Consider the following 72089-nt stretch of genomic DNA (forward strand, 5'->3'; position numbering starts at 1 on the left):
ACAGACCTTTGTTGGCAAAGTAATGTCTCTGCTTTTTAATATGCTGTCTAAGTTGGTCATAACTTTCCTTCCAAGGAGTAAGTGTCTTTTAATTTCATGGCTGCAGTCACCATCTGCAGTGATTTTGGAGCCCAAAAATATAAAGTCTGACACTGTGTCCACTGTTTCCCCATCTATTTGCCATGAAGTGATGGGACCAGATGCCATGATCTTAGTTTTCTGAATGTTGAGCTTTCAGCCAACATTTTCACTCTCCTCTTTCACTTTCATCAAGAGGCTCTTTTGTTCCTCTTCACTTTCTGCCATAAGGGTGGTGTCATCTGCATATCTGAGGTTATTGATATTTCTCCCAGCAATCTTGATTCCAGCTTGTGCTTCCTCCAGCCCAGCATTTCTCATGATGTACTCTGCATATAAAAACAAGCAGGGTGTCAATATGCAGTCTTTACGTACTCCTTTTCCTATTTGGAACCAGTCTGTTGTTCCATGTCCAATTCTTGCTGTTGCTTCCTGACCAGTAAACAGGTTACTCAAGAGGCAGGTCAGGTGGTCTGGTATTCCCATCTCTTTCAGAATTTTCCACAGTTTATTGTGATCCACACAGTCAAAGGCTTTGGCATAGTCAATAAAGCAGAAATAGATGTTTCTCTAGAACTCTCTTGCTTTTTCAATGATCCAGTGGATGTTGGCAATTTGATCTCTGATTCCTCTGCTTTTTCTTGAACTTCTGGAATTTCACAGTTCATGTATTGTTGAAGCCTGGCTTGGAGAATTTTGAGCATTACTTAACTAGCGTGTGAGATAGTGCAATTGTGCAGTAGTTTGAGCATTCGTTGCCATTGCCTTTCTTTGGGGTTGGAATGAAAACTGACCTTTTCCAGTCCTGTGGCCACTGCTGAGTTTTCCCAAATTTGCTGACATATTGAGTGCAGCACTTTCACAGCATAATCTTTTAGGGTTTGAAATAGCTCAACGGAATTCCCATCACCCCCTCTATTTCCCATGAAGTGATGGGGCCGGATGCCATGATCTTCGTTTTCTGAATGTTGAGCTTTAAGCCAACTTTTTCACTCTTCACTGTCACCTTCATCTAGAGGCTTTTTAATTCCTCTTCAGTTTCTGCCATAACGGTGGTGTCATCTGCATATCTGAGGTTATTGATATTTCTCCTGGCAGTCTTGATTCCAGCTTGTGCTTCTTCCAGCCCAGCATTTCTCCTGGTGTACTCTGCATATAAGTTAAATAAGCAGGGTGACAATATACAGCCTTGACATACTCCTTTTCCTATTTGGAACCAGTCTGTTGTTCCATGTCCAGTTCTAACTGTTGCTTCCTCACCTGAATATAGGTTTCTCAAGAGGAAGGTCAGGTGGTCTTGTATTCCCATCTCTTTCAGAGTTTTCCACAGTTTATTTTGATCCACACAGTCAAAGGCTTTGGCATAGTCAATAAAATAAAATGCTGCTGCTGCTAAGTCGCTTCAGTCGTGTCCAACTCTGTGCGACCCCATAGACAGCAGCCCACCAGGCTCCTCCGTCCCTGGGATTCTCCAGGCAAGAACACTGGAGTGGATTGCCATTTCCTTCTCCAGTGCATGGAAGTGAAAAGTGAAAGTGAAGTCACTCAGTCATGTCCGACTCTCAGTGACCCCATGGAATGCAGCCTACCAGGATCCTCCATCCATGGAATTTTCCAGGCAAGAGTACTGGAGTAGGGTGCCATTGCCTTCTCCAATAAAATAAAATATGAGAGCTAAAATTTAAAAGCAAATGAATGGGTTTAATACCAAAGTTACATGGAGTTAAAAGGAAAATTAAGTAACTGGAAGATAGATTAGTAGAAAATATTTAAATGGAAGCATCAAACTTCAAAAGGGAAATATAGAGAAACGAGTGTGTTCTGTAGAGCATAGTAATAAGTTTAGCTAATGTATAATTTGTTAGCAAGTTAAGAGAAAGAACGGAGAAGGCAATGGCACCCCATTTCAGTACTCTTGCCTGGAAAATCCATGGACAGAGGAGCCTGGTGGGCTGCAGTCCATGGGGTCGCTAAGAGTTGGACACGACTGAGCGACTTCACTTTCACTTTTCTCTTTCATACATTGGAGAAGGAAATGGCAACCAACTCCAGTACACTTGCCTGGAGAATCCCAGGTACAGCAGAGCCTGGTGGGCTGCCGTCTATGGGGTCGCACAGAGTCGGACACGACTGAAGTGACTTAGCATTAGCATTAGCATAAGAGAAAGAAATGGAGCAGATAAAGTACTTAAAAGGATAATAACTGGTATTTTATAAAATTGATTGAAAATATGTAACACAGATTAAAAATGCTATAGTGCTTCTGCTTCTGATTATGTTTAAAGAAACTAGATGTATTCCCACATGTTAAATGGCTTCTGAAAAGAAAAAATATACAACACACATTTGCCAGTCATTGGACCATGAGCAACAGAAGACAGTGATTCTTGAAGGAAGAAAATGAATAAAATGAGGCTTATGTTGGCCAAGCTTGTAGCCTAGCTAGACTTTCCAGGGTGCAATGTGGGAGGGCACCTGGACAGAGGTTAGCAATGTTCTTGAGTTGAGCAGTAGAGATCATCCATTGTTTACTTATTTGTCTGTGTCAGGTCTCAGTTGCTGCTTGTGGGATCTTCATTCCATCATGTGGGATCTTTCGTTGGGGTGCCAGGGACTCTTTAGGTTGGGTGCATGGGCTCCAAAACACAAGACCTTCACTAGTTGCAGTGCACAGGCTTAGTTGCTCTGAGCCATGTGGGATCTTAGTTCTCTGACCAGGAGCGGAACTCTCATTCCTTCCATTTCAATAATTCTTAACCACTAAACCACCAGGGAAGTCCAAAGAGTTCCTAATTTGAAGCAGACAAGAAAGGTAGAACTTGTGAGGCAAAGTGCTGGAGAAATACTGTGCATCATCTTAAGAAATCAAAATTATAGTTATATATCTTTCCCTCAGAAAAGCAAAACACACACACACACACACAAACAAAGCAAGAGTACTATGACAGGACCAGATGGCTATGCTGGCAAATTGAATCAAAAATCTAAAAAGGAAATAATACCAAATCTATGTAAATTTTTTCAGAAAACAGAAAATGAAGAAATACTTCTCAATTCATTCTTGTCAACATGCATTACCCTCTAGTACAACCAGTCAAGGAACACTAGCAGAAGAGAAAACCACAGATTTATGAATAAAGCTATACAGATTTTCATCAAAATGGACCAAATGGAATCTAAATATATAAAAAAGTATAGTTGATTGTGACTAGGTGAGATTTATCCAAAAATTCAAGATTATCTTAAAATGTTAAAATTTATTTTTTAAGATGAGCCTCAGTTGCTGACAAAAATAATTTTTTATATTGGGTATGAGTGTTAGTTGCTCAGTTGTGTCTGACTCTTTGTGACCTCATGGACTGTAGCCTGCCAGGATCCTCTGTCCATGGAATTATCCAGGCAAGAATACTGGAGTAGGTTGCCATTCCCTTTTCCAGGGAATCCTCCCAACCCAAGGGTTGAACTTGCGTCTCCTGTATTACAGGCAGATTCTTGACTGTCTGAGGCAGTATCATTAGGTATATTAGATATGAAGTTTTCATCTTATTCATTGCCCCTTTTACTGTCTTTGTTCTTGGTTGTTCAGTTGCCTAATCATATCTGACTCTTTGTGCTCCCATGGACTGTAGCATGCCAAGCCTTCCTGTCCCTCACCTACTCCCTAAGTATTCCCAAGTCCATGTCCATTGCATTGGTGATGCCATCCACCATCTCATCTTCTGACACCCTCTGATCCTTCTATCCTCAATTTTTCCCAGCATCAGTGACTTTTACAATGAGTCAGCTCTTTGCATCAGATGACCAAAATACTGGAGCTTCAGTTTTAGCATCAGTCCTTCCAATGAGTATTCAGGGTTCATTTCCTTTAAGATTGACTGGTTTGATCTTCTTGCTGTCCAAGGCACTCTCAGGAGTCTTCTCCATCACCACACTTTGAATCACAAACCGTGTGGATCACAACAAACTGTGGAAAATTCTTAAAGAGATTGGAATACCAGACCACGTGACCTGCCGCCTGAGAAATTTGTATGCATGTCAAGAAGCAACAGTTAGAACTGGACATGGAACAACAGACTGGTTCCAAATGAGGAAAGGGGTACGTCAAGGCTGTATATTGTCACCCTGCTTAAATTATATGCAGAGGAATCATGAGAAAAGCTGGACTGGATGAAGCACAAGCTGGAATCAAGATTGCTGGGAGAAATATCAATAACCTCAAATATGCAGATGACACCACCCTTATGGCAGAAAGTGAAGACGAACTAAAAACCTCTTGATGAAAGTGAAAGAGGAGAGTGGAAAAGTTGGCTTAAAGCTCAACATTCAGAAAACGAAGATCATGGCATCTGGTCCCATCACTTCATGGGAAATAGATGGGGAAACTATGGAAACAGTGTCAGACTTTATTTTTCTGGGCTCCAAAATCACTGCAGATGGTGACTGCAGCCGTGATATTAATAGACACTTGTTCCTTGGAAGAAAAGCTATGATCAACCTAGACAGCATATTAAAATGAGAGACATTATTTTGCCAACAAAGGTCCATCTAGTCAAAGCTATGGTTTTTCCAGTAGTCTTGTATGGATGTGAGAGTTGGACTGTGAAGAAAGCTGAGCACCGAAGAATTGATGCTTTTGAACTGTGGTGTTGGAAAAGACTCTTCAGAGTCTCTTGGACTACAAGGAGATCCAATGAGTCTCTCCTATAGGAAATAAGTCCTGAATATTCATTGGAAAGACTGATGCTGACACTGAAACTCCAATAGTTTGGCCACCTGATGTGAAGAACTTACTGATTGGAAAAGACCCTGATGCTGGGAAAGATTGAGGGCAGGAGGAGAAGGGGACGACAGAGGATGAGATGGTTGTATGGCAACACCAACTATATGGGCATGAGCATTCAACTTGGATCAAACTCACAGATTCATACCATGTAAGGGTAAAAACACATGTTATTTGTTCCTAACACATCACTTTCTCCCAGTAAAAAATATATAATTTCAAAATATCAGAAAAGAACTAATGAAATCTATTTTCAATTATATCAACAAATCAAATGGAAATTCTTTTCAATTCTGTTTGCATTTAAACTTTTTGGGCGGTTTTTATATATATATATATATATATATATATATATATACCTCAAAATATATTGCTGTGCTTCTATTTTTGAACACAGCAGGTAAGCATATTTATGCAGGATTAGCATGAATGAACTAGTGTGCAGCATCTGTTCAGTGCAGCGTGGCTTTCCTCCAGGGTTAAAATGTCAACAGAGCATAGCAACTTTTTTAGAAAAGGGAAAAGTTAGCTTTCATTGTTTCTAGGCAGACATAAATATCATAGGTAGTATCATGACAGACAGATTAATGGACTTAGGAAAGAGTGGAGAAAATGGAGCACTTTTATCATTTGATCAGTCTTGCATATTCTTTCCTAATTTTCTGGTTGTGCCAAAACATGCTTTTTTTTTTTTTTTTTTTTAAGATTGAAGAATCAATCAAGTGATTCATTGTAAGCACTGTATATTAAAGACTGTGACGTTATCATATGACAGTCTACAGTAGAAGATGCTGAAATGCTTATGGTCTAAGTACATGGTTCTATGTTTAAGAAACACTATGCTTGCTTTGTTAGACAGTTTTCATATGCATTTATAATATTTCATATAAATTCATACCTAAGTAATGATATGAAAATAAATATGTATATTCATGTCTAAATACATGTACATTATATACAAACGTATATATATGGATATGGATACATATGGCATTCCTGATGGCTCCAATGGTAAAGAACCTGCCTGCAATGAAGGAGACTCAGGTTTGATACCTGGCTCAGGAGATCCCTTGGAAGAGGGTAAGTAAACTCACTGCAGTATTATTGCCTGGAGAATTCCATGGACAGAGGAGCTGTCCATGGTAGGCTACACGGGGTCACGAAGAGTCAGACATTAGTAAGCGACTAACACTTTGAATTTTTTCCACTTTCATGGGTACATATATAAATAAATGTATAAATGTTAAAATATATATTCATTCAGTTCAGTTCAGTGTCTCAGTTGTGTCTGACTCTTTGCAACTCCATGGAGTCCAGTATGCCAGGATCCCCTGTCCATCACCAACTCCCAGAGCTTACTCAAACTCATGTCCATCAAGTCAGTGATGCCATCCAACCTTCTCACCCTCTGTCATCCCCTTCTCCCACCTTCAATCTTTCCCAGCATCAGGGTCTTTTCCAATCAGTAAGTTCTTCACATTAGGTGGCCAAAGTATTGGAGTTTCAGCTACAGCATCAGTCCTTCCAATGAATATTCAGGACTGATTTCCTTTAGGATGGACTGATTGGATCTCCTTGAAATCTAAAGGACTCTCAAGAGTCTTTTCCAACACCACAGTTCAAAGCATCAATTCTTTGGCGCTCAGCTTTCTTTATAGTCCAACTCTCACATCCATCCATGATGACTGGAAAAACCATAGTTTTGACCAGACATTAATTATGACTGTATAAATATATAAATACAAATGCATCAGCATACACAATTCTTATCAAACTACTAGAGTTTTTCACAATACAAAAATCTCTCATAATATCATTAGGAATTTGTATTGCCATTCATAATAAATGACTATTGCTCTTTGATTTGATTTGTGAGCATCAAAAGTCTTGGATATGACCCATCTTTAAATTAATTCAACTTTTATCAAAGTCAAAATGAGCTTTATTTGACTCTATTTTTTAATCTGTCTTCTTAAATGTACCTCCATTATCACTTCAAGTGTGAAGTCTTTTCTTTTCTGAAATAAAAATTTGTCTTCTGAAAGAATATACTTTAATAAATCACAAGGAATAGAATATGTATGCTTCTATAAACTTAAAAATAATATGATTCATCATTGCAACTTGGATTTAATAGCCAGGAAAATTATAATCATTTTAAATTTTTGAGAGGACTAACATGAGGGAAAGTAATTTTTACTATTGCCAAAAGAGAATTTTTGTTTGCAACAATATAAATTATTTTCTACAGAATTTATTTTGCTCTTAGTTTCTTACCAAAGCACCTTGTTTTCTTCACCTGTTTGTCTCCACTGGTAATTACACCTTATTTAAATTTTGTGAACATTTGTTCAGTGTAGGATAAGAAATACATCAATTCTTTTATATTTGAACATGATTGAAAGCCTGAAAATTACACATTTTAAGCTATGTCTTGGGCTGTAAGCATCTTATGAAATCTTAAAGTGACTAAAATCATGCTTCTTAAATTTATCATGGAGAGAAAAATAATTTTATCATAAGTTATTAGTAGATAAATCAGAAGTTTGTGGGTTAAACACAGACAACAGTGTTTTTAAAGTTAGGATTAATTGGGAGGTAACTGCAGTTCAGATTACTTAAACTTTAGCATATTTTATAATGTTTTGAGATAGTAGCCAAACATGAAGTGCTTTTTTTGTGATTTATCTAACTGGAGATAATGAAAAATCAACTTTAGTGTGAGTCATCAGCACTAATATCATTTTATTATCATTATCCCCATTTCTGTCACATAATAATGTTATATTAGGGACTAGTGTATATCAACATAGCTTTGTAGTCATGGATTTTTCAGAAAGTGAAGAAGAAAATAATCTTCAAAGGAACAAAAGTGTGGAGATGACATAATGAAAAAAGTGTTACTATTAAAATAATTTAGGTAAGAAGTGAATTATTTCTTCCTTCATGTATTTTTTCTTTCTTTCTTTCTTTTTTTTTTAAATCCTTCTTCCTTCATTATTTCTTAAAATTTTCATCCTGATGCTTTGGCACAATGTGGAAAATATGGCCTCTGTTACTTAATAATTTCTCCTTATCCTTACAAGTCAATCTATGTTTTCTCCTCCTTCTGTTTTCAATAGAAAGTAAGATAGTGTTAAAAGTTACTGGACATAGGATAAATATCATTATTCAGCAAATTTAGAGGAAAAAGTTATACTTTTTGCTATATAGAATTAGCTATATTACCTTTGAATTTCTCCATCAAAAACAATATGCCAGTATATTTCCTTCCCCACTCAGAAATAGCATCTGTTCAAAACTTATGTAAAACAGGAAGCTGCACATGAGAGTTGGGTCTTAAAAGAGTTTTGAGAGTCACATAAAGGCAAGAGCTTAGCAGAACAGAGAAAGGACTTAAAGAAGAGCAGAGGGAGATGAATCTTCTGCCAGAATAAGAAAAACCATAAAATGCAACTTCTGAGTTTGATTCTGAAACTCAAATGTGTCTTCCCTGGCATAGAACCAGCGAGGAATGAAGCAAGCAGCACTTTCTGTTTGGCACAAGTCTCAAAATGTGCCTCCAAAAAACCAGATTTTTGGCACAGTGAGACCCCAAACATCCAAACGAATGGCTGACTTTTTCTTTTTCCATGAACTGAGTGATGCCATCCCAGCCTTTATGTATGTGAAGCAGCCTATTCATGTGCATCATGTTTCAATCCCCAGGATTATCACTCCTCTATCTTTTGTGATTATACAGACCAATAGTTTCCAATATTTGTTGATATGGTGTGTGTGTGTGTCCAGTATCTTGGCCTGAGAAATCACATGATGAAATATGTAACATCTTATGTTGTCAAATTGGGAAATCATGTCAGAGAATGATGGGAGACCTACCAACAGAACATACTTTGAAGGAGTTTCTGTTAGACAGCTCTGAAACCATTTGAACATAAAATCTGATTATAAACCTTTATAACTTTCTGAATAAAATGGAAATCTATAAGGGAGGAATAAAAGTAAAACTTACAATGGAATGTCCTTTAACATAGGAGGATTGACAGATTTAGAAAATCACCACTTGAAAACCATAAAGGTATCATTTATTCAAACAAAACTAATCAATGCATGTTAAAATTATTTGATAAGATATTTATTACAGAAAGGACAATTTTATAGTTGCAAAACCAAGGCAAATACTAACTCAAGTGACCAAAGTTAAGACCATCAGCAGTGGAATAAATTTATACTGTGACATCCAGACATGAAATACTAAGAATAATCAATATGACTCATGAACAAGAGGGAATATTAGAGAAATCTAAATTGAGATACATTTCACAAAATAATCACTGTGAGGTCTTAAAAACGTTGCAAGGTCATGAAAGGCAAAGGAAGAGGGACAATTTGCTCCAAATTAAAAAGGATTAAAAATTCATGACATCGAAACATCATACATAATCTTGGCCAGACACTATTTTTTTTTGCTTTGAAATACATGATTAAATTTTGATAAATTTAAATAATAAATATAGTTTCCTCAGCTCTTGACCTCCTTACCTCTAGTCTTGATGTAGACATGTGTTACTCAAGTGAAGCAGAAAATATATCATCCATCTATTCAAACAATCAGTGACAAGTTATTAAGGTAAAATTCAAACTTCTTACTACAATCATGGTGACTTATTATTCCAAACTGGGACACTTTTGAGAGTGAATACACATTTTTAATATTCACCCCTAAATAATAGGCATGCTGCTGCTGCTGCTAAGTCGCTTCAGTTGTTTCCGACTCTGTGCAACCCCATACACAGCAGTCCACCAGGCTCCCCCATCCATGGGGTTTTCCAGGCAAGAAAATCAGGAGTGGGATGCCATTGCCTTCTCAAAATATCAGGCATAAAATTGGGTATATGATCACCTTAATTACAAAATCTCATGTAGCCCCCATTAATTCTCTGGTCTTCTCCTATTGTGTCTCCCTAACTACACTGTTGCAGTTACGTTGGCCTTTATGCTCCTATGAGCCAGCTAATAAGTCCTCCACCACAGAGTCTTTGCCAACATTGCTTAGCCCTGCCTGGAAGGCTCTTGAAATGGATTTCCTCACAGTGAACTCTTTTATTTCCTTGATGTCTGTACAGCAAAGTCACTTTCTCAGTGATGCCTTCTCTGGCTGGCTTACATAAAACTTCAATATCCCATCTCTAAAATTTCATATCTCTCTTTCTGCCTTATTTTAGGCATTTACTTATAATTTATCAATATAAAAGAGAATATGTACTTTAATGATTTATCTTGATTGCTATCTGAATTCCATATGAGAATATAAGTTTAAAAAGGGCAAGTATTTTTGTTTGTTGGATACAGTGTATATCCATATCTATTACAATAATGCCCAGCACTTGATAGGCAATCAGTAAATATTCATGAAAGAACTTAAGACTGTTTTATCATTGCAATGAAAAATACTAAATTTACTGAATGTTTAAGAAAAATAGTCATGAATTATATGAAGAGTCAACCTAGATCTTTACTACAATACATATGTTTATTCATGGCAATAAAAAGAAATTAAGCATTTGTTATATTAAAATAATAATGTATATTTATATCAGAGTCATGATAAAAAACATAAATAGTGAATTCTGAGCAACATACAGTTATTATTCATCCTCAGATTGGGCTGAATGCATTTTATTTTATTGTTTTCCTTGCATCTCACTGATTAATTGTTAGGTAGAATATTATTTTTTCATGTTTTTTGAAACATTTTTTTCCTATTCAGAATTGTGTCTCTTAAGTCCTTTTTATTTGGTTTTTAGTAATGTATTTATTTTCTATAAAATCATAAGCTTATTCATTGTTCAGTTCAGTTCAGTCACTCAGTCGTGTCCGACTCTTTGCAACCCCATGAATCGCAGCACGCCAGGCCTCCGTGTCCATCACCATCTCCCGGAGTTCACTCAAACTCACGGTCCATCAAGTCGGTGATGCCATCCAGCCATCTCATCCTCTGTCGTCCCCTTCTCCTCCTGCCCCCAATCCCTCCCAGCATCAGAGTCTTTTCCAATGAGTCAACTCTTTGCATGAGGTGGCCGAAGTACTGGAGTTTCAGCTTTAGCATCATTCCTTCCAAGGAACACCCAGGGCTGATCTCCTTTAGAATAGACTGGTTGGATCTCCTTGCAGTCCAAGGGACTCTCAACAGTCGTCTCCAATACCACAGTTCAAAAGCATCAATTCTTCGGTGCTCAGCCTTCTTCACAGTCCAACTCTTACATCCATACATGACCACAGGAAAAACCATAGCCTTGACTAGACGTACCTTTGTTGTCAAAGTAATGTCTCTGCTTTTGAATATGCTATCTAGGTTGGTCATAACTTTCCTTCCAAGGAGTAAGTGTCTTTTAATTTCATGGCCGCAGTCACCATCTGTGGTTTCTATTAAATACAACTTTTTATATTATTCTACCATAAGGAATATACAACAGCATCTTATAAAGTTTAGGGACTAGAAATATATTTAAAGGATTCAAATGTAACTTACATTCCTAAATGTGGATTTGAAGTCAGAAACCTGGGTTTAAATTCCAAAACTGTACTGTATTCCTGTATGATTATTAGACCATTGCATAAAATCTTCAAGCTTCAGGAACTCTTTCCATGGTTATTATAAAATGGAATGGAATAATGAATTCTAAGCACTTAGTGTTACATTGTTTTGTATTACTATATAGTAAGTTATCTCCTTTTAAGGTATTCTCCTATTATTAGGTTTTATTTTTATTGGTTATCATCTTTGTTGAATAATTTCCATATGCATACATATTTGCAATGATGGAGTTATTTAATTTTATATCATGTGTTTTGCTTAATAGCATATCATCAATAAGGTTAATGCAACAACATAATATGCATAATTTTAATGAAATGCATATTATTCCATCTAGTGATGCTATCATAACTTATTCAAATATTAGACTAGTAGTAGGCAGTTAATTAAAGTGCTTTTCAAGTTACAAATCAGATAGGGTGTATGAGAGGCATAATCATAAACTCATGAGAGGTGTACAAATATGATCATAAAGGCTTTTAGGAAAGCACGTTTGGAATAATACCCAAACTTAAAACATATTCATTCTCATTGACTCAGCAATTCCATTTCTGGGACTCTGTCCTAAAGAAATTATCAGAAATGAAGACAAAGATTTATGCACAAAGATTTTTACCATGTCATTATTTATGGCAGCAAACAATTGGAAGCAGTCCAAATGTCTGGCAATGGATGCTTACCCATTTCTCAGTGGAGCCATAAGAATAAAGAATAAGCAGCTCTTTTAAAATATACTTGGAAGAGTTTTAAAATAGGGAAAATGCTCAACATATAATGTTAAAAGAACAGATTTTATATGTATAAACTTTTAACATGTACATAAGCAGGAATGTTTGCAGTCTTATCTCTGAGTAGAGAAATTATAGGTGATTTAAAAAATTTGATCAATTTACCAAAGCTTTTACAGTGAGCATGCATTACTTTAAAGCTCATTTTTTAAAGAAAGTAAAGCTACGGTTAAATTACTAATAGTGACATCTATGTTGAGGTGAGGAATTCTGAAGGATTTGGCATGCTGTGTGTTATAGTTCAACACGGATGGCCTGACACCCTTGTTGGCAAGCATGATAATGTATCCCAAAGGCAATGTCAAGCCTTAGCCAACCATTTTCAGCTTTGCTCTGCTCTGTGGAAAGTTTCCACATTGCAGTGCTGTAAAAGGAGAATAAAGTTAAAGTCTTATGAAGTTACAGACTAATGAACAGTAGCAGCAGGCTCATCTACAATCCAATTACTTGGAAAGTAAATGTACCATATCTAGTTAGTGATATTGTTTAATATTTAATCCTGTGAAACGAAAGCACGGACATTAAAGTTCTATAGCAAACCCTAGAAGCATGAAAATAAAGTATAAAGGTAGCAGGTCTTAATATTTCTACAGAAAAGCAAAACTCTGTATAAAAAAATTACCCTGCACATGTGCTGTTACAACAGAAGTGAAAACTGAGTCAGTTCTCATTTTTTCCTTCTGTCCAAAATAATTAAAACTATACTAGGTCTGTCACAATCTTTGCAACTGTCTTCTCAGATTCTGTAATGACTGACAGTCCATTTAAAAATGAGCATTATTTAAGGTCACATAGTTTTGAATCTGAACTTTTAAAAATAAGTTTCCAATAAAAATATAGTAGGAAGATGATTTGGGCTCATTATTATAGGAATCATTATTTCCTATTTCTCCTGACTCCTCATAGCTAGAGAAACTGAGACCTCCGAACTGCAAGCTCACTCTCATCAAGACTTAAACCAGTTCTCATCTAGGAAGCAGAATGTAGTAAGCCTTATCCTTACCAATGGTAGAATTTGGAACCATCCATTTTATTCTTATTATAATACATGGTTATAGAAGGTGAATCTACCAATGAATAGCAAGTACACTCAATTGCAGAGTAGTTTACAGAAATGCCACATTTGCTTATTTGCTATGATTAGATCCAAGCTGCCACATACAGATTATTCTAATATGTGTACATAAAACAACTAAAGAACTGTTAAAATAGTGGTTTGAAGTACTCTTAATTTGAAATATCAATGTAAATAAATTGTATTTTATTTTGTTATTTATTTACTTTTGTTTCACTGTAAACATCCAAAATACACTAATTTTAGGCAAACTGAATGTTTCCTAAATATGAAGAAAATTGGATTTATACCTAATGCCTATAGGAAAATATCTTTGTGACTCCTATTTCTACCCTGGAGTTTATCTGTGCTAAGATATTATAGTAAGGGATAGCAAAAAGATAAGAGAGTTTGAATATTGTTTAACCATTTGTTAACTGTAAAAGGCTAGTGTTAGTCACTCAGTCATATCTGACTCTTTGTGACCCCATGGACTATAGCCCACCAGGCTCCTCTGTCCATGGGATGCTCCAGGCAAAATACTGGAGTGGGTTGCCATTCCCCTTCTCAAGATCTTCCTGAAGCAGGGATCGAGCCTGGGTCTTCTGCATTGCAGGCAGATTCTTTACCATCTTGAATATCGTTTAACAGTTCAGTCGCTCAGTTATGTCTGACTCTTTGAGACTCCATGGACTGCATCATGCCAGGCTTCCCTGTGGATCACCAGCTCCCAGAGTCTGCTCAAACTCATGTCCATCGAGTCAGTGATGCCATCCAACAGAGCATCTCATCCTCTGTTGTCCCCTTTTCCTCCTTCCTTCAAACTTTCCCAGCATCAGGGTCTTTTCCAGTGAGTCAGTTCAGGCTAGAGAGTTTACTAAATCTTTGAGTCTGTTTCTTAATCAGTAAAGTACATATGCTTTCTTCTGCCACATAGGATTTCTAGAAGGATTAAACTAGGTACCATATAATGAACTAGTAACACATAAAATTATTATGCCCAAATACTGTGATACACTAAATTTGAGGAAGGTGTTAAGCCAGGGTCATAAATATCTCTGACTCCTTCACCTCCACCATTAATTTAGTCATTACAGGAAGATTTAGTGTCAGAAAGTTTGCATTGCATCCTAAATTTGTGTTTTCTTCACAGAAATTCCATGTGAAGATGGCGTCAGTAATAAGTGTACCTCTTAAAATATTATAGGTAAATTATAAATGTTAACAGTAAAGTAAAATTGAAAAGGCCACGTTGTGCAACTTTCACTGTTGTCAGACCTAAAGTTACTTGACTCTTCAATAGAAGCAGAGTTGATATCTGGGATCTGTGATGGAATGTACGTACATGCAAGTTGTCTAGACCATGGAATCCATGATTTGCTAGAACTTCATCTATTTCTGCAAAGAGAATAAGTTCCTTTCCACAATTTGTCTGTTTTGCCATTAGAATCTCAGCCTACCTTTTTGACTGATACAGAATCAGCACCACCCATTGCTACTTCACCTACACACCTTAAGAACTAAAAACACCTTTTCTCCACAACCCTTCCTCTGGGCCTACATCTCTGCTCTTAGGGAATGAGGGGAAATCCTTGACATACTCCTGGGCATTTCTGCTCCCTTTGCAATTCCTTTTCTCAGTTTCCCACTTCTCAATAACCTGCTCGTTGATTCAGGGAACTCCAGCAGCATTTCGTCTAGTAAACTGTCCCTGATATACTGGTCTAAATTAAAGTCTTCTTTGTGCCTTCTGTTACATCCCTTGAAAATTCCTACTCTTGAACTTCACATGTTATTAAGTGAAAATAAATTAAGATTTAGTGTCTAGCCAAGAACAGGGGCTCAATGATTGTGCATTGAATGAATAAGTAAATAGGAGTCAAGGCTAATATAGGAGCTGATATAAGAGCTGAATGTACTCCTTTTCTCATAGCTGATACCTTATCAATAACATATAGCCTTCTTGGGATGTCCTCTGAAACTTAGTTAATACAAAAGGCCACTACACTATAGAGTTTTGCTACACAAAATGAACACACAATATTTCTAATATTTAGGTTTTATGTTATTTGAAATTTCTAGTCGGCCTTGGAAAAAAAAACTGGGTAAAAGAATTAGAATGGCAGTCAGCACCTTCCCCACTCCCCACAAAATGTTAAGCAGCAACACAGTTACAAAATTCATTTTATAAAATTCAGTGACTGAAAAGTTCTAAGAACAGGCAAAAAATCCTCTTTTATTCTTAGTTCAAAGAAAATTCTTATACCGATGGGAAGTATATGAATATTTTGACGTTAAGAATAAAGATATATTGTACTTTGTACATATAAGATACATGTATATCTCAAACTTGAAATTTAAGATATTTACCATGTCACTGCAGATATTTAGCTATTGAATAAGGTAGCTGGACAAGTTTCAGTTTTTATTACTTAATCACAGAAATAATCTAAAGAAAAATGTTTTAACATTTCATTAATTCATGTAATTTATGATGTATTGAAACAATTATGTCTTCAACTGTATAAAATTGTCCATTTCATGAACCAAAGTCAGAGGGTTCAAACAGACTCAACCTGAGGATCAGTTCTCTCCTATAATACTGCAATAAATACCTTTTGTTGACTGTATATCTGACATTTGCTATCCCATTTTATGAATTGCTTAACTTCATTGAACTTCAGTTATTCATCAATACGATGAGAACAGTTCAGTTCAGTTCAGTTGCTCAGTCATGTCTGACTCTTTGCAACACCATGGACTGCAGCACCCCAGTCTTCCCTGTCCCTCACCAACTCCAGGAGCTTGCTCAAACTCACGTCCATCGAGTCGGTGATGCCATCCAACCATCTCATCCTCTGTTGTCCCCTTCTCCTTCTGCCTTCAATCGTTCCCAGCATCGGGGCCTTTTCCAATGAGTCAGTTCTTTGCATAGAGTGGCCAATGTATTGGACCTTCAGCCTCAGCATCAGTCCTTCCAGTGAATATTCAGGATTGATTTCCTTTAGGACTGACTGGTTTGATCTCCTTGCAGTCCAAGGGACTCCTGAGTCCTTTCCAACACCACAGTTAAAAAGCATCAAAAAAAGATGAGAACAATAAAAATATATCTCAGCATTGGTGTTAAGATTGAAATGAGAAAATATATCTGACACATGAGAGACGTCAAATAATCTTCCTTCAGCTTATAATGTATATATGTTGGAATTGGTTAGGGGAAGAAAGTGAGCCTTCGTCAAATTTGTCTGATTCATCACTATGCTCTGTACAAAATTCAGGACAATTATGAATTAACATCCATGCCTGCATAGAATTGTGTAATTCTGCTCTGTAATGTTCATAATGTCCCATCAGCTTTATTTAGGAACCTACACTATTTTAGTTCAAAATTAAATTTAAGCAAATGTTACAAAGTTGACAATTGAATCATGTGTCCAGATTGGGTCAGCAATCTATAGCCCACAAGTCAAATCCAGCCTGCTCCCTATTTTGTAAATAAAGTTTTATTGTAACACAGCAGGCTCATTGTTTGTGGCTGCTTTTATATTTCAGTAGCAGAGTTGAATTGTTGAAAAGAAATCACCTGGGTAAATATCTTATATTTAACCCTTTAAAGAAAATGTTTGCTGAGCCCTCATTTACACAATTGAGGAAACCAAAGCTATAGTACAGTTAAGAATGGCTTTATTTGATCGAAGGGGAAAATTTTGAATAGAGTTATGATTTGGAATATGTATGCAGGAAACCCAAGAATAATTCATTTTCTTTTCTGATTTCTCAATGAAGTATAGTTGATTTACAGTGTTGTTGATGTACAACAAAGTGATTCAGTTATACACATATATACACTTTTAAATATTCTTTTCCATTATGGTTTAATCACAGAAAATTGAATATAGTTCTCTGGGCTATACTTGGGACCTTATTGTTTACCCCTACTGTATATAAAAGCTAATATCTGTTAACCCCAAACTCTCCCTCCATCCTTCTCCCAGTCTCTTCTCCTGGAAACCAACAGTCTGTTTTCTATGTCTGTGATTCTGTTTCTGTTTCAGTGATAGATTTACTTGTGTTATCTTTGAGATTCTACACATAAGTGATATCAGATGGTATTTGCCTTTTTCTTCCTGATTTACTTCACTTATTATTATAATCCCTAATTTCATCCATATTGTTGCCAATGGCATTATTTTTTACGGCTGAGTAGTACTCTGCTGTAAAACTATACCATGTCTTTTTTTATCCAAACATCTGTTGATGGACATTTAGGTTGTTTCTGCGTCTTGGTCATTGTGAATAGTGCTGCTATAAGCATAAGGATGCATGCATCTTTTTGAATTAGAGTTTTGTCTCAATATGTGCCCAGGACTGAGATCCCTGCATTGTATAGTAATTCTATTTTTATTTTCCTAGGAACCTCCATGATGTTTTCCGCAGTGGCTGCATCAACTTATATTCCTACCAACAATGTCAATACCCTTTCTAGCCTTTGTTATTTGTGGACTTTTTAATGATGGCCTTTCTGACTGCTGTGAGTTGGTACCTCATTGTGGTTTTGATTTGCATTTTTCTAATAATTATTGATGTGGAGCATATTTTCGTGCATCTTTCTGTATTTCTTCTTTGGAGAAATGTCTATTTCTTCTGCCCATTTTTTGGATAGGGCTTTTTGTGTTGTTGTTGACTTGTATGAGCTGTTTGTATATTTTGAAAATTAAGCCATTGTCTGTGACATCATTTGCAAGCATTCTATAGGTTGTCTTTTTGTCTTGTCCATGGTTTCTTTTGCTTATAAGTTTGATTGGGTCACTTTTTTTTTAAAATTTATTTGCTTTTATTTACATTGCCTTGGGAGACTGACCTTAGAAAACACTGGTAAAAATTTACGTCAGAGAATGTTTTGCCTATGTTCCCTACTAGGAGTTTTATGCTGTCATGTCTTATGTTTAAGTCTTCAAGGCATGTTGAGTTTATTTTCATATATGGTGAGAGGGTGTATTCTAACTTCATTGATTTACATGTGGCTGTCTAGCTTTCCCAGCACTACCTGCTGAAGAGAACACTGTCTTGCCATTATATAACTTTGCCTCCTTTGTGGAAGATTAATTGGCCATAGGTGTGTTGGTTTGTTTCTGGACTCTCTATTCTGCTCCATCAATTCACATGTATGTTTTTGCACCAGTACCATGCTGTTTTGATTACTGTAGCTTTGTAGTACTGTCTGAAGTCTGGGAGGGTTATGCCTCCTGCTTTGTTCTTTTTCTTCAGTGTTGTTTTGGCAATTCTGTGTCTTTTATGGTTCCGTATGAATTTTAGGATTATTTATTCTAGTGCTGTGAAAAATGTCATAGGTAATTTTATAGGGATCACATTAAATCTGTATATTGCTTTGGGTAGAATAGACATTTTAATAATATTAATTTTTCTAATCCAAAAGCATAGGATATATTTCCATTTATTTGAATCATCTTCAGTATCCTTTGTTAATGTTTTGTAGTTCTTTGTGTATAAGCTTTTCACCTCCTTGGTCAGTTTTATTCCTAAGTATCTTATTTTGGGTGTTGTAATTTTAAAAGGTATATATATTTTAACATTCCCTTTCTGATATTTCATTGTTGGTATAAAGAAAGTGAAAGTGTTAGTCACTCAGTCATGTCTGACTCTTGGCAACCCCATTGACTGTAGCCCACCAGACTCCTCTGTCCATGGAATTCTCCAGGCAAGAATACTGGAGTGGGTAGCCATTCCCTTCTCCAGGAGATCTTCCTGACCCAGGGACCAAACCAGGGTCTCCTGAATTGCAGGCAGATTCTTTACCATTGAGCCACCAGTTAGTATAAAGAAATGCAACACATTCTATATGTTAATCTTGTATCCTGCTACCTTGCTGATAATTCAGTTTCTTGAAGGAAATTTTGAGACTGACTATAGATTTCAGCAGCAGTAAAATGTGGCAGTTTCCTTGTGGATCACTCAGAGTACACATGATTGATTCAGTTTAAAGGATTTCATCTTTTGGGCAGTTAAAATTGTTCAATGTGATCAAACTTGGTTGAAAAGCAGTATCTTCTCCACATGTTGTTATAATCATATGACAGTCAAAAATCAACAAACTGAACAATAATTGTAACTTATGGGTAAGAGTTCTAACACTGATGTTATAGGTTTACAGTCAAACTGGTAGTTTATCATAAGACAGTCTTATTTAAGGGAATATTATTTAGCCCCCTACTTGCAATATAGATAGATAAATAGGTAAAGTAATACATCACTACTTTTCATGCCTTGATTCCTCTTTCATTAGCTATACAAGGACTGGAACTGAAAAACTGAGCAATTATGACTGTCTAGTTTTAATATCTTTCATATTTAAAGCTCTCAGCAAATGTTTTATGATGGCAATACATCAAATTTATTGTAGTTGTCTTATGTGGCTAACTCAGGGTAGATTGTCTAATCCTGTCTATGGAAAAATCTTAAAGAGTATATACATCCTGAAATGCAATACAAAAGAGAACAAAAGAAAAAGAAAAATCCTATGTAATCCATCTGACAGAGGAATAACAAATATTAACATTTTTCTCTGAACAAGGTTAATATTCTCTGTGTTTGTATATCTTTTTCTCTTGTCATCAATTGTACAAACCACTCTAACTCTGCTTTTTTTTGTTTGTTTGTTTTTCAGCTACACTATATTGTACAAACCACTCTCTCTCTGCCTTTTTTTTTTCCAGCTAGACATTATATTGTCTATCAATACACTTAGACACCACTATTTTTAGTATTCCAACATAGAAGTATGTTATATTTTATTTTTGAAACTTCCCATTACTAGTGCACAAATTCTATAGTGTTTTTTATCATTTGCAAGTGTAAATAAAGCTGGGATATCTACCAAAGGCTTTTTTTTCATCCACATCTCTAACTTCTTTTGAGAAATTCCTGAAGTAGCAATACTGGTTCAAAGTGTATTTATTTATTCATTTGCTAACTTACATGTGGTTTATAGGATAACTACCATTCGACTTTTCTCTGTTTGAATAAAACCTTTGAATATTATAAATATATCAAAAGATCTGTTATTATAACATCAAAAAGACTGTGCAGACTTATTATTCTCATTTATAATTCAGAAATCCAGACATCTAGAGTTCACACAAAAATATGTTAGAAAATGTTTGCTTTGTCTATACTGGGCCCTGAAAGTATATATCCCAACACATAGAACTTCTTTAGTGGCATAAAAGTGGAGAGTGTATACTATTATTCCACATTTATATCCTTGTGTATATGAGAGTAGTAATAGCAATATGCAAATACTTGCATTATGTCTAATATAATGGAAGCTGATCTACTATAGGAATTTATATCATCAGAGAAATTGATTATCATGACTTCCTAAAGGTTATTACATGGAAAAAAGAATGAAATAAATCAAAGTTATTACTCTACAAAGAATGAATATTTTTAGCTTGATTTGACTGAAATAGTCTTATGTTTCCTTTAAGGTATTTTTCCAAAGATTTATAGCGTTCTAAAATACTTTCAGTACATTTTTAAAGCAAAAATAGTGCTGATTTTGCACAAGAAGCAAATGAAATTTCTTAATTTCATTTAAAATAAGCCATCATATTGCCTATTTAGTGAAGTAGCCAAGATCCTTAGTGCTTTACATACAAAATAGAGGCTGTTGAGTATTCTATAAATTAGATAATGAAATTGCCAATTGTATGAAACAAGCTATCTTTTCCTTAATCAGATTGCCTTCACTTACATATTTATAGATATTTTATAAAAATCTGGATTGACATTCCTTCAAAATTATATAAACAAAAGGGAAAATTTTATTTTTACTGATTAATCATTGAAAAAGAGCAAAAACCAAGCCATTTCCTTCTCCAGGGGATCTTGCCAGCCCAGGGATAGAACCCGCATCTCTTGTGTCTCCTGTATTGCAGGCATATTCTATATCTGCTAAGCCATTGAGAAATCCTAGTTATTGATCTAACCAACTTCAATATAGAAAATGTAACCCTAAAATTTTACAAATTAGCATTATTTATCCACATAAAAATTATTACCTATACTAAAAACTGTGATAAACTATTTTTGTTAACTGAAAAATTATGACACTGCCCCTTTCTGGCCACATTCCCACATATCTTCTTTCTCCTACATCTCACTTGTTGCCATAGTCTGTTCTTGAGGTTCATTACCATGATAGAACAAGTGGTCAGACTATATAGCATGTGTCCAGTGGAACCAGTAAGATTTTACAGAGGACATAAAGTCCAGGATGGTCAAGAATTTGCTTTGGGGCCAAAAGAGGCCCAGACTCAGAGTAATCAGTAGACCTAGCTGGTCTCTCTGAAAGACAGGAACAATAATGGAAATGAAGCAATGTATCTCCAATAACCTTTATTTTGTTATTGCGTGTATCTTACACACCTAACCCCATACCCTAAAAAGTAACTTCTGTGTTCCATAAATGAATATTAATTTTGTTTCATATTTTTCCCAGAGATTTATGCAGTGGAGAATGTATCCATTTTTGGAGATATTTGTGTTTAAACCTGCTTAGAAGCTGGGGATGGAGTGGAGTTATATATTACATAGTCTTCATGGCCTGAATTGCAGTAATTTTCTTAAAATTTATATAAACTATATACATATAAAAGAATAGTTTGTCAGTTTTAAGACTCAAAGGCCAAGATCTTCAGTAATTTATGTTCATCAACTCATTTAAACCCATAACAACTGATGAAATAAGTACTTCTTTTAAAAACTACATATTTGTAATGAGACAATTGAGTCAGTATCAATGTCACAATGCAAATCCATGCTGTCTCACTTCTAAATACTGAATATGCACCTAAAATAACAATAACTGACCTTTATTGAGTTCTGTCTATGCCTAAGAGACTTTGATATACATTAAATGGATTGATATATTTAATCCTTAAAATGAGCTTTAGAGGTCGGGATTAATATTAAAAGTATCACATCTAGTGCAACATATCTATGAAATAACAAAGATGGAAGAAAACCCAGGCAGTCTTTCTTTATTGTTCAGCCTAGAAAAATGGATTATTTATTATAGCTTTGAATTAGAGCAAGGACTGCCTGCTCATTTTTCTCTCCCAAATTATCTTGGTTATTGTAACATTTTTATTCCTACATAGAAATTTGAAAATCACTTGAAATATATATTTTAAGCCTTTAAACACCACTCTTTAGCAACTATAAATTCATTTTTTGTTCAGTTCACATTAAGATTTTATAATCAGAAATATTACAGGAATAAAATATTAGTAACCAAGATATTCACTGTGCATCTTTTATATTAAAAGCAATAGCAGTAAAAAGATACCTGTGTAACAGTTTTGGAAATCATTAACAGAAGCATGATCTCCGTATTGGCAAAAGATGGTAATTAAAATTGTCTTATGTTAATTTGAACTGTATAGGTTTATCAAATTTGACCACTTTTGACCTACAAAAATGGCCCTATGTTTCAGCCTAATACTGTGAATGATTATGTAAGCCCTAGAAAATACCCATAGATTTAGATGGAGAACTTGCAACTCTATCCAAAACTGAGATTAATTATGCATTATTATATCTAAACAAATTTCTCTACCAACTTCAATATGTATAGCTACAGTTTTTTTAGCCAATGGATGGTTTGAAATTTACTGAATGTGTGTTGTTTGAAATACAGAATATATAACCATCAACAACTTATATAACAGGAATCACAAATTGTATTCATGAGAACTTCACATTAGGAGTCAGTTTTTTTATTAATTAATTTTTTAATTGAAGGAAAATTGCTTTACAGAATTTTGGGTTTTTTTTTTTTTTCTGTCAAACCTCAACATGAATCAGCCATAGGAATACATATATCCCCTCTTTAAGAGTCAGTTTTAATAAAGGATTTCAGGGGTAGAATTTATGTAAGAATTTGCAAGCAGAACAATGAATTGATCCCACAGACCTCTTAAAGGTATACTGTATAACTTAGTAAATGTTTCTTTTTGGCATTGAACCAAAAAAGCAGAGGTCATTAAGAAGAGTAACAGGCCACAATATTTATGTTTCACGTAGCTTCCATAATTATCCAGCACATGACATATATTTCTTTTAATTAAAGCATGGTAGAATGTAGGAATTTGGTAATCTGTCTCATAATGCTCATAAGCTTAGTAGTAATAAACTTTGCTAAATACTAAGTTTGAGAAAATGCTGTGCAGGCAGATGGTGACTATGAGCCTCGAGTCTCTCCCAGAGCTGCAAACAGTACCATCTGCTGCTCTGCTGATTTCTTTTTCGTTCATTGGTATCAAATTTAATGGGGGATCACACTTTACATTTTAATTTTACACCCTGGCCACAATGGTGGGAGCTCTTGTCTCCCACAATATATAATTATTCAAGTAAATAAGGAATTTTTTTCTTCCTTAAAAACAAAAGCCAAAAAACAAACAAACAAAAAAACCAGAGACTTCCACTTTTCTATTCATGATGCAGCAGTAAGAAATGGATTAAACTCTTCTGTTTGAAACAAACTAACATCACATTAGGTATATCAACAATACTTCTCCAGACATAGGACAACAGTTTCCAGGTCAAGGTATGTAGAAGAAAAGCCTAGATGAAGCTCAGCAGACTTCCTGAATTAAGGATCGAGACCTGGAAGTCTGAGAAAACAAGGAAAGTAGAAATCATAGGGGAAATTATTAGAAAGGAGAGATCCATTCAGAGTGGTAACTCTGGATATCTGCAAAGATACTGACTCTGTATTTAGCAGAGTGAAAGTGAAGTGGCTCAGTCGTGTCCGACTCTTTGCGACCCCATGGACTGTAGCTTACCAAGCTCCTCTGTCCATGGGATTTTCCAGGCAACAGTACTGGAGTGGATTGCCATTTCCTTCTCCAGAGGATCTTCCTGACCCAGGGGTTGAACCCTGGTCTCCCGCATTATAGACAGACGCTTTACTGTCTGAGCCTCCAGGGAAGTCCTATTTAGCAGAGTACTGATCAGCAAACCTGAGAGAAGAAACACTGGGAAATTGAGAAAGACTGATCAGAAAAGATTTAAGGTAACAATGCCTATACTTACATTGGGTTAAGAATAATGTTGTCCATTCCCACAAATAAGGCTGGAATACTATGTTATTCACATTGTTTTGGGTAGGTTATGCAGGAGTATGTTATAACAGTTACTAAAAGTGAGACCTAAAGTGTCAAACTGTTTTCAAGAAACTACTTTCTGATGAAAGCTCAATAACATTAATAGAAATTTTTTTTAAATCCATAACTCAAATAGGTTAAGTTCATAATGTTTTCTCATTACAAACAAAAATTAGCAGAAACGCAAAGAAACAGGAAAATAGGAGAAAGTCCAATCAATTGAAACTTGCACAGATATTAAAATTAATAGATACAAACATTAAATCAGTTATTAAACTAATTCCCATATGTTGAAAAGTTAAGTAGAGGCAAGATTTTCAAAGAGCAAATCTTTTCCTCATAGCAATTTCAAAACTACAAAGTTGACAAAATTAATTATTAGACATTCTGTAAATCAAGCAAAGTGTACAACAGTATGAGAAGTATTTGTGTTTGTAAACCTGCCAAACTTAAGATCAGTGAAAATATGTGACTTTCTTGTTTTAAACTGCACCCAAATTTTCCCCATTATGACAGAATAGAGAATTACCACATGGGACAGGTCATGAAGACTAGCATCATCTACACGTAGTTTTAAGGAACTCACTGAATTTAGAGCACTGGATAATACTCATGATCAGTGGCATTGTCAATGGATCAGTAGAGTTATGTAAGCTAACATGCATATCAAAATGGAAAAATATTTAAAATTATCAGAGACTCAGAAGTTTGTACAAAACCAGCAAGTACACCACCATATATGTAGTTGGAATCAAGAAGGAGAGGAGCAAAAATATTAGGAACAAATATTAAATAATGAGTAAAAAATTCTCAGAGGAAAAGAGGGAGGTAGGGAGAGGGAATAAAAGAAATAGAGTGAGGAAAGGAAAGGTATGATAAACACAGAGCTCTTCTCATGGATATATCATAAGTAAAGAGTTGAAATAAGGCATAGAAAATAAATTGAAATCCTTAACAGAAAAACTAAACTATCATGTTCAGATGACCCACAATAAGATTAGCATCTGACTTTTTATCAGAAACAAGGAGGCCAGAAATTAATGAAATGACAAATTGAAACTAGTGTATGAGAAACAAAAAAATCAACCAAGAATTCTGTATCTAGCCAAAGTATCCTTCAAAAGAAGAGAAATAAAAAGATATTCCCAAAATAAAAATAGAGTGAGGCAGTTCATCACCAGCTGACTCATTTTACAAGGATTAATAAAGAAACTCCTTCAGACTGACACCAGATGTCAGAATAGTTATTCAGATCTTCAGGAAAAAAATAAAAATGATTGTAAGCACTATTTATGTCACCTTAATATAAAAGACTCAATAGACATATGTATTTTTCATTCAGTCTGTTGACTTCTTTGACACAAGGTTGCACAAAGCAATATTGTAACACTGTGTTATTTGAATTCTAATAGCAATAGTAGCATAAAGGATGTCTCAGGAATTCGAGCTGAACTTGAGCAAATTGGCTATATTTTACCCAAAATAAATAATTATTAATCTGTAGTTGTTTGTGATAAGATATACCTTATAATGTTATATCTAAAAAAATAAAAGCACAGTAAAAATAAAATTAATAAATTGATATGAAGATAAAACACACTAAGATAGAATTTTAGTAGAAACAAAAAGGTGCATTTTATAATGATAAATAGAATTTTAGTAGAAACAAAAAGGTGCATTTTATAATGATAAAGGTCAGTACCTCAAATACATAGGACAGTTACAAATGCATGTTCACCTAAATCAGAGCCCCAAAGTACAGGAAGAAAAAAGAAAAGAGGAAAAAAGATAAGAAAAGAATATTTTAAAAAGATAAAAAAGAAAAGAGGAAGATACAATTTAACAACTAAAATTGGAAATGTCAGTGTCCTGCCTTCAATAATTTATTTTTCTGTCTAGAAAATCTAGACAAAGATTTAGTAGATATATAGAATATTTGAAAAATATTTCTATCAATAACGAACTTCACATAATTGATTTATATAACATTTCACTGAAGAGTACAATAAACATTAATTTTTCAAATATGTATAAAATGTATACTAAGCCATAAAATAAGGTAAATTAAGATTGAAGTTATACAAAGTAAATTCTCAACCTACAGTAAAATTATATTAGACTAGAAATTAGCAAAAGAAATGTTTAAAATTCTCCAAATATTTGGAAATTTGAACAGCAGACTTTTAAGCAATCTGTGATTCAATTTAGATAAATGCAAGATAATTTAGACAATATTCTGATTAAAAAATAACATATCAAAATTTATAAGAAGTAGCTAAAGCAGTGATTAGAAGAAAATATGTAACTTAAAATGCCTTTATCATAAATGAAGAAATTTTTCAGATAAATAACCTCTTGAATGTTAAAAATTTTTTTTTTTAAACTTGCCTTCTATGGTTTTACTCTCATACCTTTAGAAGAATACTGCTAGTTCTTCAATATTTATGGGAAAGATTTTCTAAGATTAAGCAGATAAACAGATGTTGTTATTAACAGTAAGCTAAATTTTTTTTTTAAATAAGAATAAGTTAAACTCAAGCAAGCAGAGAGAAGAAAAGAAATAATAGGAGACATCAAGGAACTGTAAAACAGAAAATTAGAGAAAATCAATAAAACCAAAGTTGATTCCTTTAAATATCAATAAAGCTGACAAATATTTATCTAGACTAAGAATAAAGCAGATAAGACACAAATTATCAAAATCAATAATGAAAGATAACACATTACAACAGACCATATAATTTAAGGGATTGTTATAAATAATTTTTGGCACTATATTGGACAGCTTAATGAAATAGGCAAATCCCTAGAATCATACCAGTATCAAAACTTATTCTAGAAGAAAAAACATTAAAATAGACCTGAAGTAAGTAAAGACATCAAATGACTAATTAAAAATATTCCCACACAAGTGGTACAGCACAGATGACTTACTGGTGAATTATATCAAATATATAAAAAACAATACCAAATCTTTAGCAAACTCTATCAGATGATAGAGACCAGAATCATACTGACTTGAGAGCTGGAGACACTGCAAAAAAAGAAAACTATAGACCAACAGCCATATGAACATAAATACAAAAACACGAAAATATTAGAGCTGAAAGCTAGCAATATTTAAAATGGGTTAGATGCCACAACCAAGTAAAATTCATGCCAGAATATGAGGTGGGATTAACATTAGAAAATTAACGTAACACACACTATTAATAGAATAAAAGACAAAAACTACTAATTTCAATGGATAAAATTAATGACATTCAGTTAATGTCAGATTGCAAATGCATTTAACAAAACTCAATACTTCTTCATAATAAAAACTCTCAACAAAAGTAAAAAGGAAATTTCATTTACCTTATAAAGTGAATCTAGGGAAAACCCACATCTAACATCATAATTAAGCATAAAAGACTGAATTTCTTCTAAGATCAGGAACAGGCAAGGATGTCTACTTGTACTACTTCTACTGAACACTGAATTGAAAATTCTAGCTACTTCAACAACCATGACGAAAAAGTTACAAGGTACTATAGATAGCCATGGGGAAAAGGGAGGGAAAAAAGATCCCTTTAATTGTAGGTGACAGCAAATTCTGAGAAATATACACATAACAAATTACAAACAAATTCTATACAGAACGTTCTAAGCAATGTACACATAACAAAACTGCTATAACTAATACAACACTTTAGGAAGCCATAGAATACAAAATCAAGATACAAAACTCAATTAACTTATGCTAAAAATAAGTACATAAAGAAGATGTGAAGAAAACAATTTGGTTTATAATTACACCAATATATAAAGTTCAGTTCAGTTCAGTTCAGTCGCTCAGTCGTGTCCGACTCTTTGTGACCCCATGAATCGCGGCACGCCAGGCCTCCCTGTCCATCACCAACTCCTGGAGTTCACTCAGACTCATGTCCATCGAGTCCGTGATGCCATCCAGCCATCTCATCCTCTGTCATCCCCTTCTCCTCCTGCCCCCAATCCTTCCCAGCATCAGAGTCTTTTCCAATGAGTCAACTCTTCACATGAGGTGGCCAAAGTATTGGAGTGTCAGCTTTAGCATCATTCCTTCCAAAGAAATCCCAAGGCTGATCTCCTTCAGAATGGACTGGTTGGATCTCCTTGCAGTCCAAGGGACTCTCAAGAGTCTTCTCCAACACTACAGTTCAAAAGCATCAATTCTTCAGCGCTCAGCTTTCTTCACAGTCCAACTCTCGCATCCGTACATGACCACAGGAAAAACCATAGCCTTGACTAGACGAACCTTTGTTGGCAAAGTAATGTCTCTGCTTTTCAATATGCTATCTAGGTTGGTCATAAGTACTTATGAGCAAATTTAACCAAAAATAGTGCAAGATTTGTGTATGGAAAAATATACTGAGAGAAATTAAGGATGTAAATGAATGGAAAGGAATTTCATGTTCAAAAGATAGAGAAACAATATTGTCAGGAAACCAATTTATTCAAAATTGACTTATAAATTCAATGCAATTGTTATCAGAAACCTCATAGAATTATTATGGAGTTCAACAAACTGATTCTTAAATGTGTTGGAAATTCAACAGACTGAGAACAGCCAAAACAATTTTGAAAAAAAAAACAGTAAAGTTGGAGGACTTTTACTACATGATTTCAAAATTCACTATAAAGCCACAGTAATAAGTGCACTGTGTTATTTGTACAAATATATGCATATAAGTTAGTGGAAGAGAATTGAAAGCATTCAATGGAACATTCTGTCCTTCTGGAAGCAGAATGTACTTCTGTGAAATTATACTTCCAATATGTGCAGTTCATTATGTTGGCTTTACCTCAGTCAAGTTGTTAAATAAAGCCCAGCTACAGTGTCATACTATACAGTCAAATATTAATACTTCAAAAAGTGAGATATGGGTATTTTATTCATAGCATTCTTATTTGCTGTGTGTGTATTCTTGGACTTCCATGTGGTGTAGTCATAAAGAATCTGGCTGTCAATGCAGGAGACACAAGAGATGTGGGTTCAATATCTGGGTTGGGAAGACCCATAGAGTAGGAAATGACAACCCACTCCAGTACTCTTGCCTGGAAAATTCTATGGACAGAAGAGCCTGGCAGACTATAGTCCATAGGGTAGTATATACATACTAATTAGGGATCAATTTTGTTTTTCAGGTAAAATTGAGAAGCATCTTTCTTTAGGGCCTAATCCAACAATCCTAGAAAATGTAAAAAGTTTTTGGCTGTCTGTGACTGGAAGCATGATAGAAAAGAAAATTGACTTTCCTTTTTTGCCAACTTCTTACCTTTTTTGGGTAAAGTCAAAGGAAGTGAAGTGAAGTGAAGTTGCTCAGTTGTGTCTGACTCTTGGTGACCCCACGGACTGTAGCCCACCAGGCCTCCATCCGTGGAATTTTCTAGGCAAGAGTACTGGAGTGGGTTGCCATTTTCTTCTCCTGGGGATCTTCCCAACCCAGGGATCAAACCCAGGTCTCTGGCATTGCAGGTAGACACTTTATCCTCTGAGCCACCAGTGTCGAAGGAAGACCTGATAGTAAATGTGTAGTTTTAGAAATGAGACAATATGAGAAGATGTTTATTTGAACTGAGAGATTTATCTTCATGTACTGTGAAATTTGGTATGAAATAAAAGATGAAAGTATTTAAACATTGTTCCAAGTAATTAAAAATCTGTGTTCCTTGGAGCTCTAATGACTATCTACTTTTGAGTAAAAACACATCACTAAATTGTTTCCACATACATAAAATGAGGAATTTGGTCAGATAATAGCAAAAAATATTATCTGTTTGTAAAATGCTACATTTCTAGAAAGTATGCTACATTTCTCTTCCTCTTGTTAATAAATTTCTTTAAGATGAGCAAGGTTTTATTTTTCCTTTTTATTGAATTATTTCCCTAGACTTTAAGCAATTTATTTTATATTTTAGACATATTTTTTGATGAATGAAGAATCAGGGTGAAAAAGTTGTCAACAAACCACTTTGTTTAAATAAAAATACAAAAACCATTTAAGAACATGAGATACCAGTCTAAAAGAACGTTAACATGTTTATTGTAAAGGAAAAAAAAAAAAAAAAAGACATATCACCATCTGAACAAAATTACTTTGTTTTCAAAATAAATAACTCTCAAAATGGTTAGTTTTGTTATTTTAATTAGCTTAATTATGAAAAGATGTGTACTAAAATCTGATTTTGATGTGTTAATAGAGTTTTGTTGTTTTCATTTGCTAACTTCTTTCTGACTCGACCTCCCTGTCCTTCCCTGTCTCCCAGAGTTTGCTCAAAGTCATGTCCATTGAGTCGGTAATACTATCCAACCATCTTATCCTCTATTGCCCCCTTCTCGTCTTGCCCTCAATCTTTCCTAGCATCAGGATCTTTTGTAATGAGTTGGTTCTTTGGATCAAGTGGCCAAAGTGTTGGAGCTTGAGCTTCAGCATCAGTCCTTCCAATGACCATTCAGGGTTGATTTCCTTTAGGATTGATGGTTTGATCTCCTTGCTGTCCAAGGGACTCTCACGAGTCTTCTCCAGCATCATGATCTGAACACATCAATTCTTTGGTGCTCATTCTTCTTTATGGTCCAACTCTCACATCCATACATGACTACTGAAAAAACCATAGTTTTGACTATACAGACATTTTTCAACAAAATGATATCTCTGCTTTTTAATATGCTGTCCTGGTCTATCATAGCTTTTCTTTTAAGGAGCAAGCATCTTTTAATTTCATGGCTACAGTGACAGTCCACAGTGATTTTGGAGCCCAAGAAAATAAAATCTGTCACTGTTTCCACTTTTTCCCCTTCTATTTGCCACAAAATGATGGGACCAGATGCCATGACTTTAGTTTATTGAATGTTGAGTTTTAAGCCAGCATTTCACTCCTCTTTCACTTTCATCAAGAGGCTCTTTAGTTCCTTTCCACTTTCAGTCATTAGAGTGGTATCATCTGCATATCTGAGGTTGTTGATATTTCTCCTGGCAATTTTAATTCCAGTTTTGTGATTCATCCAGCTTGGCATTTTGCATGATGTACACTGCACAGAAATCAAATAAGCAGGGTGACAATATATACCCTTGATGTATTCCTTTCCTGATATGGGACCACTCCCTTGTGTTATTCCATGTCCAGTTCTAACTGTTGCTTCTTGTCCTGCACACAGGTTTCTCAGGAGACAGGTAAGGTGTTCTAGAATTCCCATCTCTTTAAGAATTTTCCACAGTTTGTTGTGATCCACATAATCAAAGGCTTTAGTGTGGTCAATGAAACAGATTTTTTTTTTAATTCCCTTGCTTTTTCTATGATCCGATGGATGTTGGCAATTTGATCTCTGGTTCCTCTGCCTTTTCTAAATCCAGCTTGAATGTCTAGAAGTTCTCAGTTCACATACTTTTTGAAGTCTAACTTAGAGGATTTTGAGCATTAATTTGCTGGCATGTGAAATGAGTACAGTTGTGTGGGAGTTTGAAATGTTTTTGTCATTGCCCTTCTTTGGGATTGGAATGAAAACTGACCTCTTTCAGTCCTGTGGCCACTGCTGAGTTTTCCAAATGTGCTGGCATATTAAATATAGCATATTAACAGCATCATCCTTTAAGATTTGAAACAGCTAAGCTGGAATTCCATCACCTCCACTAGCTCATAGTATGCTCCGAAGGCCCACTTGACTTCACATTCTAGGATGTCTGACTCTACTTTAGTGGTTGGGTCATTAAGACCTTTATTGGATAGTTCTTATGTGTATTCTTGTCACCTCTTCTTAATCTCATCTGCTTCTGTTAGACCCTTGCCATTTCTGTCCTTTATTGTGCTCATTTTGCATGAAATGTTCTCTTGGTATCTCCAATTTTCTTGAAGTTTTTATTATTTATGTTTGCTTTAATCCAGTTTTTCTAAGGATACCTATAATATATTGATTAAATCTTAAGATTAAATCTTAAATTGTGTTAACAATTGTTTTGTAATACCATGGCAAAGTTACTCTAAGCAGAATGTCCTTCTGTGGAATTCTACCCTCAACATAAACTTAACTGGAATCCAATAAATTTCATTAGATGTGCAGGGTAATAAAATCATCTTTCTCTCTCTCATTTGAAGTATTGTGACAGTAAACTAGACCAGTTTGATGAATGGGGTGGTTGAAGTCCATATAATCTTCCCATGAATGCATACTGTATGTTCTGTTTCCAGTAGGGTTCAAAATATCTGGTTCAGAAAATAGAATTGCAAATTTTTATTTTGTTGCATTGTTAAATACATTTTCTCTGTCATGTTGCTTGATGTCCAGTATATCTAAATAAGAGAAGCAATGTTTTCTCAAGATTTTATATTCAAGCACTTCCATTTTGGTGGACTATTTTTAAACACTATCATGCATATGTTTCTGAGATATTACCATTTTGAACTTTCACAGTATGCTGTTATTCTTATACAGTGTAAGATTTTTTCCCCACAACAGGAGCAAACATGTTTAATTGATGCAAAATATCAAGTAGAATTCAGCCACATTTTTTCCTAAAATTATTTTCACAGTAGATATTTTATACAGGATATTTTAAAAGTAAAGAAAATAGAGAAACTCATGTAAGTCCCTTCTTGCCAGCATCCCAAATAAAATAAGATCATGATATTTGAAGGGAGCTATGACATTAGAGGGTCTCATTTTATTTTACATTTAATTGAACATGGAGAAAAAATTTACTGTGTTGAAACAAATACTTTATTACTCTTTTGATTTTTTTTTTTTATCGTTCAGCTGCCTTACATAAAAAAGATATTATTCCTTTATGATATCTGGGGCATTGTATAGCCAAACGTTAGACTTGCCAATGTGATGTGTTGTCCTCATAAATATTCCAACTGCTTAGTATATTTCAATTTCATTTGTCATTATTAACTTCCTTTATATTTGGGAATATTAATTTAGGTAAAAACTTGAAGTTAACACCTCATAAATAATGATTTGATGCTGTATCTCTTATCCAATGGAGACAGACAACTTTTACAAATTTGCCCACTCTAAGAAATCCTCTCTGTTTCATAATTGTTACTCATTCTCAAAATCTGGGGTTCTCTACCAAGTTTGCTATACCTGTCCCAACTGACTAGAGACTAGAAGTATAAATAAGGAAAGGGCAGTTGAACCAATCAGACACTCCCTGAAAGAAATTTGAAATTGGATTTGAAATGACAGATATAGGTCACATAAACTTTAGAGAACCGGTTGTGATAATACAGTAAATAAGATAACCCGTCTATTGTACAAAAAATGAATCAGATATGAAAGAGACATGTAGCACCCAACAGAAGACTTAGCTTAGTTCCCAGCATGTTTTTTTTTTTTTTTTCCCCCTCAACCATTCTGTGTCTTGACACTACTCTTTCTACTTGATTTTTTAACCTGAGGCTTATCATTATAAAGAAATTATTATAGGGTCTTAAGCTAGTTTTAATGAAAGATAAAAATAAGAAAGAGATATACTGCTTTCTATTTACCACACACTGCTCTAAAACCTTATTCATATTTACCGATCTAAGTGTTGCAGCTCCTGCTGCTGCAGCTGCTGCTAAGTCGCTTCAGTCGTGTCCGACTCTGTGCGACCCCATAGACGGCAGCCTACTAGGCTCCTCTGTCCCTGGGATTCTCCAGGCAAGAACACTAGTGTGGGTGTTGCAGCTCCGAGAATTAGGTATTATTACTGTCCTCATTTATAGATAATGAGGATACCAAGGCACATTGTCGTCGTTTAGTCACTAAGTCATGTCCAACTCTTTTGCAACCCCATAGATTGTAGCCGACCAGGTTCCTCTCTCCATAGGATTTCCCAGGAGAGAATACTAGAGTGGGTTGCCATTTCCTTCTCCAGGGGGTCTTCCCGAACTCCTGGTTAGCAGGTGGATTCTCTACCACTATGCCACCTGGGGGCTTCCCCTCATAACTTATGCCTCTTTTATATAAGGCAGTTGAATGAAAAAAATATGGAAAGTATAATAAAGAATTTATTTAAACACATTAAAACTTTTGTCCATGCTCTATTAAACATAGACTCCCATACTTGCAGCCAGAAAGTCTAAAATAGGTTTCCTGATACTAAATAAATAAAACCAAGCAAAATAAAACAAACCAAACAAGTAGACAAAATACAAACAATATTAAATAAGGAACCTGGTGAAGAGAGTTACATGAAGCAGAGAAGACTCTTGAGAATCCCTTGGGCTGCAAGGCGAAATAGTGAAACCTAAAGGAAATGAATCTTGAATACTCATTGGAAGGACTGATTTTTTTTTTTTTTTTTTTTTTAATCAAAACTGTTTATTGGTAAATGTGTATCAGAATTGTTAATAATAGTGATTGAATACATCTCAGTAAAGCCTTTTAGGTGTAATGCCTATAAATTGAGAAAGAAAATGACTCTAATGACAGGATGACAAATCCTTTTGCAAGTCAGGATCAAAACTGGAGAGAACATAATTAAATTGTCAGATGTTAGATTAATAAAAATATTTTTGATGATAGATCACTATATGAATTTTTGGCACATAAGTCAGAAAGAGCTCAAAAAATTGAATGATATTATTATACCAAAACTTCTATTTCTATCTTCTTACTTAACGTTTTCTCAGTGCTTACACATATATATAATATAAAAATATAATTGATGCTGAACTTGGCCTCAATTAAATTATATCCAATATTCATACATGAAAAACCTGCTATTCTTACTGAGATTGTCAATATTATTTTTCTTTTTGCATATAATAAGTTTTAAAATTTATAATATAGTCATTTTTGGCCAATTGAATTGTAATAATAATTTTCATGAAGTTCAATCTAGAAGAATTTTTTTTTTTTTTTCTCCAAGACCATGTTTTTTTTTTTTTTTTTTTTTTGTCTGTGCCTCACTATTTTATTTTATTTATTTATTTTTTAATTTAATAATTTTAAAACATGTGTTCCCCATCCTGAACCCTCCTCCCTCCTCCCTCCCCATACCATCCCTCTGGGTCATCCCAGTGCACCAGCCCCAAGCATCCAGCATCGTGCATTGAACCTGGACTGGCATCTCGTTTCATACATGACATTTCACATGTTTCAATGCCATTCTCCCAAATCTTCCCACCCTCTCCCTCTCCCACAGAGTCCATAAGCCTGTTCTATACATCAGTGTCTCTTTTGCTGTCTCGTATACAGGGTTATCGTTACCATCTTTCTAAATTCCATATATATGCGTTAGTATACTGTATTGGTGTTTTTCCTTCTGGCTTACTTCACTCTGTATAATAGGCTCCAGTTTCATCCACCTCATTAGAACTGATTCAAATGTATTCTTTTTAATGGCTGAGTAGTACTCCATTGTGTATATGTACCACAGCTTTCTTATCCATTCCTCTGCTGATGGACATCTAGGTTGCTTCCATGTCCTGGCTATTATAAACAGTGCTGAGATGAACATTGGGGTACACGTGTCTCTTTCCCTTCTGGTTTCCTCAGGGTGTATGCCCAGCAGTGGGATTGCTGGATCATAAGGCAGTTCTATTTCCAGTTTTTAAGGAATCTCACACTGTTCTCCATAGTGGCTGTACTAGTTTGCATTCCCACCAACAGTGTAAGAGGGTTCCCTTTTCTCCACACCCTCTCCAGCATTTATTATTTGTAGACTTTTGGGTCGCAGCCATTCTGACTGGTGTGAAATGATATCTCATAGTGGTTTTGATTTGCATTTCTCTGATAATGAGTGATGTTGAGCATCTTTTCATGTGTTTGTTAGCCATCTGTGTGTCTTCTTTGGAGAAATGTCTATTTAGATCTTTGGCCCATTTTTGATTGGGTCATTTATTTTTCTGGAGTTGAGCTGAAGGAGTTGTTGTATATTTTTGAGATTAGTTGTTTGTCGGTTGCTTCATTTGCTATTATTTTCTCCCATTCTGAAGGCTGTCTTTTCACTTTGCTAATAGTTTCCTTTGATGTGCAGAAGCTTTTTAAGTTTAATTAGGTCCCATTTGTTTATTTTTGCTTTTATTTCCAATATTCTGGGAGGTGGGTCATAGAGGATCCTGCTGTGATGTATGTCAGAGAGTGTTTTGCCTATGTTCTCCTCTAGGAGTTTTATAGTTTCTGGTCTTACGTTGAGATCTTTAATCCATTTTGAGTTTATTTTTGTATATGGTGTTAGAAAGTGTTCTAGTTTCATTCTTTTACAAATGATTGACCAGATTTCCCAGCACCACTTGTTAAAGAGATTGTCTTTAATCCATTGTATATTCTTGCCTCCTTTGTCAAAGATAAGGTGTCCATATGTGCGTGGATTTATCTCTGGGCTTTCTATTTTGTTCCATTGGTCTATATTTCTGTCTTTGTGCCAGTACCATACTGTCTTGATGACTGTGGCTTTGTAGTAGAGCTTGAAGTCAGGTAGGTTGATTCCTCCAGTTCCATTTTTCTTTCTCATGATCGCTTTGGCTATTCGAGGTGTTTTGTATTTCCATACAAATTGTGAAATTATTTGTTCTAGCTCTGTGAAGAATACTGTTGGTAGCTTGATAGGGATTGCATTGAATCTATAAATTGCTTTGGGTAGTATACTCATTTTCACTATATTGATTCTTCCAATCCATGAACATGGTATATTTCTCCATCTATTAGTGTCCTCTTTGATTTCTTTCACCAGTGTTTTATAGTTTTCTATATATAGGTCTTTAGTTTCTTTAGGTAGATATATTCCTAAGTATTTTATTCTTTCCGTTGCAATGGTGAATGGAATTGTTTCCTTAATTTCTCTGTTTTCTCATTATTAGTGTATAGGAATGCAAGGGATTTCTGTGTGTTGATTTTATATCCTGCAACTTTACTATAATCATTGATTAGTTCTAGTAATTTTCTGGTGGAGTCTTTAGGGTTTTCTATGTAGAGGATCATGTCATCTGCAAATAGTGAGAGTTTTACTTCTTCTTTTCCAATTTGGATTCCTTTTATTTCTTTTTCTGCTCTGATTACTGTGGCCAAAACTTCCAAAACTATGTTGAATAGTAATGGTGAAAGTGGGCACCCTTGTCTTGTTCCTGACTTTAGAGGAAATGCTTTCAATTTTTCACCATTGAGGATAATGTTTGCTGTGGGTTTGTCATATATAGCTTTTATTATGTTGAGGTATGTTCCTTCTATTCCTGCTTTCTGGAGAGTTTTTATCATAAATGGATGTTGAATTTTGTCAAAGGCTTTCTCTGCATCTATTGAGATAATCATATGGTTTTGTTTTCAATTTGTTAATGTGGTGTATTACATTGATTGATTTGCAGATATTGAAGAATCCTTGCATCCCTGGGATAAAGCCCACTTGGTCATGGTGTATGATCTTTTAATGTGTTGTTGGATTCTGATTGCTAGAATTTTGTTTAGGATTTTTTGCATCTATGTTCATCAGTGATATTGGCCTGTAGTTTTCTTTTTGTGGGATCTTTGTCAGGTTTTGGTATTAGGGTGATGGTGGCCTCATAGAATGAGTTTGGAAGTTTACCTTCCTCTGCAATTTTCTGGAAGAGTTTGAGCAGGATAGGTGTTAGCTCTTCTCTAAATTTTGGTAGAATTCAGCTGTGAAGCCATCTGGACCTGGGCTTTTGTTTGCTGGAAGATTTTTGATTACAGTTTCAATTTCGTGCTTGTGATGGGTCTGTTAAGGTTTTCTATTTCTTCCTGGTCGAGTTTTGGAAAGTTGTACTTCTCTAAGAATTTGTCCATTTCTTCCTCGTTGTCCATTTTATTGGCATATAATTGTTGATAATAGTCTCTTATAATCCTTTGTATTTCTGTGTTGTCTGTTGTGATCTCTCCATTTTCGTTTCTAATTTTATTGATTTGATTTTTCTCCCTTTGTTTCTTGATGAGTCTGGCTAATGGTTTATCAATTTTATTTATCCATTCAAAGAACCAACTTTTGGCTTTGTTGATTTTTGCTATGGTCTCTTTTGTTTCTTTTGCATTCATTTCTGCTCTAATTTTTAAGATTTCTTTCCTTCTACTAACCCTGGGGTTCTTCATTTCTTCCTTTTCTAGTTGCTTTAGGTGTAGAGTTAGGTTATTTATTTGACTTTTTTCTTGTTTCTTGAGGTGTGCCTGTATTGCTATGAACTTTCCCCTTAGGACTGCTTTTACTGTGTCCCACAGGTTTTGGGTTGTTGTGTTTTCATTTTCATTCGTTTCTATGCAAATTTTGATTTCTTTTTTTGATTTCTTCTGTGATTTGTTGGTTATTCAGCAGGGTGTTGTTCATCCTCCATATGTTGGAATTTTTAATAGTTTTTCTCCTGTAATTGAGATCTAATCTTACTGCATTGTGGTCAGAAAAGATGCTTGGAATGATTTCTATTTTTTTGAATTTACCAAGGCTAGCTTTATGGCCCAGGATGTGATCTATCCTGGAGAAGGTTCCATGCGCTTGAGAAAAAGGTGAAATTCATTGTTTGGGGATGAAATGTCCTATAGATATCAATTAGGTCTAACTGGTCTATTGTATCGTTTAAAGTTTGTGTTTCCTTGTTAATTTTCTGTTTAGTTGATCTATCCATAGGTGTGAGTGGGGTATTAAAATCTCCCACTATTATTGTGTTATTGTTAATTTCTCCTTTCATACTTGTTAGCATTTGTCTTACATACTGCGGTGCTCCCGTGTTGGGTGCATATATATTTATAATTGTTATATCTTCTTCTTGGATTGATCCTTTGATCATTATGTAGTGACCTTCTTTGTCTCTTTTCACAGCCTTTGTTTTAAAGTCTATTTTATCTGATATGAGTATTGCTACTCCTGCTTTCTTTTGGTCCCTATTTGCATGGAAAATCTTTTTCCAGCCCTTCACTTTCAGTATGTATGTGTCCCCTGTTTTGAGGTGGGTCTCCTGTAGACAACATATGTAGGGGTCTTGTTTTTGTATCCATTCAGCCAGTCTTTGTCTTTTGGTTGGGGCATTCAACCCATTTACGTTCAAGGTAATTACTGATAAGTATGATCCCATTGCCATTTACTTTATTGTTTGGGGTTCGAATTTATACACCATTTTTGTGTTTCCTGTCTAGAGAATATCCTTTAGTATTTGTTGGAGAGCTGGTTTGGTGGTGCAGAATTCTTTCAGCTTTTGCTTGTCTGAGAAGCTTTTGATTTCTCCTTCATACTTGAATGAAATCCTTGCTGGGTACAATAATCTGGGCTGTAGGTTATTTTCTTTCATCATTTTAAGTATGTCTTGCCATTCCCTCCTGGCTTGAAGAGTTTCTATTGAAAGATCAGCTGTTATCCTTATGGGAATTCCTTGTGTGTTATTTGTTGTTTTTTCCCTTGCTGCTTTTAATATTTGTTCTTTGTGTTTGATCTTTGTTAATTTGATTAATATGTGTCTTGGGGTGTTTTGCCTTGGGTTTATCCTGTTTGGGATTCTCTGGGTTTCTTGGACTTGAGTGATTATTTCCTTCCCCAGTTTAGGAAGTTTTCAACTATTATCTCCTCAAGTATTTTCTCATGGTCTTTCTTTTTGTCTTCTTCTTCTGGAACCCCTATGATTCGAATGTTGTAGCATTTAATATTGTCCTGGAGGTCTCTGAGATTGTCCTCATTTCTTTTAATTCATTTTTCTTTTATTCTCTCTGATTCATTTATTTCTACCATTCTATCTTCTAATTCACTAATCCTATCTTCTGCCTCTGTTATTCTACTATTTGTTGCCTCCAGAGTGTTTTTAATTTCATTTATTGCATTATTCATTATATATTGACTCTTTTTTATTTCTTCTAGGTCCTTGTTAAGCCTTTCTTGCATCTTCTCAATCCTTGTCTCCAAGCTATTTATCTGTGATTCCATTTTAATTTCAAGATTTTGGATCAATTTCACTATCATTATTCAGAATTCTTTATCAGGTAGATTCCCTATCTCTTCCTCTTTTGTTTGGTTTGGTGGGCATTTATCCTGTTCCTTTATCTGTTGGCTATTCCTCTGTTTCTTCATCTTGTTTAAATTGCTGAGTTTGGGGTGTCCTTTCTGTATTCTGGCAGTTTGTGGAGTTCTCTTTATTGTGGCGTTTCCTCGCTGTGTGTGGGTTTGTACAGGTGGCTTGTCAAGGTTTCCTGGTTAGGGAAGCTTGTGTCGGTGTTCTGATGGGTGGAGCTGTATTTCTTCTCTTTGTTCAGTCACGCTGTGGGGAGGGAGGGAGGGATGCTGCAAACAAATAACACTGGCATGCGCTCGCAGTGCCTCAGCCACACTGGGTCTGCCCCCGCTCACGGCGCGTGTAGCCTCCCTGCCCACACTGCTCGGGCTCTAGGTTGTTCCGCCGGGAACAATCCGAGGTTGGCCCTGGGTTGCATGTACCTCCCAGGTCCAAGCCGCTCAGGTTCAGGCACTCGGGTAGTCCTCAGAGGAGCAGACTCAGTTGGGCCTGAGTTTTGTGCTCTTCCCAGGTCCGAGCAGCTCAGGTGATGAGGTGTTTGGCGAGCGCCAATGCTGCGACTTATCGCCTCCCCGCCACCCGGTTATCTGGGTGTAAAACCGGCGCACCTTCTCAGGCAGATGTTAACCGCCCAGACCCAAAAAATTTTAGTTAGCAAAGAAGCCTGCTTACAGTTTTATAGATAATGTCTCTCTGGGGCTGCGATTGCCCCCTTCCGGCTCTGGCTGCCTGTCACCGGAGGGGGAAGGTCTGCAGCCGGCTATCTCTGTTCAATTCTTTGTTCCGTGCGCGGGCCTGGCGTTGTCTTAGGTTGGGGCTGGCTTTTCGCGTGGTAGATATCCCACAGTCTGGTTTGCTAGCCCAAATTATTTCGCTCAGATAGTGCTCAGGGTATTCAGGCCAGATTCTTACTCTAAGCGATGCAGCTGCGCCTCCCTGCCCAGCCCCCGCTTGCTAATGGCGCGTGCAGGCGTCTGCGCTGCTTCTCCGCTGGGGGAGTTACCGTAGGACTCGCAATCTTCGAGTTTTAATTGTTTATTTATTTTTCTTCCTGTTATGTTGCCCTCTGTGCTTCCAAAGCTCGGCACAGATTCGGCAGTGAGAAGGTTTCCTGGTGTTTGGAAACTTCTCTCTTTTTAAGACTCCCTTCCCGGGACGGAACTCCGTCCCTCCCTCTTTTGTCTCTTTTTTTGTCTTTTATATTTTTTCCTACCTCCTTTCGAAGAGTTGGATTGCTTTTCTGGGTGCCTGATGTCCTCTGCCGGCATTCAGAAGTTGTTTTGTGGAATTTACTCGACGTTTAAATGCTCTTTTGATGAATTTGTGGGGGAGAAAGTGTTCTTCCCGTCCTACTCCTCCGCCATCTTGGCTCCTCCTCCGGAAGGACTGATTCTGAATCTGAAGCTCCATTACTTTGCCCACTTGATGTAAAGAGCCCACTCATGGGAAAAGACCCTGATGCTGGGAGAGACTGAAGGCAAAAGGAGGAGGAGGCTGCAGGGGATGAGATGGTTAGATAGCATCACTGACTTAAAGGACATGAATTTGAGCAAAATCCAGGAGATAGTGAAGGACAGAGGAGCCTGGCGTGCTACATTCAATGGGGTTTAAGAGTTGGACATGACTTCTGCTGCTAAGTCACTTCAGTCGTGTCTGACTCTGTGCAACCCCATAGATGGCAGCCTACCAGGCTCCCGGTTCCCGGGATTCTCCAGGCAAGAACACTGGAGTGGGTTGCCAATTCCTTCTCCAATGCATGAAAGTGAAAATTGAAAGTGAAGTCGCTTAGTCCTGTCTGACTCTTCGTGACCCCATGGACTGCAGCCTATACACTGAATAACAATGGCACTTTTCCCAATCAGAGACCAGAAACAGACACTCCCTTTGTAAATTATCACTTTAAGACATTAATTCTCAAAGGAGATGGGTGATATTGTCCCCAGTGGAAAGACAATTGGTTCCCCGGGGGGGGAAAAAAAAATTATGTATATAGGCATATGTATATTGTATTTATGGTATCAAAGTTACATGTGAAAGGCAATTAGAAAAAGCTGTCCTAAAAAGCTATTTAAAGGGGCAAAAATGGAAAAAAAAAAAAAAAAGATTAAGAAACATAGCTTTAAATTAATTGGTTTTTCCTATGTATATGGAACTCAACTTCCTCCATAATAAAAACTATACATTTTTTTCATTAGAATTTCCTAAGAATTTATACTTCTGGGATTTGGAGTAAGCTTTTATCTACACTTCTCAAGTTCAAAAGCATTATGCAAGTTGTTTTCTGAATTAAAGAGCTGCAAAAAATATTTATGTTTTCTGTCATTAAAAAGCATTTCAAAAATAACACTTTTTTGAGCTCTCATTTGACCAAAAATAGCTTTCCTTTTAACTGATGAAACTTGTCGCTGGCTCATTCTTCCATGGGAACAGCTGCTCGTTGTATGTTTGAACATATTTGCTTAAGAAATACAAAATTATTAACATTCTAATCCTCTAACCTTTTAAGGCGAGCCAGCTGTGATTATTCACAGCTAGACCAGAGCGTTTGGTTTCAGCTTTGTAGAAATTTCTTCCCTTTATTTCTCATAGACTATTACCTGAACAATTTGATTTTCTGAGTAGGAGCTATGCCATATGTAAATCAACCTCAACTATTAGCCCCAAGAACTAGGGAAAATATTAAAAAATGTATTAATCTGGTTTTGCCAACAGTAAACATTGTTCATTGCATTTTCATCTTATTAAAAACTTAGAGCCCTTACTATGTACTACGGTACTGTTTTAAACACTTTAAAATATTAATTAGTTTAATCTTCATGAAGTAGGTACAGTCATTACCCTTGCTATTCTTATAATTTAAGAAATAGAACCAAAGAGTGGTTAAGCAAATTGCCAAGGGCCACACACATCTGGTAAGCTCCAATGCCACATTCAAATAGAGGCCATCTGGCTCCAAACCCTGTGCTAATTATCATTAAACTCCAATATTCCAAGCACCTAATTGATTATTTTTCTTGCTCTTTCTTATTTATCTTCACAGAAACCCAAAGAAGTAGCATGGTTATTACTTCCACGTTGATGGATGGAGAACATAAAGAAGATGGAGTTTGAGTGCTTGGCCCTAAATCTCAATATTGTTAAGAGGTAAACATCAGATTTGAACCTAGATCTTTTCTGACTCCAGAACCCCTATGCTGCACTGTGACAGGACCTCACACCAATTGCTTCTCAACATATCAAGGTAATATGTATCATTTATGGAAAATCACCCCACAGGCTTGTTTTTATCACTCTAATAGTTTGGCATAAATCAATCCATTAGTCATCGACTAAAAGTTTGTTTCTCACCTGTAATAGCACTTTTCGCCCAAGAGAATAATTGCTCTATCAAGTTGGTTGACACTTTGACCACAGAGTTCCTTTTTTATTTATAAGAATTGAAAATATCTGTCTCTTTATGGTTTTGAATTATTACTGAAGTAGCCTTTGAATTTGCCCTTGTAGATTTCAGTACAAATGGTAATCACACACATCTTTCCTGGGTTCTAAGTATGATGGGTCCTATCCCAGCATGTTTACCATGTTCTGAGTTCAGATATGAAGAAGGCTGCCATCTACAAATATATGTACTATCTTATTACCAAAGAAAGTGGTTTATTTCAGTTAAAGTGATAAATATTCATATAGTAGTATCATAAGTTATGCTGCTGCTGCTGCTAAGTCACTTCAGTTGTGTCCGACTCTGCACGACCCCATAGACGGCCGCCCACCAGGCTCCCCCGTCCCTGGGATTCTCCAGGCAAGAACACTGGAGTGGGTTGCCATTTCCTTCTCCAATGGGTGAAAGGGAAAAGGGAAAGTGAAGTCGCTCAGTCGTGTCTGACTCCTAGCGACCCCATGGACTGCAGCCTACCAGGCTCCTCCGTCCATGGGATTTTCCAGGCAAGGGTACTGGAGTCGGGTTCCATTGCCTTCTCCGTAAGTTATGCTATACCATGCTTTATATTGTATTGAGTAACTCACTTAAAATCTCATATTGCAATCCAATTATGTCAGCAAGACAGATAATTTACTACCATTTTATAGATGTTGAAAAGCTCTGATGATGTCTAATGAAGGTAAAGTTAGAGTTGGGACTTGTTTGCCATTGTGTGGATTCTGTTAAGTATATATTTGGTGGAAGAGTGAAGACAAGGATGCTGCTTCCCATTGAAAAGGTTAGTTACTGTTTTTCTGTAATCCAATATGCACTCAAATAACATTGATACCTATAATACAACAACTGGGTAAAACATTTACAAACTGAAAAGTGAATAGGTATAATGTAATAATAAAATTTTCTCCCATTCAAGTACTAGCCAGGCCTGACCCTGCTTAGCTTCTGATATCAAATGACAATGGGCGCATTCAGGGTGGTATGGCAGTAGATAAAACGTTCTAAAGAAGTTGTACAGTTCATACCCTATCTGTACATTATCACAGATGTATATTATTTTAATTTTTGGTATTTTCAAAGTTCTTAATTATGGAATTTAGTAAATGTAAAGTTCTGTTTATTTCCACACATTTTTTTTTGAAGGATAGTTTTATTAGATACACAATTCTAGGTTGATATTTACTTTTCACAACATCTTGGTAATATTTTTTACTTTCTTTTGGTATCATTTATTGATGCTAAAAAAAAATGCTGTCTTTCAATTGCTGCTCCTTTATAAATGACCCGTGTTTTCTCTATATCCATTTTTAAGGCTCTTTTACTTTGTTCTGAAGCTTCAGTGTAATGAATTTGGACTTGACTAATTTTTTATTTGTGCCAATTTTAATACATATTCATGTATTTCATGAATTTATATTATCATTTCTGTCAGGACTAGGAAATTTGTAGCTATTTTTTCTCAATTCATTTTTAAAATTTTCTTCCCCTACAACACAAATTAAATTTATACTCTACATTTTCCTTCTGTCCCCTGTATCTTTTGATTATTTCCTAATTGTCATCTCCTTTTCAGGGAATTACTTAAATCTGGGTGATTTCTTCAGATACATTTTCTAGCTTTCTTATTCTTTCTTCAGTTGTTTACTATCTGCAGATTAATGTACATTGGCTTTTTTTTTTCCAAGGAATTTATTTTACATCTAAAAAGTCTTTGTTTATAATTTGTTTTCAGATCTTTCTGTTTCAATTCTGATGCCCCTTTGTTGCAATTTTTCTAGTTGCATTTATTATTTAAATATTTCTTACATAGTTGTTTTATATTATATGTTTGATAATCTCAAAATCTGTAGTCCTTCAAGATCAAAATCAGTTATTTGCTTTTCATGCTTGTTTTCCAATGTCTTTATTGGCCCTGGGCTGTGAACTCATTCCTTGACCCTAATTTCTGTGAATATAAAAGGGATTAAATTAAGGAAACTTTATTCCAGAGAGAATTTAACTTTACTTCTACCAAAATCCAATGGTCCTTTTCTGAACTATAAGCACTGTAGGCCCCTGCAAAATTAATGAATCAGTGTTGGGTCCCAGAGTCAATTTTTGTATTTTTCAGCTGATTCAAGATAGTACCTAATCCACTTCAGCTACTAGCATTTTCCTCTAAGGAAAAATTAGTCTTATTGGCAACCAATCCACTGCCAGCAAAAAGCTTTCTTAGAAATGAAAAGTTGTTCCTGAACTGTTGAAGGAAGGGGGAACCCCTTCTGGGCTCTTGTCTAACACTTGGAAATGAATTGTCCGAGGAGACACATCTGCTGACAAAGCAAGAGATTTTATTGGGAAAGGGCACCCAGGCAGTAGGGTAATAGAACCCAAGAGAACATCTCTGCCGCGTGGCTCACAGTCTCGGGTTTTATGGTGATGAGATTAGTTTCTGTGTGGTCTTTGGCCAATCATTCTAATTCAGAGTCTTTCTGGTGGTGCACGCATCGCTCAGCCAAGATGGATGCTAGCGAGAGGGATTCTGGGAAGTGGACGGACATGCAGTGTCTCCTTTAGACCTTTCCCAAACTCTTCCGGTTGGTGGTGGCTTATTAGTTTCGTATTCCTTATCAGGATCTCCTGTCATAAACCAACTCATGCAAACAGTTACTATGGTGCCTGGCCAGGGTGGGCGGTTTTCAATCAATGTGCTTCCCCTAACAGAACCACGGAAGATGCCATGATTCTTGGCCTCTGGAGAAGAATTCAATCTGGGGCCAGAGATGAGGCTTGATCACTCAGAGCTTTTGTGTAATAAAGTTTTATTAAAGTATAAAAGAGAGAAAGCTTCTGACACAGACATCAGAAGGGGGCAGAAAGAGTGCCTCCTTGCTAGTCTTTAGCCAGATGTTATATAGCTACCAGCAGTCTGCTGATTGGAGAAAGGAAATGTCTCAAAACTCAGAGAATGGCACCAGGCCCCTCACCCACAACATGCATTTTGAGATAACACTGGCACAATGTGAGTTGTCCCAGGCCATAAAATGATTGACATGAATCTTGAAGAAAGACAGATTTCCAAGCAAATACAAGTCTCATTAGCATAGCTTAAGAGGACATTTGCACGAGTAAAACATACTGGTTTCTTAAGTCTGTTCTGATTGTTAGGGGGAACCTACTTGAAGACAGAGTCTAGGGTAAATATATAGTTTGTTAACATAGCTTAAGATGAACATTTCCATAAGAAAAATGCATTGGTTAGCTCAAGGTTTGAGAAAAGTTAAGTTCAGGTGGAGTCAGGTGTCTTCATGGCAACACAGAATTTTAAGAGAAACCTCTTTTTAAATTTGTATAGAGAAGGGGAAAAAAATCTTAACACTTGTAGTTTGTTTCCTCCTGCCACTTAAGAGGGAGAGAAAAAAATGTCTGACACTTGCAACCTGTTTACTCCCTTTGGAGACCCCTGGCCTTCCTCCCTGTTGCCCTCTCAGGGGAAGTAAGATGGGGAAGGGATTGTAGTTGGAGAACTATTTTTTACCACTTAAGATAGAGTGGTGCTCCACTGTGATGGAACTATCTCAGTGAGCACCTTTTGAATCAAAAGGCTGGAAAATAAGTTTAAAATAATGTCATTACTAATGTCTGCACTACAAATTTAAAATTTATATTTGAGGCATGGAAGTTGAATCATTAACCCTTTTACAGAAAGATATGCCTTTCTGATGAGTTTGTGGCTTATAAAAACGGACATATATTGCTGTCTACGGAACAAATTATTTCTAAAAACAATTATTTAATCTTCCACCTTTTCCCATCCCACTGGCTGTTTGTGGAGGGAATTGATTAAAAAGATATAAATATTTGAGAATGAAGTTGAATAGACAAAGGTGGACCAAATAGGATGTCTCCAAGGCTAATGAGATTTAAAATTATGCAAATAACACCTTGGTTGAATTTGCATGACAATTTCAACATGATGACGTATGTATACACACTGTAAGTTCAATATTTAAGAAAAAACAATAAAATTGCCAATCAATTCTACTAAATTTGATAAGAATCCCCATAGACATGCTGGGATGTGAGAGGTTAAAACTGACTAAACTGATGAGCTAATATTTTTTTAGCTTTATCTATTTACCTTCAGTAGTTCTTAAATTTTCCTCCCTAAATTTTTCCAACTAAGGGGTTAGGGAAAAAATAAAATAACATAGTTTCAGTGTTCATTCTGTTCAGGGAGGTAGAACCATTAGCCGTTATCAGATAGTTATTAAATTTTACACAAATGTATAAATATACTAGGAGAAGGCAATGGCACTCCTCTCCAGTACTCTTGCCTGGAAAATCCCATGGACGGAGGAGCCTGGAAGGCTGCAGTCCATGGGGTCGCTAAGAGTCGGATACGAGACTTCACTTTCACTTTCATGCATTGGAGAAGGAAATGGCAACCCGCTCCAGTGTTCTTGCCTGGAGAATCCCAGGGATGGGGGAGTCTGGTGAGCTGCCATCTATGGGGTTGCACAGAGTCAGACATGACTGAAGTGACTTAAGAGTAGCAGTAGCACAAACAAACTAGTTATAAGTTAGTCTTACAGAGACAGAAAGAAGACCAAGGGGCCCAGGCAATGAATCTGACAGGCCAAATGGGCCTGCAAAGGAGAAGGTGGTGGAGAAATCTGAGTGCAGTCTGAGAATCCTCTGCAAAGCATCTTGTCATGGACCTTGGCCCTTTACTGGTGAGCAGGGTCAGTATTTGACAGAAATGGTATGGACCTAACAGAAGCAGAAGACATTAAGAAGAGGTGGCAAGAATACACAGAAGAACTGTACAAAAAAGATCTTCACGACCCAGATAATCACAATGATATGATCACTCATCTAGAGCCAGATATCCTAGAATGTGAAGTCAAGTGTGTCTTAAAAAGCATCACTACGAACAAAGCTAGTGGAGGTGATGGAATTCCAGTTGAGCTATTCAAATCCTGAAAGATGAGGCTGTGAAAGTGTGGCACTCAATATGCCAGCAAATTTGGACAACTCAGCAGTGGCCACAGGACTGGAAAAGGTCAGTTTTCATTCCAATCCCAAAGAAAGGCAATGCCAAAGAATGTTCAAACTACCACTCAATTGCACTCATCTCACATACTAGTAAAGTAATGCTCAAAATTCTCCAAGCCAGGCTTCAGCAATATGTGAACCGTGAAATTCCTGATGTTCAAGCTGGTTTTAGAAAAGGCAGAGGAACCAGAGATCAAATTGCCAGCATCCGCTGGATCATTGAAAAAGCAAGAGAGTTCCAGAAAAACATCTATTTCTGCTTTATTGACTATGCCAAAGCCTTTGACTGTGTGGATCACAATAAACTGTGGAAAATTATAAAAGCCATGGGAATACCAGACCACCTGACCTGCCTCTTGAGAAATCTGTATGCAGGTCAGGAAGCAACAATTAGATCTGGACATGGAACAACAGACAGGTTCCAAATAGGAAAAGGAGTACGTCAAGGCTGTATATTATCACCCTGTCTGTTTACATGCAGGGTACATCATGAGAAACGCTGGACTGGAAGAAACACAAGCTGCAATCAATATTGCCAGGAGAAATATCAATAACCTCAGATATGCAGATGACACCACCCTTATGGCAGAAAGTGAAGAGGTACTAAAAAGCCTTTTGATGAAAGTGAAAGTGGAGAGTGAAAAAGTTGGCTTAAAGCTCAACATTCAGAAAACGAAGATCATGGCATCCGGTCCCATCACTTCATGGGAAATAGATGGGGAAACAGTGGAAACAGTGTCAGACTTTCTTTTGGGGGGCTCCAAAATCACTGCAGATGGTGACTGCAGCCATGAAATTAAAAGACGCTTACTCCTTGGAAGGAAAGTTATGACCAACCTAGATAGCATATTCAAAAGCAGAGGCATTACTTTGCCAAGAAAAGTCCGTCTAGTCAAAGCTATGGTTTTTCCTGTGGTCCTGTATGGATGTGAGAGTTGGACTGTGAAGAAGGCTGAGCGCTGAAGAATTCATGCTTTTGAACTGTGGTGTTGGTGAAGACTCTTGAGAGTCCCTTGGACTGCAAGGAGATCCAACCAGTCCATTCTGAAGGAGATCAGCCCTGGAATTTCTTTGGAGGGAATGATGCTGAAGCTGAAACTCCAGTACTTTGGCCACCTCATGCAAAGAGTTGACTCATTGGAAAAGACTCTGATGCTGGGAGGGACTGGGGGCAAGAGGAGAAGGGGACGACAGAGGATGAGATGGCTGGATGGTATCACGGACTTGATGGACATGAGTGTGAGTGAACTCTGGGAGTTGGTGATGGACAGAGAGGCCTGGCGTGCTGCGATTCATGGGGTCACAAAGAGTTGGACACGACTGAGAAACTGAACTGAACTGAACTGAACTGAAACAGAGGAGAAGAAAGCAAGTGACAACTCGAATCTGTCAGCCGTCCTGTGTCTGTGTGTCCCAGTAATCAAGCACTAGTTCCTGTAGAGAGCGGTGAGTGTTGCTTCTCTTTGCCTCCCTGTCCTCACAATTGTACCTTGTTTACCCACATTCCCTGGTGGCTCAGGTGGTAAAGAATCTGCCTGCAATTCAGGAGACCTGGGTGTCTTCCCTGGATTGGAAGATACTCTGAAGAAGGGAATATTTCCAATATTCTTCCCTGGATAATTCCATCGACAGAGGAACCTGGTGAGCTACAGTCCATGTGGTCACAAAGAGTCTGACATGATTGGGTGACTAACATTTTCACTTTTTTTTTTTTTAACCCACATTAACCCAAAACAGTACAGAGTAGGAGATTCTAGGAGATGTAGTTCCAATTAAACAGAACTGATTAAATAAAATTCTAAGACAATCACTTTCAATTGAAATTAGTAGTTCTAGACATTTCTCACTTACCAAAGAATAACAGTAATAAAATTATAAGATATTAAATTGCATTGGAATGTATATTTTCCTTATTAAAAGTTAAAATATTTTTCCTTATTAAAGATATACATGTAACTTTACATATATTAAAAATATATATATATATAACTTTACATATATATTATATATATTTAAAAATACACACACATATATACATACACACATAGATCTAACAGAAAAATTAACTTTATAAAATGTTATAGGCCTGGGTATTACAGAATCATGAATTATTTAATATTGATATGAATTTTTCTATTCACCAGATGATTTTCCATTTTTTTGCACATAGCACAAGAACTTTCTGGATAGATTTATAAAGTCTTATTATTAAAAAATATGCTTCTCTGAGGAAAACTAGTATGTTCCATTAGATGTAAAAATTTTAGAAATCTGATAGAAGCCTTCAATTTAATGTTCTATCAAAAGGCAGTAAGGAATTTCCCAGAAGAGATATATAATGTAAACATGTATTCATTCATATTTTCTGAGTTTTTTTCCTTTCATTCTAATAGGAGAAATTATTTAATTTGTGTTATCTTAGGCTCTTGAAAATATGTGCAGATTTTGTGGCAATACAATCTGATATTTAAAACATTATACTAAATAAATTAGTATTTAAGCAAGTAAGAGAGATAAATTTGTATTTAAGTTAAAATAAATATGCTTGCATTTAAATAAGTAAAGATCTGTTCCTCCACATTTTTGACATGTTATCCAAAATATAATATTTAAAAGAATTTATTTAATCAACAAACATGTGACTCCCCTTATGTTATTTCTCTAATACATGCTTTAGTAGCTATGCATCTCCCCTGGGATAGCACACAGAATCTTTAGTATAGGCTTCATATGTTTTGTAATGTGGCTAAGCTATAGTTTCAGGCTTATCCTCGCACTTTCTCATAGGCACACTCTCTCCAGTATCCTAAAATATTTGTGTTTCTCCGAATGACTCATACATTTCCTTGTCTGCCAGGCTTACCACTATGCTTTAATAATTAATTCCCATATGCTCTCAAAATTCTGTAAGTGGCAATGTCAACTAGCAATTTAAACCAAGGAATTTGAAGGGCAACCCACTCCAGTAATTTTGCCTGAAGAATTCCATGGACAGAGGAGACTGGCAGCCTATGGTCCGTGGGATCAAAAAGAGTTGGATGGCATCTAGTAAATAGTGAATTTTATGTAGCATTATTTTTATCACTATACTTTTCTTTTCTTTTTTTTTCTATTTTTAATTGAAGTGTCATGGTTATCTTGGTCATGAAGATCTTTCTTTTATAGTTCTGTGTATTCTTTCCACCTCTTCATATCTTCTGCTTCTGTTAGGTCCATACCATTTCTGTCCTTTATTGTGCCCATCTTTGCATGAACTGTTCCCTTGGTGTCTCTAATTTTCTTGAAGAGATCTCTAGTCTTTCCTATTCTATTGTTTTCCTCTATTTCTTTGCACTGATTACTGAGGAAGGCTTTCTTATCTCTTTGCTATTCTTTGGAACTCTCCATTCAGATAACCATGATACTTCAGTTAAAAAAATAATATTATATTGCAAATAAAAAATAATATAACATTGCTTTTCAATATTATATAAGCTGTGCTGTGTGCTTAGTCACTCAGTTGTGTCCAACTCTTTATGACTCAATGGACTGTAGTCTGCTAGGCTTTTCTGTCCTTGGGAATTCTCCAGGCAAGAATACTGGAGTGGGTTGTCATGCCCTCCTCCAGGGGATCTTCCCAACCTAGGGATTGAACATAGTTCTCCCACTTTGCAGGCAGATTCTTTTACCATCTCAGCCACCAGGGAAGCCCATTATATAAGCTACAGGTGTACGATATAGTGATTCCCAATTTCCAAAGGTTATGCTCCGTTTATAGCTATTATAAAATATTGACTATACTTCTTTGCTGTAGAATGTATCCTTGTAGCCTACGTTATATATGATAGTCTGTTCTTAATCCTCTACCACAATATTCCCCCTCTCTCCTCTTTTCTCTTCCCTTGTTAATACTGGCTACTTTTCTGTATCTATAAGTCTGCTTCTGTTTTGTTATATTCACTAGATTGTTATAATTTTTAGATTCCACGTTAATGATATCATACAGTATTTGTGTTTCTCTCTCTGACTTATTACACTTAGTACAATGCCCTTCAGGTCTTTCCATGTTGCTGCAAATATCAAAATTTTATTTTTTATGACTGACCGTAATTCCATTGTGTGTGTATATGTGTGTATGTGTGTGTGTACACATCTTTATGCATCCATCTGTTGATAGACATATAAGTTGTTTCCATATCTTGGCAATTATAAATAATGCTGCTCTGAACTTTGGGGTGCGTGTATTTTTTTCTAATTAGTGTTGTTACTTTTTCAGACACATACTCAGAAATGAAACTGTCGGGTCATATAGTGGCTCTATTTTTAGTTTTTTTTGAGAAACCCCCATGCTGTTTTTTTACAGTGGTTGCAGCAGTTTACATTCCCACCAACAGTATAGGAGGCTTCCCTTTTCTCCACATCCTCACCAACATTTATTATTTGCATTCATTTTGAGGATAGACATTCTGACAGGGGTGAGGTGATATCTCATTATGGTCTTGACTTGCATTTCCCTGTTGATTAGCCATGTTGATCATCTTTTCATGCTCCTATTGGCCATCTGTGTGCCATTTTTGGAAAAGATCTATTCAGGTCTCCTGACTTTATTGAGTGGTGGCTTTATTTTTATATTGAGTTGTATGAGCTGTTTATATATGTCAGTCATATTATTTGTAAATGTTTTCTCCCATTCATTAGGTCATCTTTTTGTTTCATCAGTGGTTTCCTTGGCTGTGCGGAAGTTTGTAAGTTTAACTAGGTCTCATGTATTCATTTATTGCCCTGAGAGAATTAACCTACAAAAAATTGGTATAATTTATGTCAGATAATATTTTGCCTATGATCTCTTCTAGGAATTTTATGGTGCCATGTCTTATGTTTAAGTCTTTAAGCCATCCTGAGTTTATTTTTGTTTATGGTGAGAGGGTATATTCTAACTTCATTGATTTCCATGTGGCTGTCCAAATTTCCCAACCCCACATGCTGAAGAGACTGTCTTTTTTTCATTGTATATTCTTGCCTCCTTTGGCAAGAACTTAGGTGTTTGGTATGGGTTTATTTCTAGGCTCTCACTTTTGTTCCATTGATCCATATGTCTGTTTTTGTGCCAGCACCAAACTGTTTTGATTACTGTAGCTTTGTAGTACAATCTAAAGTCAGGGAGTGTGATTCCTTTAGCTCTATTCTTCTTTCTCAAGACTGTTTTGGCTATTCGGTGTCTTTTTTGTTTCCATGCACATTTTTAAATTACTTTTTCTAATTCTGTGAAAAATGCATTGGTATTTTGATAGAGATTGCATTGAAGCTCTAGATTGCCTTTGATAGTATGACCATTTTAACAATATCACTTCCTCAATCCCTGAGCATGGGATATCTTTCTGTTTGTGTCAGTTTCTCTCATCATTGTCTTACAGTTGTCTGAGTAAAGAACTTTTACCTCCTTAGATAGGTTTAGTCCTAGGTTTTTTATTCTTTTTGATGTGGTGACAAATGGGATTGTTTTCCTAATTTCCCTCTCTAACCTATGTTGTTAGTGTATGGAAATGCAGCAGGTTTTTATCAATTTAATGTCCTGTAACTTTACCTAGTTTGTTGAGGAACTTTAGTAGTTTTCTGGTGGCATCTTTAGGGTTTTCTATGTGTAGTATTCTGTCATCTGCAAACAGTGACAGTTTTACTTCTTCCCTTCCAATTTGATTCCTTTTATTTCTTTTTCTTCTCTGATTTCTTTGGCTAGGACTTCCTATACTGTGTTCAATAAGAATGGTGAGAGTGGGCATCCTTGTCTTGTTCCTGATCCTAGAGGAAATACTTTTAGCTTTTCACCATTGAGTGTGATGTTAGCTGTGGGTTTGGCACATATGGCCTTTATTATATTGAGGTATAGTTCCCTCTCTGTCTACTTTCTGGAGAATTTTTATGAACAATTGATCTTGAATTGTGTCAAAATCTTCTGTGTCTATTGAGATGATCACATTATAGACAAATGATACCTTTGTCTAGTTTTGGTATCAAGGTGATGGTGGCTTCATAGAATGAATCCTTGCTCTGCAATATTTTGGAATAGTTTGAGAAAGATAGGTGTTAACTCTTCTCAGTGTTTGGTAGAATTCTATCTGGTCTTGAACTTTCATTTGTTGGGAGTGTTTTAATTACTGATTCTATTTCACTACTGGTAATTGGTTTGTTTACATTTTCTATTTTTCCTGGTTCACTCTTGGGAGATTGTACCTATTTGAGAGTCTATTCATTTCTTCTAGGTTATCCATTGTATTGGCATATGATGAACAGGAGATATAGCAATAAATAAAATGGGAAAAGTTCTTCTCTTGTGTTCTTGTGAAACTTGCATTCTAACAGTGGAGATATGCAACAAATAACAAAGTAATACCAATTTCTATTAATTTTTTATATTTCTTACTTAGAGTTAGTTTTAAATATCCCTATTAATTATGCAGAGTACATCATGAGAAACGCTGGACTGGAAGAAACACAAACTGGAATCAAGATTGCCGGGAGAAATATCAATAACCTCAGATATGAAGATGACACCACCCTTATGGCAGAAAGTGAAGAGGAACTCAAAAGCCTCTTGATGAAAGTGAAAGTGGAGAGTGAAAAAGTTGGCTTAAAGCTCAACATTCAGAAAATGAAGATCATGGCATCCGGTCCCACCACTTCATGGGAAATAGATGGGGAAACAGTGGAAACAGTGTCAGACTTTATTTTTCTGGGCTCCAAAATCACTACAGATGGTTTCTGCAGCCATGAAATTAAAAGACGCTTACTCCTTGGAAGGAAAGTTATGACCAACCTAGATAGCATATTCAAAAGCAGAGATGTTACTTTGCCAACAAAGGTTCGTCTAGTCAAGGCTATGGTTTTTCCAGTGGTCATGTATGGATGTGAGAGTTGGACTGTGAAGAAGGCTGAGCGCCGAAGAATTGATGCTTTTGAACTGTGGTGTTGGAGAAGACTCTTGAGAGTCACCTGGACTGCAAGGAGATCCAACCAGTCCATTCTGAAGGAGATCAGCCCTGGGATTTCTTTGGAAGGAATGATGCTAAAGCTGAAACTCCAGTACTTTGGCCACCTCATGCGAAGAGGTGACTCATTGGAAAAGACTCTGATGCTGGGAGGGATTGGGGGCAGGAGGAGAAGGGGACAGCAGAGGATGAGATGGCTGGATGGCATCACTGACTCGATGGACATGAGTCTGAGTGAACTCCAGGAGTTGGTGATGGACAGGGAGGCCTGGCGTGCTGCGATTCATGGGGTCACAAAGAGTCGGACACAACTGAGCAACTGATCTGATCTGATCTGATTAATGAAAATGGAGAATATCACAGGGTAGGGAAAATTTTATTCCTTTTCCTCAATACTTTCCATAATACCTGGTCCAAGGTAACCATTCTATAAGTAGTTGCTGAATAAACTCATTAATAAATGAATGATAACTACAGAATCATAGAATTTCCCCCACATTTTTAATATATAACTTCTGACTCATTCTCATATGTATATTGGGTGATGTCCCAACTCTGTACAAAATATATTTATTTTATAAGTTTACATATTCAGGATTGAAAGGTTTACAAATGCTGTACACTGTTGTTCAGTCACCTAGTCATGTCCAGCTCTTTGCAATCCAATGGACTGCAGCACACCAGGCCTCCCTGTCCCTCACCATCTCCCAGAGTTTGCCCAAGTTAATGTTCATTGCATCAGTGATGGCGTCTAACTGTCTTATCATCTGATGCCCTCTTCTCCTTCTTCCCTTGATCTTCCCCAGCATCAGGGACTTTTGCAATGAGTCGTCTGTTTGCATCAAATGACCAAAATACCAGACCTCCGCTTCAGCATCAGTTCTTCCAGTGAATATTCAGGGTTGATCTCCCTTAAGATTGACTGGTTTGATCTCCTTGCTGTCCAAGGGACTTTCAGAAGTCTTCTCCAGCACCTCAATTTGAAGGTATCAATTCTTTGGTGCTCTGCCTTCTTTATGGTCCAGCTCTCACAACTGTACATGACCACTGGGAAGACCATGGCCTTGACTATACATACCGCTGTCAGTAATGTCTCTGCTTTTCAACACACTGTCTAGGTTTGTTATTGCTTTCCTGCAAAGAAGCAATTTTCTTCTGATTTATGGCTGCAGTCACCATCCACAGTGATTTTAGATCCCAAGAAGAAGAAATCTGTCACTACTTCTGCATTTTCCCCTTCCATTTGCCATGAAGTAATGGGGCTGGCTGCCATGATCTTAGTTTTTTTTTTTTTTTTTTTTTTAATATTTGGTCTTAAGCTGGATTTTTCATTCTCCTCCTTCACCCTCATCAAGAGACTCTTTAGTTCCTCTTTGCTTTCTGCCATTAGAGTGGTATCATCAGCATATCTGAGGTTGTTGGTGTTTCTCCTGCCTATCTTGATTCCAGCTTGTAAGTCATCCAGCCTGGCATTTCTCATGATGTGCTTAGCATATAGATTAAACAAACAGGGTGACAGCAGACAGCCCTTTGATACTCCTTTTTTGATCTTGAACCAATCAGTTTTTCCATACAGCATTCTAACTGTTGCTGCTTGACCTGCATACAGGTTTCTCAGGAGACAGGTAAGATGGTCTGGTAATCCCATCTGTCTAAGAGCCTTCCACAGTTTGTCATGATCCACACCATCAAAGGCTTTAGCATAGTTGATGAAATAGAGATAGATGTTTTTCTGAAATTCCCTTGCTTTCTCTATAATCCAGTGAATGCTGGCAATTTGATCTCTAGTTCCTCTTTCTTTTCTAAACCCAGCTTGGACATCTGGAAGTTCTTGGTTCACATAATACTGAAGCCTAGTACACAAGATTTTAAACATTACCTTACTAGTATGCTGCTAAGTCACTTCAGTTGTGTCCAACTCTGTGTGACCCCATAGACGGCAGCCCACCAGGCTCCGCCGTCCCTGGAATTCTCCAGGCAAGAACACTGGAGTAGGTTGCCATTTCCTTCTCCAATGGATGAAAGTGAAAAGTGAAAGTGAAGACGCTCAGTCGTGTCCGAATCCTAGAGACCCCATGGACTGCAGCCTACCAGGCTCCTCCGTCCATGGGATTTTCCAGGCAAGAGTGCTGGAGTGGGCTGCCATTGCCTTCTCCTACTAGGATGGAAGATGAGTGCAATTGTCCAATAATTTGAACATTCTTTGGTGCTACCCTTCTTGGGAATTGGGATGAGGACTGACCTTTTTCCAGTCCTGTGGCCACTGCTGGATCTTCCTGACATAATGAATGCAAAACCTTGATGGCATCCCCATTTAGCGATTTGAATAGTTCTGATGGAATTCCATCACATCCACTAGCTTTATTAACAGCAGTGCTTTTTAGGGCCCATTTGACTTCATACTCCAGAATGTCTGGCTCTGGGTGACTATCCACACCATCATAGTAGTCAGGTTCATTAAGATCTTTTTTATACACTTCTTCCATGTATTCTTTCCTTCTCTTCTTGATCTCTTCAGCATCTACTAGGTCTCTACCGTTTTTATCCTTTATTGGGTGGAATGCTACCTTCATATTTCTATTTTCCTGAAGAGATCTCTAGTCTTTCCCCTTTTATTGTTTTCTTCTATTATTAAACACTGTTCATTGAAGAAGACTTTCTTGTCCCTCCTAGCTATTCTTTGAAGCTCTGTGTTTAATTGGATATACCTTTCCCTGTCTCCCTTGCTTTTTGCTTCTCTTCATTCTTCCACCATTTGTAAAGTCTCCTCAGATAAGCACTTTGCCTTCTTGCTTTTCTTTTTCATTAGGATGTTTTGTCTGCTGCCTCCTGTATAATACTATGGAGCCCTGCCCATAGTTCTTCAGGGACACTGTTAACTAGATCTAGTCCCTTGAGTCTATTCATTACCTCTACTGAAAATTCATACAGAATTTAAGTCATACCTGGGTGGCCTAGTGTTTTTCCCAGTTTTCTTCAGTTTAAGCCTGAACTTTGTTATGAGAAGCTGAAGATCTGAGCCACAGTCAGCTCCAAGTCTTGTTTTTGCTGATTGTCTTCTCCATCTTCAGCTACAGAGAATGTAATCAATTTGATTTCAGTATTGACCGTTTGATGATGTCCATGTGTAAAGTCATGTCTTGTGTTGTTGAGAAAGGGTATTTGCTATGACTAGTGCATTCTTTTGGCAGAATTCAGTTAGCCTTTGTCTTGCTTCATTTTGTTCTCCAAGGCCGGTATATCTTGACTTTCTACCTTTGCATTCCAATCCCCAATGATGCATAGAATACTTTTTTTTTTTTTTTTTTTTTGGTGTTAATCTTAGAAGGTCTTCTAGGGCTTCACAGAACTCATCAACTTTAGCTTCTTTGGCATTGGTGGTAGGGGTGTATAGGCTTGGATTACTGTGATGTTGAATGGCTTGCCTTGGAAACAAACAGATCATTCTGTCATTTTTTTAGTTTGTACCCAACTGCTGTAGTTCAGACTCTTTTGTTGATTATGAGGGCTACTGCATTTCTTCAATGGGATTCTTGCCCACAGTAGTAGATACAGTGGTCATCTGAATTAAATTTGCCCATTCCCATCCATTTTAATTTTCTGATTCCTAGGATGTCAGTGTTTCTTCTTACCATCTCCTGCTTGACCACATCCAATTTTCCTTGATTCATGGGCCTGACATTCCAGGTTCGTATACAGTGCTAGTCTTTGCAGCAACGGATTTTACTTTTGTTACCAGCCACATCCACAGCTGAGCATTGTATCTGCTTTGGCCCAGCCACTTCGTTCATTCTGGGGCTATTGGTACTTCTCCTCCACTCTTCACTAGTAGGATATTGGACATCTTCAGACCGAGAAACTCATCTTTTGGTGTGATAGCTTTTTGGCCTTTTATACAGTTTATGAAGTTCTCATAGCAGGTACAGTGGGGGTGGTTTGTTATTCCTTTCTCCAGTGGATCACATTTTGTCAGAACTCTCTGCTATGACCCGTCCGTCCACCTTGGGTGGCCCTGTACTGCATAGTTCATAGCTTCATTGAGTTACACAAACCCCTTTGCCATGGCAAGGCAGTAATCCATGAAGGGGACAAATGCTGTATTCTTTTTTTTTTTTTAATTTTATTTTATTTTTAAACTTTACATAATTGTATTAGTTCTGCCAAATATCAAAATGAATCCGCCACAGGTGTACATGTGTTCCCCATCCTGAACCCTCCTCCCTCCTCCCTCCCCATACCATCCCTCTGGGTCGTCCCAGTGCACTAGCCCCAAGCATCCAGTATCGTGCATCGAACCTGGACTGGCATCTCGTTTCTTACATGATATTTTACATGTTTCAATGTCATTCCCCCAAATCTTCCCACCCTCTCCCTCTCCCACAGAGTCCATAAGACTGTTCTATACATCAGTGTCTCTTTTGCTGTCTCGTACACTGGGTTATTGTTACCATCTTACTAAATTCCATATATATGCGTTAGTATACTGTATTTATGTTTTTCCTTCTGGCTTACTTCACTCTGTATATGCTGTATTCTTAAGTGTAATTTTCAACAAAAACATCAGTAATATTAAAATGGATATTTCTGGATCTCTACATCTATATATTATATATTTCTAAGTCTGTGTGTGGGAGCACATAATTCCAGAAAAATATAAATATCTATGAAATAAAAATGAGTATTTATGACTGATCATACAGGTGGGAAAAACTAAGGGTTGAAATATACAGAGAAAAATTGGTACATGGTTGTCATCAATTCTGAGTGTTATCTTTTATCCTGAACAAATGTGATTTCCCCCTCACTTTATAGTTAGAAAAATAGTTCACCATTTAAGACTCTAATCCTTGCTTTATTAGAGGGGAATCACAAAATAAATGTGCTCATATTAAGAGATTACTATCCTACATTAGAAAAGAAAAAAAGGTTAGTAGAGAGTCTATTATATGCAAGTGAGTGGTTGTACTCATCAAGTTATAATACCACAATGAATTTATAAGCATTTGTATCATGTTCTTGGCAAGATGAGCTTCTGTTTATCTACTTTTCTTATCAACATTCAGTTTGCATTTGCTCTCAGGTTGTTTTCTTTTTCTATTTATTTCAAGCAAATCTATAGAAGTTAATTCTTTACTACTTGCAGTAGGAATGTGAATCTTAGTAAACTAGATCTAAAAACTTCAGCTTATTAGGAAGACAGGGTGTGCTAGATATCCTTCTCTCTTCTCTATCCATCTATCACCAGATTGACCTATTTATATGAGTATATTTATTCCCTCACCTCTGGCTCCTCTTTCAGTTCAGCAAGTGGGGAACAACAAAAAGTGTTCTAAGTGAGGGAGGAGAGTGATGCGTTGGGATTTGTTTTTCCTCCTGCACAGTTCTGGCTTCATGGGTGTGACACCTGTGCAAATCACACATGGTCCCCCACTATAAAGGACTGGACATTGATTCAAGCATTAACTCAAGGTGAAGAAAGGATACAGTATATTTTTAAGCAAATGCAAGAAATTCCAAATGTCTAAAATGGTTGTTCTCACTAAGTATGTTTTGGTAGGCTGTTGTGTCTCCATTTTTTTCCCCACTGAAAAGTAGAATGAAGCTTATCAGAATAAGATTTGTAAATCTACATGACATCACCATATACACACATGCACACATAACAAGGAAAAACTTTGCCTCTAGAGATTTGTATGGCTCAATGGGGCATCTCACTGCTAAAAGATGACAAGAGTGACTTGTGTTCTCATAGTGAAAGTTTGTGTAAAGTATTTGAGATATTATACTGCATTAGAGATTGAACTATAATCACTGGTGCTGTTTAATGTTGATGTGAGTGTTTTATATCTTTGAATGTGCTACCCAGAGCCCTTGATTTTGAATGTGCCACATATCAAAAGAAGTAATCAACCTCTGGTCTACAGTATATTCAATTATGACTGAAAATAACTAAAATTTATTCCTCAATGTTGGACTCCAGCCAAGATCTAAAGAGTTTTCCTGACTATACTAAGTAGCTTGGAGTCCATCCTGTTGGCATAGAGAAGACACAGAAAAGTTCTAAGCAAAGGAGAGCAATGAATCATTTTATGCTGTGGGAAAAATAGCTCTGATATATGAAAAATAAAATACTAATTCAGAAGACTTGGAATTTCAGATCTGTGACAGTTTCCATGCCAAATAATGGTATAATAATGTTTGAAATTGTCATCTAGCCTAAAAAGGAAAGAAAGAAAGGGAGAGAAGGGAGGAAGGGAGGGAATAAAGAAAGAAGGAATAAATGCATTAACTTGCATATTAGCTGATGTGAACACAGTGTTTTAGAAAGACAAGTCTTACTTCGGTCTTTATTCTTAACTTGGAGAAGGGTATATTTTACAGTATTTGAAATCTCTCCCTTTCATTCACAATTCAATCTCTCTCTCCATATATATATTTATTTATAAATATACATATATATATTATATATATATAATCATTCAAAGATATCCTGGAAAATGTTTCTAAATAAATATTATCAGGAACAAGGTCCTAAATCCAATAAAGTTCTTCATATCCTAGTTCATCTTCAGTTTTCCCAGACATTCCATTTTTACTTCATATTTATCATTTTTGAAATCCTTTTCTTCAACAAACACATCTCAGCATGACAGCTTTTCCCTTCCAGTAGTTCAGCTTTAACCTCAGTGTTATTTATTTGACAAAATACCCCAGAAACTGCTGTTGTTCCATTGATTCCTGGTGGATTGATAAAGTTGTCATCCTTCCTATCTGTGTCCAGTAAATGGATTCTTATCATAATTGTCACAGGACATTCGAGCCAGAGTAACTCTAAGGGCGTAGAGCAGGTCTCACTTTAGTTTGTATGCTTGGCATGGTTTTGAAAACTAGATCTTATATAGTTTCTATAAATTTCAGAACATAACAATTAAAAAAATTGATAAAAGTAATTTACTATTGCTATGATTTCCTAACTTCTGTCTCACTTCTTCTGCAAGGTATTTCCTTTTCCCATAAAAATAATAGTAGATAAAGAGACGCCCTCTGTAAATAATGTCTGGTTATATACAGGTTATGTCTAAATCTTAGAGGAAGTTTTATGCATATGATGTGTTAGGAAAAAATGTGAAACAAAAGAAATAGAATGCATTTATTAATACCCTTTATTTGAAAGAATTAAATGTATAGATTTTGACAATAGGGAAAAATGTCTTTGTTGGGAAAAATTTATCAGTCAAAATGCTTAATTTATTAAGGCACCCTCTGGTTTTCTCTACTGATGTTATCACAATTTACAGCCTGGAGACTTTATTCTTAATACTGATGATTATATATGGCCTATTTTTCTTAAAGGCTACCACTCTACAAAATAAAAACAAAGGATGAGAAAACTCTAAAAAGGACTGTTTTTTGGTTATATATCCTTTTTAGACAATATTTTTTGACCGTTTTAGCAGAGAACACATGCTATAATAATATATTTCTTCCCAGAAATATATCCTTAATTTAATAGTTTCATCTTTTTTGAAAGAGTGTATTCACATCAGATCAGATCAGTCGCTCAGTCGTGTCCGACTCTTTGAGACTCCATGAATCGCAGCACACCAGGCCTCCCTGTCCATCACCAACTCCCGGAGTTCACTCAGACTCAACGTTCATCGAGTCAGCGATGCCATCCAGCCATCTCATCCTCTGTCGTCCCCTTCTCCTCCTGCCCCCAATCCCTCCCAGCATCATAGTCTTTTCCATTGAGTCAACCCTTCCCATGAGGTGGCCAAAGTACTGAAATTTCAGCTTTAGCATCATTCCTTCCAAAGAAATCCCAGGGCTGATCTCCTTCAGAATGGACTGGTTGAATCTCCTTGCAGTCCAAGAGACTCTCAAGAGTCTTCTCCAACACCACAGTTCAAAAGCATCAATTCTTCGGCACTCAGACATCTAATAAATAGAGCATCACCTTTCTTTTTCAAAATGTGATCAGTTTTGATTACCTGACCACATTTGTAAAGTAGAAAAGGGGAAATGAGGAATCTATTTGTAAAGAAGGAAAGGCCTTCTGGGTAGCAGTCAGGGGCAACCAAATTCTTCTCAGCTATGTTCTCCCTTGCAGAACTTTAATAAAGTAAAGAACTGATTTATTTGCCTCTTTGGGAGACAAATAATTAAGACTATTTTAACTATTGTATCCTGGGACTTATATATATTTATATTTTCAAGCAGTGAACATGTATGGCCCTTTTTTGTTCGTCAGTTTCACATATTATCCATTGACTTTCTATGATTACAAATGACAACTGTTACTCTGTTGTCCTCTCTGCATTTCATCCAGTATTCCAGATATCATTATAATATAATCTTTGTTTCAATGTATATTTCATGTTTAGGCTTCTTAGGTGACTCAGTGATAAAGAATCTGCCTGCCAAGAAGAAGAGGCAGGTTCAATTCCTGGCTCAGGAAGATCCCCTGGAGAAGAAAATGGCAACCCACTCCAGTATTCTTTCCTGGAAAATCCTGTGGGCAGAGGAGCCTGGTGGGCTGCAGTCCGTGGGGTTGCAAAACAGCCAGATACTACTGAGTACACAAATAATTGATGTTTATATTTTTATGTCTTCCTAAATATTATTCACAATGGAACAGTGGTGTTTTATCATTATTTTTCTCTTGTTATTTTCTGTTACACTTGAAGTTAAACATTATCTTTCTTTTTCTCATTGAATTTTCCTTTTGCATGCATGTGTGCTAAGTCACTTCAGTCGTGTCTGACTCTTTGCAACCCTATGGACTGTAGCCCTTCAGGCTCCTCTATCCATGGGATTCTCCAGGCAGAAATACTGGAGTGGGTTGCCATTTTCTTCTCCAGGGAATCTTCCCAGCCTAGGGATCCAACCAGCATCTCTTACATCTCTGGCATTAGCAGGTGGTTTCTTTACCACTAGCACCACCTGGGAAGCCCTATTTTCTTTTTACCTATTATTAAAGAAGATTTAAATAGATAAATCTTCTTAAACTGTCTGATATCATTTCAGTGCAGCTTTGCAGAAAAAAAAAATCATTTCTGCTAATCAGTTTGTTTTTTTCTTCTTTGGAGATAGCTCTTTTCATCTCAGAGCAACCTATTCCCTTTGTCTCAGGATTGGAGATCCTACTTCCCTAAATTTAGGATTTTTTCTTTGTTGATTTTCTTGTTTGTTTTGGAATAAAGTAGTCAATGGTAGTTTTTCAGGTTTAAACTATGGCACAGGAAGGCAATAAACCTCTACTTCCATGTTTATTGAATTACACAGACATGATCTAGACTGGTGTCCTTTCTGCCTGAGGTACAACTTTCACTTTATCATCTTGGGAATGATCTAGACCATCAAACTGAAGATCCCCTTTACTTCTTTCCTTTACTGGCTATTTTAAAATTAGACACCATAGGTTTCTGAGCAAAGAGAAGTTTTGGGAACGAAGAGGGACTTTCATGGCATTAAAGGGGTCAATTAATTAAGAAGATCCTTAATGTTTCCTAATAGACATTTCAAAATATAGAAAGTCAACCTCATAGAAATAAAAAAAGGAATTAACAAGCTCTTAATTACAGTCAGATTTTAATATAAGAGATTTCAATACTCCTCTAGCAATGGCAAACAGAGCAAAACACACAAACGCACACATGCACACACACACCACTTAGAAAACAAGTTTGAAGTTTCTTTAAAAATTAAGGACACATCTGTCATTGGGTCCATTCTTCTTCAGAATGAATCCCTCATGGCTCAGTCAGTAAAGACCCACCCCCAATGCAGGGGATGTAAAAGACCGGGTTTGATCCCTGGGTTGGGAAGATCCCCTGGAGAAGGAAATGGCAATGCACTCCAGTATTCTTGCCTGGAGAATTCCATGGACAGAGGAGCCTGGAGAGTTTATAGTCCATGGGGTTGCAAGAGCCAGACACGACTGAGCAACTAAACCACTAACAAACCACCACATTCTTCTTCTACACCAAAGTGATGTCCACCTAAAATAAATGTCCATACCAACTTTATTTGTAAAAGTAAAAGCAGGAAAGAGCCTACATGTCCATCAATATGGTAATGGAGAAGCAAATTATGGCTTTTACATATAATGAAATAAGGTCATCAATAAAAACTAATAAAGACATAACCCTATGGGATGACCATAGAGCTAAAGTGCCTTCTTTTTCATATTATATCAAGGGTACATGCTTTCAGCCCTTATCACTGCTTATGGTGACCTTTGTTACCTGACTGAGATAGTGCTTGACAGGGTTCTCCACTGTAATATTACTCTCTTTTTCTGTTCTTCATTCATTCTCTGGAAAGAAGTTAGTATGCACAGGCCATATTTATGGAGGGACAATTAAGCTTCACCTCCTCTAGGGCAAGTGTCAACATAAGTTCTTTGGTAAGTCTATACAAGTTCTTACGGTCCATAGGGTCGTAAAGGGTCAGATGTGACTGAAGTGACGTGCTTTTTTATTTAATCTTAGAATATTTTCCTTTTGTTTGTGGTGTTTAACAGAATTTGTGTTTAATATGATTACTGCTATGATATATTCAAATCTCTCATTTTTATATTTGATTTATATGTGTCCTATTGGTTCTTTGTTCCCTTTTTTATCTTTTATTCTGCCTCTTTCATATTGAGTACTTTTGAAGGTTTTATTTCACTCCCTTCATAGGTTTCATGGGTATACCTTATCTTCTTAGTGTTTTTGTGATTATAGAATACACAAATAACTTATCTCATTTGACTTTCTAATAATATCATCGAATTTTACATAGGGAATAAGCACTTTACAACTATTTACTCTCACTTCTCCTCTCCTAGCCAGTATGGTTTTGTTGACATGCAAGTTATTGATTCAATTTTGAAATTATCTGTGATAAAAATTAAGGTGTTTTATTTTTTTTTCTGCCAGCAAATATATTAAAATGGATATTGAAAGAAATGGGCTTTGAGAAGAAAAAAACATGGGGCAGAGAGTTATGGAATAGAAAATAAATAAGTATATATATTAGAAAATTGTCATTATTTTGCCTTAAAATGTCAGTTTTCTTTAAAAGGATATTTGAAACACATGTATTGGCATTCCTCCCTGTTTATCTTTATCAACGCTCTATTGCTTTGTTGTGGTCTGTATCAGGTGTCATCTTTTCTTCTTTAACATTCTTGGCATACTACTGCTCTACTATCAATAATTTTTTAGCTATTTTATTTCTAAAATAATCAGCATTTTGCTTTTGTTTTTAAAAGATATTTTGCCTGAAACTACAATTCTAACTTGATAGTTTTTTGTCTTGTTTTAATTCCAGAGCTTCAGCATTGTTTCTGGCTCACCTTCCAGGTTTTGCTGTTTCCAACAAGAAGTCAGCTGTCATCTTTATCTCTGTTCCTCTGTGTAAAATGTTTCTTTTACTGTGAATTCCTTTAAGATTGTATCTCTGTTTTTTAACCAACTTGATTATGATATTCCTTGATAAAGTTTTCATCACGTTTCTTCTACTTGGGGATGGTTGAGGTACTTCAATCTCTAAATTCATTATTTCCAACAGATTTGGAAATTGTAGTTACTTTTCCTTTCAGTATTTTTTCCTGTTCCTGTCCTCTATGAGATTGACAGTTATATCTTATTATTTCTTGAAACTCTGATACTTTTTTAGTTTTTTCTTCTCTTTTTCATTTTAGATTGCATTTACTGTCATGTTCTCAGTTTCACTAATTTGTTTCAGTATTTCTTCTGCTGTTTATCATATCCATTGAGTTTTTTATTTCCATTATAATTTTTATTGCTATCTTTTAAATATCTGCCATGTCTTTCCTTAATAGACTCACACCTTCCTTTAACGTAACAAAATATGGAGTATGTTTATTATAACTATTTTAATTTTTTTTTTTACAACTCTTTTCACATCCTCATCTATGTACCATCTGTGTCAATTCTTCATTGGTTTTGACCAATTGCTTTTCCTCCTTTCATCAGTTATATTTTTGAGCTTCTGGTATTTTAGAGTATATGCTGGAGATAATGAAGTTGATTTGTTGGTCTCTGTTCATCTTCCTATTACTATAACTATTAATGAGCTTTCTTCTGGGATGCAGTTAATTGTAAACAGTACTATTTTTTTTAAAGATTTGTTTGAAATTATTGGCAGGTGGTACCAGAGCAACCTGGTATGCGAAGAGTTGACTCATTGGAAAAGACTCTGATGCTGGGAGGGATTGGGGGGCAGGAGGACAAGGGGATGACAGAGGATGAGATGGCTGGATGGCATCACCGACTCGATGGATGTGAGTCTGGGTGAACTCTGGGAGTTGGTGATGGACAGGGAGGCCTGGCGTGCTGCGATTCATGGGGTCGCAAAGAGTCTGACATGACTGAGCGACTGAACTGAACTGACCAGAGCAACCTGTAGTCAAGGGCTACACTGAGTCTACACTGAAGCAGCATACTTCCAAGTACTCTTCCCAGTAGCCCATGTATTATGAGAATACTTCAGCAGCTGGAAAAGTGAGTTATATCCAGTCCTGTGTAAGTTTCTTATATTGTTTGCTTTGTTCCATTTCTGTTATTCCTTTTCAAACTTCAAATAGTTGTCTCACATGCACGCACTTATCTGTATTTAGATGCTAGCTTAAGAGGTATTCTCTGAAGATTCCAAGCCATCACTCTAAACTGCTTACTGTCTTCAAGTACACTGCACTGGGGATTCATTCTAGCCACGTTGGTCTTCTCAAATCCGCAACTCTGTCTTCTTAATTGAGGAGGCCCAGCAAGTTCTATGCTTTCTCTCATTTCAGTATTACCTGGAAACCCTGATGATTATAAACTGAGGCAAATGTTGGGCTCTTCGGGTTTGTTTCCCTTGTCTTAGTGGTTGCTGCCCTTCACTACTTGATAGTCAATGTCTGAATAATCATTGTTTACATACTGTCTGGTTTTTATTTAAGAAGGTAATAGAAAACCTGATCTCCTTTGTTCAAACTTGTCTAGATGCAAAAGTCCTCATTCTTTCGTTTTGATAATATGAGAAATTAATCTATTGCATTAAGCTAGTAAAATTTTGAAATATCTTTATTATATCAGCTAATATTAATGGAACTTAAACATTATACCTAATCTATGTGTCACGGAGTTCTTAGAATGTGTCTTGGCATATATAAACTATCATTAGAGCTCAATGAACTCTAATTCAGCAGCTGTGCCTTAAATAATTTGTACATTTTTGAAACATTTGTTTAGAACATTTGCTTCAATGTTTCTTTTTTCTCTCCAATGAAACTAACATCTCTTAAAGGAAAAAGTTGAAACATTCTAATTTCCTATATCAAAACAGACTTAATTTCTGATTCCCAAAACTCTGTTCTCTTGGTTATAAACATTATCAGATCAAGATGATTCTATAATAAAATAAAAGCAAAGTTGCAATTGAAAGTCTAAATTAACTATTTGGTTGACAGAACAAGAATAAAGGAGTTTTAAAAGGGACAAAGTTTATACAATAATATATTATAATACAATTATATATATATATATATATATGGGCTTCCTGGTGGATCAGATGGTAAAGAATTTATATATATTATAATATATTATATTATATTACATTTATTGTATAATTTACATATTACATTTAATTTATAAAATGTAATCATATGTTATTAATAGTTACAGTGGAAAGTCAAGGATAAATCATATCTAAAATACTGTTATCTTTCCTGGATGGGAAGCTGTGAGGAAACGTTATATATATTTTTATGCCAGGGTGTACCTGCTGAATTTTAGACGTTGTTTTTCCTTATTACTAATATAAAGTGTGCTGTGTGCTAAGTCCCTCAGTTTGTTTGACTCTTTGCAACCCTACGGCTTGTAAAACAATTACATATACAAGTGTAGGGACTGGATTTTTACTGTGACCCTGTATTTAGTGAAATTCTGTGAGGAAAAAATGGAGTCAGTACACTTATTTCATGCTTATTTCCCCTATATCCACTTTTGAAAACCTAGTCCATTGGTAATGTAACAGTTCAAGGGGCATCAGAGGTAGTTTCAAGTCGAAAACTTGATTGATTTTGAAAAGTTAAAAGGAAAAGAAAACAGGAATGGGGATAATTGAAGGTACTAAGCCAGCCAGAACCACAGATGGTTATAAGGAAACAGACTTAAAAGACTTGCTTCCTCATCTGATTTTCACCCAAGACTTTAGAACAAGATAACTGGGTTATATTCCAAGATTCATGCTAAAAATAGGGCCTGCATGAGAATTTCCATTACTGGTATATTACTAGAGAAACTAGCTTTTTCAGCACTGGGGAAAGAAGAGACTCCATGTTTCCTCAGGGCCTATATAGCAGGATTGCTTTTCTCTGTAGTCTGTTGAGCAGCCAACATGAATCCAGTGAATTCTGGACTTAGTCCCTGAAAGAGTGCCAAGTATGTTAAATAAGTTTCACATTGGGAGCATCTAAGATCGAATGATCATAGCATCATTAGATTTAAAATGCTCATGAGGCCAAGCTCTAAAGGAAACAACACAAAATTATCAGACTTTTTAAAATGCCAACTGTGAGGACGAATTGATTTAAAGAATGCTTATCAAAAGCATGGTATATGTAGGATTCATCACAAAAGAAAACAAAATAGAAAAAAAACAAAACACTTATCAAGCAACGAACAGGAAAAGAAAAAAGAGTACGATTTAATGTATTCTATTAAAATCTGTCTGTACTAAAACACACAAAAGGTCCAATGAGGTGTTAGGGACCAAATAAAAATGAAAGAGAGTTGTTGAAATCTACAAAGAATAACAAGGAAATTAGGTAAGCAGCTGTCTCATTGAAGTGAAAAAGATTAGCTAATATCTACCAGTTAAGAACTTAAAAGTGTGGCTTAAACTCTCCCTCTATTACTTCCTTTCTGATTGGGTTTTAGGGAAACCTGTTTTTGTGGATAAAGTCTGATCAAGGTCAGCCCAGGTGGTGGCCCACACGCTGCAACTTAAAAATGGTTGGATTAACCTCATTTCCTACAACCCCAAAAGGACACATCTCAGGAGACTCAGTTGTAAGCCTCTTTTTAAAAATGTTAACATAACTTCGAGCGTGAACTTTTTAATTCCAGCTCTCTTCATTCGCAATTAAGATGAATAGATTCATATTTAGATAGTTTTTCCTCTTTGCTCAGGGAAATCAGTTTTCTAAAGTAAAGGAAAAGGTGTTTTGATGAAGTCGAACTACAAATTAATCAACTGTTTTTTAAGTATACCAAGGAGCCAGAGAGAATAAATCTTCTCAGGGAAAAAGCAATGGAGGCTATTAGCCAAACAGACTATAAACACAACACACACACACACACACACACACACACAACTTAAAAAGCAAGAACATGCAGGCACGGCATCCTAGGTCCCTGAGTGATTCAAGGAAGACATATGAAAATAGGTGGTTGGAGAGGGGTTTATTGGAAGAAAGGAGTTCAGGAAAGAATGTAAGAAAAATAATTCTTTTTTACCTCACTTTTTCCTAGAAAACCCATTTTCTGTTTCTTTCTGTACATGAAAAGATATGGCAGGGGGTTGATATGGAGACTTAGAGTTTTGCTATTCAAATGCAGTCTGAGAACTAGCAGCATGGATACCACTTGAGAGGTTGATAGAAACAGAGAATTCGTGCCATGCTCTAGACCTGCCAAGTCCTAAAATCAGTAAGATCCCTTAGTAACTGGTGGGCATATTTAAACTAGAGAAGCACTGATTTCAAACCTTGACTCTGCTGTCAGAAAAACCTGGGTTTGAGTTCCTGTTCTACAAATTATTATGTAACCTTGGATAAAGTATTTAACTTCTAATAATTTTTCTCTGCCAGAAAAATGGAGATAATAAGGACATTGAACTAATGAATGTATTGGTTTAAATGAAATATCATCTTAAAATTAACACAATGTCTGGTATATCAAACAAACTCTACATACACTGGATAGCAAGACAACAGACTTGGATTAAATGATTAGAACAAAGTTAGAAAATATGTAAGAGATAAAATTAACTCTTTCCTTTGTTGTGTCATTTAGTGATCCTGGGTCTGGTGTGGGTGTGAACTCCTAACCAGGCTTCGTGCTATATTCCAGCTCTGGCTGTAAAGCCAGAGTGATTCATTTAAACAAAGTAATATTTGTCCATTCTATCATACAAGTCAGATCAGCTTCTC

Source organism: Bos mutus, chromosome 8, assembly GCF_027580195.1.
Source record: "Bos mutus isolate GX-2022 chromosome 8, NWIPB_WYAK_1.1, whole genome shotgun sequence".
In the NCBI taxonomy this organism is placed as follows: domain Eukaryota; kingdom Metazoa; phylum Chordata; class Mammalia; order Artiodactyla; family Bovidae; genus Bos; species Bos mutus.